The 72,089-nt window shown below is 38.7% G+C and overlaps 1 pseudogene; it reads right to left on the bottom strand.

Annotated features, from left to right (window-relative positions):
- Positions 1–35,788: 35,788 nt before the first annotated feature.
- On the bottom strand, positions 35,789–51,765 carry LOC149242918 (squamosa promoter-binding-like protein 1; annotated as a pseudogene).
- Positions 51,766–72,089: the final 20,324 nt, after the last annotated feature.

The following is a 72,089-nucleotide window of genomic DNA, read 5'->3' as shown; positions in this document are numbered from 1 at the left end:
CATTCTTACTTGGATCCGCAACAATATACTAATCTTTTTCCACTAACAGACCTTCCATTTGAGCTTCCACAACTCAAAACTTTTCCCATTGATTTTTTAGATCTCTATCTTTGAACTGCTTGTCATTTCCTTTCACTAAAAGAATTGATTCTGCAAATCTCCCACTGTAATAGGGTCTACTATAAGCCCAATACAAACCCCTTTTCCACAAAAATGTTCCCTTGAACCCAAAATTTCTCTGATACCAAATATAGGTTTCAACCATGTACAATTAATTACGACAAATGGATTCTTAATAGTAAAAAAAAAAGATGCAATGGCGCACATAAACACACATATTAACACAAATATTTTACCTTGGAAACACTAACCAGGACAACTAGAAAGATATATATATATATATATATATATATTGATTCGTAAACTGTCGTTGATATTCCACTAGATAGTTCGTCACAACAAACCTGATAATATTATATTAAAAATCTGAGATTCTACACTATTACATTTTTATTTAATTTCTAGATCCGTAGATTTTACTGTAATTAGTGCATGCATGTAAAATTAAATCAAGAAGAAAAGTAGAGAACGAAAAAATTAGCTCACACACACATAAGACACAAGATATTCTCTCTAGGAAACCCTTTTGGGAGAAAACCTAGCTGGAAGGTGAGGTTGCTTTTCTCTCTTTCTTTGTCTGGAAATATGGATGCAGATATAAAGAATTAATGTATGTGGCTCATGGGCTGCTATAGTGCACATATCCTCTCTATGTGCTCTACCTCCTATCTCTCCTGGCTATCTTTGCTCAGTTATGGAACAAAATGCTCTCAAAATAATAGAATGCCTCTTCCTCCTAGTGGTCTGATTATAACACAACCTGATAGCCTACTAGTGGTTAAGTTTGACTACATCAACTCTTAACTAGAGTTACAAAATAGACTCTTCTAGAGCCTTTTACATCAAAAACATGTGGCTAGCCCCTTTTCCATGAATAATGGAGGCTTACGCGGCATCCTCCCGAACTATAGGTGTGAAAACAGGAATGTCAACTTCTGGGTGGCATAACTTTTGCATACGGACTCCAATTGACGCGATTCTTGTGCCATTGGGGGGCAAACTTTTACCCCCAAAAAACATCTTTTGAAGCCTCAAAACGCTCTCGAAAGGTTTCTAACCTCGTTTTTCCAAACTAGGTCCCGCTAGTAAAAACGGTCCCATGAGTTGATTCCTCCACTTTTTCCACTCCAAATGCATCGAGATGGAAGACAAATAATATAATGATCCAATCTGGATTTTATATATATATACCTATTGGTATCCATAAATTGCCAATCTATTTAACCAGGATTAAAATACAATCACAATCTCTTAAATGAAATTACAAAACCATGGGCTAAACCACCATGCTCTACAAAATTAGTGGAAGTGAAAAACATTTGTCGAAAACCACCAAAAATGGATGCAAAAAATGATCAATTTCTTTTTTTGGTTGGGGGGAGTTCTACCCCCAAATCCTCACGCAAAGGGACTTCCTCTAATATGTGACCCTCCTACTATACCTAATGCAATATACAACGCGTGAGGAAAATCGTGCAAATAATATAACACATACTCAATGCAACTTCCCTCTCATGATCAACTTTATGTTGTTTCTTAGACTTTCCTTTCTAAATAAAAGTGCAATTGTATTAGTTTGAAACATTATTCTTAAAGGTGCACCGAGACCCATATTCAAAGCAATCCAATTCAATCATTCTAGCAACCTAGGAAAACAAATTAACCCAAGTCCTAACAAAAGGAATCAATGGGAGGGATACCATGAGAATAAATAAGAATCTAAGATAAGTTGTGAATTTCATGCCTTACAAGCTAATAGGTGACACTATAGAACTTTGAAACAAAAAAGATAAAGAATATAGGAGAGCTTGTAATGATAGTTCACACTTCAAATCAGACATTGAATGACCCACCATTATGTTTGAAACGCCACATGGTAGTTAACATGCATGCAAAGGGTTAAATGTCTAAGCTAACTTGTTTCCATGTAGCCACGGGTAGAAAGATCCTCAAACATGCATTCCACGTTTTCCCTAAACATCCACCTCTTTAAAACACATAGTCTAGACCCATGTAAAAGGCATACCGTGGTTTATGCTTTTAGACACTTGGAAAAAGCATGCTTGTTACGGTTTAAAATTATTGTGCTTGTAGGCATAGCCAAATTTTATAATATGTGTGTGTGTTGGAAACATTAAAGATATTTAAGTTGTCTCATCATGGAGTAAATATTTTATTGTCTAAACTTTGTTTGAAGATATATATCTTTGTCGTAGTTTAAATCTTCTATGTTTTGGTATTTTTTTGGAATATTTTCTAGTCAATTTTGCCTAAAAATTGGTAGGGATTTGTAAGGATCACAAGTTTGAGCTATGAATATATATGATTTGAGAGCTACAAGGTTTTTTTTAGGGTGTTGAATCTATTTATACATTCAAAAACACTTTTTAAATGATATAATACTACGATTTCGCTAAAAAAATATTGTCATATTTAGATTACACCTCTGCCCTTTCATCATGGAGTATTTTGTGTCCACGAGATTCTTTGCCAATATTAAATCCCCATCTTGGTGTCAAAGTTAATTGATCACTACATGTTTTAGAATATTTCAACATTTCTTATTCAAATTAATTTTCCAATCACTTTATTAAGTTGATAGGTGTCCCCCCTATTGAAGGTTTGCATATCAATCTCTTTCCTAATTACAACTCCAATCTTATGGTTAGAATGTAAAATGTTGGTATATTCACGTTGTCTCGTTGTCTCTTCATATACTATCATCGTCTCCTCTAAATCAATTGTTGAAGTTTTCAATAATAACGTCATTGCATCTCTAAATCCATGTTTAAATTTTCACATTTATTTATTATGATTATAAATTTAAATTTTCACATTTATCTATTATGATTATAAATTTAATGTGGTGATTGTTTTCTATTGCTTGATGGTGTTTGTTTCTATTTTTGACACACTAAATTAATGTATGTAACTAGTGTTGTACAACAACCCCCCCATTTCTAAAATTTTTATTAAAAAACTTTAGAAATAAATGGGTCCCTTTTTAAAACTTAGTTAAAATTCAATGATTCAATAATAATCGCATGCCTGGATTTAATTATATAACACATGGAAATCCTTATCAAAAGGTCTGATCTGATAGAACTAATATCCGAAACCTTTTGTTAAAATGTAATATAATATGATATATCCTTCTTTGAAAAGACCTCATAAGCAAATCTCTGATGCGATAATGCGATCGGAGATCGCATATCGCAAAGTTAAACAAGGATGCATCCCAAATGGTCTATACTAAACCTCCGATCCGATAACGTAATCACAATCGGCGATCACACATATCACATGACACATAGCGAAAGCCCTTTCAAATTCGCCGATGCGATATCATATAGAAAGGTGCGCTTTTCAAGAAAATACCGTCAAAAGGTATTATTAGCGGGCGTAAATCTTAAAAGCAATAATAAACGAAAAAGCAATAAATCAATCATTCTGCTGATTATCCCTCCGCCTTATTATATTCCTTACCTTTATTGCAATCGGGGCTATCAGTCCAAAAACATTAAGCCTTACCGATGAATCTCCCGATTGCGATATGCGATTTATCGTTGATCGCTGATCGGGAAGATCAAAAGATACATTTTAAAGGACCATCAAGCATATGTGTGATGCGACGTATAATTATTACATTTATTAACTACGATTGGCGGTTATGGAGGTCATTAATTTTGCAGTTAAGGGTGAATCCTTCGAGGATTTCACCTATGGTAATACTTAATTACATTTGGTTTATCATGTGTGAATTACCATAACTCTTTTCATTTCATATTAGCTTTGAGCGGGTATATTTCTCTGTTACATTTTTCATTGTCTGTGCAGAGCAACTCTGAGCTGATGAATCCAGAGAAAATGAGAAAGAAGGTGAAGAAACCCAAGGCCCCTGTCGTAGCCAAAGATGAACCAAATAAGAAAGGATTGATATCTGATACTACCTGCCTCGGTTTAGGCAAAGCATCCTGGGAGAGTATCTACAATTTGCTGGAAGCAGAGGAGCCTGAAGAACTCGAAGAAGAAGCAACAGCAGATTCCACGAGCAAATCAGAGAATACTCTTAAGGAATTGGCATGTTCATATCTACATAGAATAGCAGCGCGTGCCAAGGTTTTGCCCTATAATGATGTGGTCAGGTGGATTGTTGAAAGCATTGTGACTACAGACAATACATTCTCTACAGTTGATGGAAAATATTTTGGGTCATTTAGAGCAGAGGATCTTAGACAAATGTACCATTTACCTCAGCCGAAGAAGCGGTATAACAAAGCATTTTTGGAGGCTTTTTCCAAGGAGAACGACATTGAATTTGACCCCATCAGACAATGGAGACATTTTCCGACCAAACACAAGCACGAGACATTGGGTATGTACTCTGTAGATTCATTGGCTTCTCCTTATTGTTATGCTGGTGCAATGATGTGCAGACTCTTCGGAGTCCATGATTCTGCTAAGTTCTCTATAGATATGGTCCCATTAATGGAGGCTGCAATTAATGGCTATATCATGGACTAGGAAAACATTCTGTCTGATAAAATGGCCACCGAGATACTTGAATATAGAAGAAAGAGGTTTGTGGCTACCCGGGTGATACCTCCCTTTTACATGAGTGCCTATATCATGGACACTATCTGTTTTAATTCCGAATACCCCATTCTTGGATGGAAATGGACTCCGCAGGATCCCAATCCCATTCACATCTATCATAAGGAGCTATGGAAAGCCCATTATAAGAACCATCTGTATAGAATTTGTCATGGTTTTATTCTTCCCGTGTATTATGCCATATTCAATAAGCCTGCTCCTAGGTTATCCGAGGAAGCATCAGTCGACCTAACTACAATTGGCAGTTGGTTTGGAGAAGAAAAATTCACCTATATAAGACTTTTCAGCAGCCTTGCCGACCCTCATGTTCTTCCTCTGTACATCCCTGATAAACTATTGGCCAGGGAAATAGCACATCAAATAACAGTTCAAGGGATGTCAAGGACCCTTAGGGATTCTAAAAAGCACATGTGGCCGACATTTCCCCTTCGATGTGGTGCTTTTACCCTACATGATTTTAAACATGCAAAGAAGGAGGCCGAGAAAATAAAGTTGTTAAAACTTGCAACTATCCCAAAAAGGCAGTACGATCCTAGAAGCGTTGCCTACAATGTTACCGCTCAGGCTAAAATCGCCAGATTTGATCATGAGGAGGATAGCTACGACGACTTGTTTGTTTCAGCAGAAATATTTTCTCAGGTCAAACATATGGCCAAGATCAAATTGGGAGCAGAAGGACTAGAGGAATTCTATAGGCTCAGGGCGCAGAGATTGGAAACCCTACCTCTAGACTTATTAAAAACGACCTCTATGGTACAACCTCAAGGCTACATTGAGGAGAAAATTACTGAGAATGCTCTCGAAATTGAAAATATTCCTGAGAAGGAGAAAATAGCAGAGGAGCAGAAGCAGGTAACAGCTAGTGAACCCCTTGATACAGATATTAATGTTGATCCCAAGTTAATCAAGGAATGGGAACAATTTGATTCAATCATCAGTAATCCCAAGAAAACCCAAGGGTTCACTACACCAAAAGCATCTACAGCGCAGAAATCAGTAGTTGATACAGTTCCGATTGTTGGAACAAGAGGCCCACCCAAGTTCCAGAAAGACATAGAGATTATCCCTGAAAATCCCACTAAGGAGATTGTATTGCAAATAGAAGAAATACCACCACTGGATGTCTTCTATAGTCCTAAGCATAGGGCTGTAGTCAGAAGACAGAGGAAGAAGAGGAAAATTGAGCACAATCCTATTTTAACTCCGCAGATTGAAATAATGAATGTGGTATGGAGAGGAGAGGTAAATCCCTCCGAAGATTTAACAAAACTGTCTCAATATGCCAGAGCGTATATAACAACGACAATAGATAAGGCTTCAGAGGTTAGTCATTTGTTGAAGGAAAAAGACCAGGCAATCATTCAGCTAGAGGCACAATCGGCAGAACAACAACAAAAAATAGAGCAACTTGAACAACAGTTGATGGAACAAAGGCAACTTAATGAACAATTAAATGAGCAGTTAAAACATGAAAAGCAGAGGATTGATGAACAGGCCATCCATAAACAACAAGAGTTGTCTCAAGCATTGAGCAAACTACAGCTATTGAGCGAGCAGGAGAAGAAATCAAAAGAAGAGCAAATCGTGCAAATGAAAGATCAAATAGAGCAATTCAAAGGATATCCCCAGATAAATGAATTCAGAACTGAAGCCTTGGAAATGACCAAGGCTTTGTCTCGGCAATTGGATATTCTATGTCATAATATATCATTGGTCGTCCCCTTATGTGATATCTCGGCATCTATGATTGAAAAATCAGTGGATGCAAGGCTTGAAATAGAGAAGGCAAAAGAAAGATTAACTACTTTTCTGTCATGGCAAGATTGGAAAGAGGGAAAAGTTGCCAATCTGCCAAAGATACAGGAGTCACATAAGGAATTTTTTTTTTCCGAATGGGAGTCTCAATTAATGAAAGTTGAGAGAGCTACATCTAGATGTAGAGCAACAAAAAATAATCTGATTGAATTAATCAACAACAGTTTGCATTTATCTAATCTAATTACAGATTGCTCTCCAGGCAAACTCCCAAAGGTAAAATTGTTGGAACAACATTGGAAACAAGAGTTGATGCAAAGAGAAAAATTGATCGGAGGCATTCAAAGCCTAACATGGGAAACATTCTGGTTTTTCCTTGTTAAACCACACAGTCAACAAATGGCGATGAAGTGTCTCACAGATGCGATCAACTGCATGATCCCTGAACTTGTCAATGCCACATATACAACTCAGTTACACTCCCGGATGAGTCAGCCACCAGAGGTCCAGCCAATGCTCGCCATTTGTCAACTGCGATCACAAGAAGATAAGCCGATACAGTGAATCCATTCGACTGCCGTAGCACTACTATTTTCAGGATAAATCCCAGATTTATGTGTTTTTGTTATACCAACGCATAACGACTTTCTTTCATAGTTTGTTGTTATTTGTAGTATTTAAAGACCCTTTCATGTTTTTATAAAGGGTCCGCAATTTTGTATTAAGACTTAAATCGGAGGTTTCACTACTGTACTTTCGATATATATTTTTTTATGAAAGGTTGGACCATAATTCTAAATTTTGACAAAGAAGGCTTTTATGAGATTTGCAATTTTGCATCCTATGAAAGTATTCCCAAATTAGAAGGCAAAATTTGAATGTGATTTACATCGGAGGAGATCCAAATGCATACGGTACTATTATCTATGTTTTCACTTTATTTCTCTATGTGAATTAGCATTTATCAACTTTGTTATTATTGATATGTATATGTTTATAAAACAATTCTTTAACTTGTCACTTTTGAATGTTTCAGAATTGTCATCTTTTAAATATATATGTTAGTGATATATTATGATCAATGCGATAATGTTTTAATTATTACTTTGTTTAATTAATTAAACAAAGTAATCATCATATGAATGCATATTTCTATGTTATGAATAAGTCATCTTTATGTTTATTTGTTAATAGAAACAATCAAGAATCGCATTGTTAGAAGAATACCCGGGATAGATTAGTTATCTTTGTATATTTTTGCACTTTAGAATAGAGCACTTATCACTTTCGTTATACATTACAAACCAATCACCCATCAACTCATATATCACTGGGAAACTGGTCCCATTACATCCAGTCGGAGCCACCACACCAAACGGAAAAGGAGTTGCACTAAGGTCCGGACCGGGTGGTTTTCCCCGATGTTGATGCAGCGATTTTAGAGGCATCAACATGTTGTTACTATTTACAAAAATCCTAAACACATGGAGTAAAAGGAGATACAATAATTTAAGGTTAAACAAGCATAACGACACAATTTGAGGATCATCTATTAGGAAATTGAAAGAGAGTGGGAGATTGCACAACACAACACAAATCACACTATAATATTATTCATCACAACAGTTACATATATATAGGACATAACACACTGACTTCGACACATCTAGATCATGACTCCAACTCACTACATATGAATCAACAACTTCTAGACTGACTCCATGTGACTCATAATGACAACTACACATGACATGGAAGCATTACTTCCAACACCCTCCCTTAATGCTTACATGGAAATAATTGAAAACACATATTACAACAATAATATGATATTTGTCTAATTGGTCTTCATCAGCACTCACATCCACTCTGGAATCTCGCAAGCACCGCTCTTTCTTCACCACCACATCTTCAAGCTGTCACTTGACCTCCATTTAAAACATAACTTCCTTTGACCATCGTTGATGAACTTTGTACAATTGATGCTTCTTGACTACCCCGAAGAATAGCCTAGATATTGAATATCTCTATGGACATGCTTCCATCCTAGTAGTATGCATCAAAATACATACTTCTAGTTATATAGGTAAGTTGTCTATGTACTGAGTTTATCCAACAGTCCATCATACAACTGACCTTTTTGACATATACACTTACATACATATGAATAAAACTTGTAATGTTCTTAAAGCACCAAATAATGACAAGACACATTAGCATATAACAGACTCAACATAACCAAGTCAATGATGTGTTCTCTTGGCACCGAAGAATGTGGAGAACCATTAACTTAAAGGATGTTTTTATGTTCATTAACTGGTCTTTTATATGATTACAATAAAATCACTCTAACTTTATATATTAGACCCTAAAAGAGGCCCAAAACAAACCCTAAAATATTGACCCATTATAAGCCCATATAAGACCATCATTTCCACAATAGACAAATTTTAATTCCATGCTGGAGGGTTTCATAATATATGAGCATTGATTCCAATCAACATGGGACAGGTACACGCAATAGTCAACTCCTTGACACAATACCACGCTTGGCTCCAGGGTCCACGACACTGGCTTCAAAACTTCAACACGCGCATAGGTTGGGTCCAAGTACCTTCTCTTACAATACAACATCGCACAACATGTCCCTGCAACAACATAGATTGTAGACTCCCTAGATCCAATCGACTCATTCTCAGGTCCCTCATTACTCTCCTTCAGCTCACATTGAACACAATGTTTCTCCAAGCCTGAATAATTTGTGAGTCATATCATATGATCTCATATCATTTTTTCTCATATGCCTGTGATGAAAAGGTTTGACTCTGTAACACATAGGGAGAATCGGTACTTTTCAATTTTCTAATGAGCATAGTTTGAAGAAAATATGGCGATCTGGAGAGAGGCTAGTGAAATGGAAACTTCCATTCGACATGGAAACTCCTCTTCAGACCTGAGGTCGCGATGTTGATTTTCATTCCCACATGCAGATTTGGATCTTCGTGCCACTATGACACACCAACCTCCTATCTCATTCACACACCATATGTTTGAATGGGTATAAGAAAATTATCTAACAACAATACTGAAGGCTCTGACCGAAATTTTAAAACTTCTTAATGAACAAAAGTTTATTAAAAAAAATATGTGTATCCTGGTGTTGCGCCTTCAATTCAAGAATGCCACTGAAACACAATGTGCATCAATCTCATTAACTCACCACCACCCGTGTTCAGAAGATCAAGCGTTCAGATAAAAGTTTTGAAAAAATTCATCTCCACATGTTGATCTCGTTGTCTGACGACTGCAGATGATTGAAATCCTAAGAACATAAGTGAATATTCTTCTCATGATGAGAAGATTGTGTCTCCCGCACACCAACTATTGAATTTTCCATTACCTCCACAGGTGTCATGGGAGAATGGGCAACATGGACCCTGTGCTCCATTCCGAGGCCCCAATGTTGTGGGCAGCCACACTTCTCTAAACATAGATCTACACTCCTTTGTTGTAGATCTTCTCTATTGATAGGCCCCACGTGCAGATTAATTCCAATCTCAATAGATTTCCTTCTATTCTCCAGTCGTGATGCTTGAATGAACATTCAACGAAGCATTAGTCAATACCAACATGGCCTTGGGTAGTGAAAAAGGGAAAGAAGATACACACAACATAAAACAAATACGATACTATTCTAATTATACACATATATATAGAGGATTAGATCATTATATTCTCCCATCTTCCTGGGCCCTCCCTTGAGGGAGACAATCTCATACAGGCTCTGATATCATGTTAGGAAATTGAAAGAGAGTGATAGAGTGCACAACACAAATCACACTATAATATTATTCATGACAACAATTACATATATATAGGACATAACAGATTGACTTCGACACATGTAGATCATGACTCCAACTCACTACATAGGAATCAACAAATTCTATGCTGACTCCTTGTGATTCATAATGACAGCTACACATGTCATGGAAACATTACTTCCAACACCACCACATAACCACTTGTGTATGGTCCACAATCAAATTGTCGACTCTCTTTGAATAAAAAAATGAATTGTAAAACTTTAAGGAGGATAAATAAATGAATCTTTAATTTTTTCAAAGAATGGAATTACAAAAGAACCATTTAAAAGAGAACAAGGAGGTCAAGTCAATTATTAAAGTCAAGAAAGACATTGTCATCACACTGTAAGGTGCATAATTGATAGTACCCTATACCCTAAGGTGACAAATTCAAAACCCTAAGGTAACACTCAAATGTGCATGACACATATGCATAAAGTGAGTGTAAGAATAACAAAAAATGGGTAAAGCAAGAAAGAATTTACAAAATTCTTCTCAAGAAATAAAAAAATTACAAAAATATAAACATGAATTGCATAATTGGCTTATTTATCTATCAAGTCAATCAAATATGAAGTATCAATAGGTTCACTTAAGATAGAATTAACATAGGAAAAATCAAACTGATAACATGTTTGATGCAACATTTCCATATAATAACCTCGTACAAAAGGTTGATACCATCCACAACACAAGGGATCTAATACAAAAAACTAATGCAACAATGATACAAATGAACTCATCCAAAAGGTTGATAGTTATGATACAAAGAAGCTTATCCAGATGATTGATGCAACGTGATATAGAGGAGCTTATTGTTGATTAGAGTAGAGAAGAAGTTTTATGCTTGTCTAAGTGCTAAGACTAGCAAAAGAACACTGAAGATTGCCGCTTTAGCAGAATATTAATTTATTTAACTATTTCCTAAAGTTAGGCTTAGGAAAAAGTAAAAGTTCATAAGTTAACATGTGATTTAATCTCAGTTGTTGAGAAGGAGATTAGGGTTAAGGTCAAAATTATAAGAGGAGATAGAGCGAGTTGGTGGCAAGTTAGTTGAGCATAAGCAAGTGTGAGAGTGCAGTGAAGGAAGAGCTGAGAGTTCAACAATTCATAGAGGTTCAGCTTGCAGGAAAGATTTAGAACAAGTAAAGGTTGAATTTCCTTAGCCCCAAAATCACTTACACAACTCCAGTTCACATGTGTGTGATGAAGGAGAGAATTTGCACTTGCATGTGTGAGTAGACATGCGAATTCGTGCATCCTTTTGGAAGAAAGAGGAGGTAGTGATTAGATCAATTGATCAGTTGTATTTTTGTGATAAAAGGGAAGTTTCTCCCTTGTTGTAATTCTTAGAAGAAAATCCTTTGTTGTAGAAGAATAATAAAACACATAATATTGCAGGTTTTCCCTAGAGTTGGGGTTTCCTGGGTATATCTTGTGTTCTATGGTTGTTGTGTTTGTCTTCTTATTTATTTTCAGTTGTGCATGTTAGAAAACTAAATGCCTTTGTGATTTAAGTTTCCATAATATCAATTCTTTATATTTCTAGGTTTTTGCACTTAGAAAATTGCGAATCAGTTTATTAGGTCTTAAGGAAATTTAACATGGTATTAGAACTCAGTTCGTGATTGAAGACCAAGCACATATTTTATATTTAGAAGTAGATTATGTGATTCAAATGGAGCAAGTTATCATATTGATTTGGTTGTTAGGGTTTTGAGCAGTGTGCATTGTTTCTACCCGTGCGATTTGAATCCAGAAGTTTGTTAATGTGAAATTTCTTGGAAGGTGTACCAAAAACACTTCACTTAAGTCACTAGGTGACAAGTGACCCTAACAACAAGTTAATGGCTGCTAGCGATTTAGATCTGCAATAAAAATGGAAAACCTGCAACAAAAGTATAGACGATCCAGAATAGAAAGCAACAATGAAAAATATTCAATGCAATAACCCAAATGGAAAGACTTTAATCAAATAAATTCTTTATTAAAAACACCTGGTGAAGGAGATCTACTGATGGGTTTATAATTCCCCCTCTGCGAGATGGGTCCTTTGATGTCCTTGATGCTTCAAAAAATTATCTTCTCTCTCAATATGTGAAAAACCCAGACAAAATGTGGAGAACTCGAATGGGAGCTCAAGAAAAAAGACGATAATGGTGACGATGATTATGATCATGGTAAAAAATGAATGAAAAATCCCTCCTATTTATAACAAAGCATGGAGTTAATCTTGAAAATGGAGAATAATAAAATAATATTAACCAAATCAAGATCTAACCGCTTGGAATACTTTATTATATTTATTGGAGAGAGAAAATATATTTAAAATGGTTAAATATCTTTATTTAGAAATAATTAACAAATAAAATGATTTATTAATTATTTCGCGAGAATTAAGAATGGTGTGAAATTGAAATAATTATTAAATAGTGATTTAACAATTATTCCAATAATAGAAATAAGGAAAATTAAATAAATAGTGATTTATTTAATTATTCCTAAGGGTTTTAGTCAAATGTGACAAGGAGTAATTATTTAAATAATGATTTAATAATTATTCCTAGAGAAAATTAAATAAATAATTATTTATCTAATTATTCTCAAGATTTTTTTATTTAAATTAGAAAATAATTTAATAAAAGTGGTTTACTAAATTATTTTCCACAACGAAAATGATTTTACTATGGTAAAGTTAATCTACATGGTGTATTTTGATCTACCTAGTTAGAAATGGTTAGGTGATCGCTTTTTGGTAATAACAAAGTTTGATTTTGACAGTATGGCATATAAGGGTCTCAGATTTGAAGATAGTTTGGATGGTGCATCCAAATTCACTTCATGGCATGAAAGGATAGCAGTGGTGTTGGAGGAACAAGGGGTTTGGGATTTTGTTGTTAATGTCCCAACCACACTAAGAGACCCTCACTAGTTTCCCAATATAATAAGATGGATGTCGAGGCAAGAAGGATTATCTTGGAAGGAGGCAAAGACCACATTATCCCTCGCCTGACTAGGAAGAGAAAGCCAAAGAAATGTGGACTACCATCATTGGTCTCTATCAAGGTTCATGCAAGGCCAAAAAGTTGGTGCTAAAGGACAAGCTTAGGAGCATTAAAATGTCCAAGTCAGATTTGGTGGTTTCTTACCTCACTAGGTTTTCCAAGGTAAAGAAAGAGTTTGTTGGCGTGGGTGAGACAATTCTAGATAGGGGTCTAGTAATTTTGCTTTGTTGGGTTTCACCAAGCCATGGAAAGCCTTTATAGATGGGATATGTGCTCGAGAAAACTTTCTAGACTGGGAGCGTTTGTGGGGTGACTCCATCCAAGAGGAGATTAGCAAATAAGCTCAAGTTGGATCTCGTGTTAAAAGCAGGGAAGATGAAGAAAAATTATCTCTAGCTAACAAAGGGACCAATTCCAACCAAGGGTCAAAAGAGTAGTGGTGGCCGTGAGATGAGTTCTAAGGGAGATAAGAAGAGGTTCTTAGAAAGATCAAGTGTTTTTTATGCCACTACTTTGGGCATTATGCTACTAAATTCCCTAATGGGAATAAAGGGTCCAAGAAGACCAAGTAGCAGCCTGTGCAGAGATAAATGAGTTCTCTTCTCATTTTGAGGAGGGGTTTTCACTCATTGCCTGTATGGAAAGTTCAATGGCTACAAATTTATGGTATGAGGACAACATTGTGTCTTTTCATATGATGGGAAACAAGCAGTATTCATCAAACTGTCAAAGAAGGACATGCAATTCAACATAGAGATGGGAGACGATGGAAAGTATCATGTTAAGGGTATTGATATGGTTCATTTTGAGAGGGAGTCTAAAAACCCTCTACATATCAAAGATGTTCTTTATGTGCCAAGTCTTAAGAAGAACCTTGTTTCAGTTTCAAATTTGGACGATAAGGGGTATGAGATGACCTTCAGACAAGGTAGGGTTTTTATAAAACCCTTAGACTCTAAGATGCCAAAGCAGATTGCGGTTAGGCACAAGAGCCTATACAGATTGTAGTTTGAGACAAAAGCAACAATGGTTAGCAAAGGAGGTTGTGACTCATGCAACGAGCTTGGAGAGTTGTGGCATAAGCACATGAGGCATTTTCACCATGGAGCACTGAAAATTCTTAAGGAGATAGCGACAGGGTTGCCACAGTACAACATGTATCAATGTAATGCCCTACTTGATCCTATCATACTAATGTTGATTAGTGCTTAATTAACTTGCAGATATTAACTTACACGTGAATCTGTTTTATTTTACTAATATGACTTTTATTATTTGTTATTATTCTATTCCCAAGGTGTCTTCTCAAATCTACTTTTGGATAAGATATGGTCTTCTCCAATTTATTTCTAAATTAAATATCCATATTTCTATTCCCAAGGTGTCTTCTCAAATCTACTTTGGATAAGATATGGTAAGGAAAGTCAAGGATATTAAAATAAAAGGATGAGGGGGTAGTCATGACATTAATGATAGGTGGTTGAGGTGGATGGGAGGAAGAGACATAAAAGGGAAGGAGGATGAGAGGAGAGGGGGAGATCCTTGGTCTTTGTTTTGGCATTGGAGGATTTTATTTTTGGGGAGGAATGTGGAGAAAGAGAAGGGAGAGAATGGAGAGAAAAATGAGAGAACTCAAACTTGGATCTATTGGAGAGTGTTGGTTTTAACTTGGACACACTACAACTGGTTGGACTTGGGCTCGAAGGGCTAGGGAACTTGTGGAGGTTCCCTGGGCTAGGAATTCATTCCTAGTTGGTTGGGAGGTAAATTCAGTCGGGTAGCCAAGAGGAGCATCCCAATAGAGTCAAGAGCATCCCAACCAAGCTATTAGAACATGTATTCTTCCATTTGTTGATTACTTATGTAAATTGTTGCAATGAAATTTCTTACTTGTTTAATATGTTGTAAATAAATTTTACTTGTATATTATCATCAGATAAATGTTGAGCTATAAATAGGCTATTTCCCTTCTTATTGTGTTTAAATTAAATAAATTTAGTTTTAGTTAGAGGACCCTAGGTTGGATCCTCACATATGGTATCAGAGCCAGGTTCAAAATCTGGACCCAAAAACCCACTAGACCCAAATCTCCACTAGAAGAGTTTGTAACCCTCATAATTACTTGTAAGCCTCTTTATTATAAAAATTATGTATAAAAAAAAATGGTACTTAAAAGAGGATTTACATATTCTCCATTTATTACTTTTATGATTTCATAATATATGTGATATATCTTTAATAAAAAAAAAATTATTATTATTATATGACCCTGTTTATATAACTTCATTTTTTTTAGATTGAAAATGTTACGACTCTTTATTTCCTTGGATGCCAATAAAATTAGAGGAAAGACATGATAAAATTGTGTTTTACAGGCATCATTATAACTATAATACATATTAATTGTGTTGCATTGAAAGTGTTATCACTCCAAAATTTCTCTAGAGTTGTTAGGAAAGAAATGATAGAGGTAACAACAAACCTACTTTGGAGATCAGGATCTAGCCTTCCTAATGCTCAGAGAGGGCTCTCTCTTTATGATTTAACTTTGTTTAGTTAATTGATTTTAGGCTAGTTATGATTGCACTTGGGTTTTGATTTTGATTTGGTGGTGGGATCACCAACTTAGATGGATAGAGGGATGTCTTTTACCATTGGGCTATGGGGTCAAGTGTTAAAACAACAAGACTGGACCAAGGTCTAAAGATAGTGTTTACAGGGCAAGGTAGCTGAGTAATTTCAGATCTTAAGGCTGGATGGCGAAATGTTTTTCAATCGGATCCAACGAGCAAATAAGGGTTCCTTAAACCGGATTATGAAGGAATTGAAAGAGGTCAACCAGGATGGGAGAGCAATTAAGGATTCTCATATCCGAATATCAGAAGAAAACATTAAAATGATTAACTGTTCAAGGTAGAGTGTACTTAAACAAATTCTAAAATAAATTTCCAGTTAATTCATTCATTTTAGATAACATGCAAGCTTGTGAAACACATAAGAAAATAACAAATTTGACAAAGAAAATACTTCACTGAAGTAGCTCAACACATGAATCTTGTAATGCAATCTCTTTATTACTCAGTCCAGTCTGCTGACTTGAAAAAAATGATACAGTGAACCCTTAGATTTCAGATCAATACAAATTTACAAATTTCTAATAATCCACACCCAATACTTCGAATTCTGAAGTATTTATACAAAAATAGTTTACAAAATATCCCAAACTGTATTGGGAATTAATCTAGGAAAAAGAAATATCTTCATGCAAGAAGATAGAGACATATGTTCAACTGTTGTATGATGTCCTTGTTTATTTGGTTTTATTATCTTTATGCTTTTAATCTTTTGTTGTTTATTCTCTGCCTTGCTATTGGTCTTCACACTAGTTGTTCTTTTTACTTTTCCCTTTCGACTAGTACACTTTCCCCTGATATTCTTTCATCTGGTTGATCTGTCATTTTTCTTTCACTGTTACTATGCATTTTTACAGTAGGTAATTTAACTTCTCCCAAATATCTGCATCTGGTAATTTGATATTTACCATTTTCCTATAAATTTCATCTGCTTCTGTTTACTTAGCAAAGGTTGGTCTGTTCACAAAAAGGTGCTTTACCTCATGCTGGAGGTAAAACAAGTTCTCAAATGTTTGATATAGAAAATTTCCATTATGAATTCCCTTCATAGAAGAATTATTTTCCTAATCCTTTGCCGCCTCTCTGATTTTTCTGTTGTAGTCTTCCTGTGACATCAATTTGTCATTTATCACTAAGGGATTTGGCAGACCTTTCTGCCTCAAAACATCAAACTTTACCATGAACCTGTCTATAGCCAGTTGCATGGTTTGGCATTTGTCCTCAAGGTTCATCATCAAATTCCTCTTGGTGAGCACCTTTTTCACCTCTAGTATGGTGCCTATCTTGTCAGCTATGTCCAACTCCTGCAATTCATATTTATTTTTAGAGTTAAGGAAATGGATTATTCTAGTGGCTTCTTCTGGCATGTCTCCCAGTTCAACCTTAACTCTTTGTATTGCTTCTGTAGCTTCTTTGACTAAGTCATTTTGCTCAAAGATGACTTGTATAGATGGCCAAATATCATTGATAGAGTCAATGATATTGGCCCATAACTATTCTTTAGCTTGGCCAAGTGGCTCCTTCAATGTTAGTTCTTTCTCTAAGCTCTTCATTCTTTCAGTCAACCTGGTTGACTTCTGAACTTCCTCCTTGTGCATAATCTGTGCAAGCTTATTCTCATTCTCTAAACTTGTTATCTTTTCTTTAAGCTTATTTATCTCTGTGGTCTGAATGGACATGTCTTCCATTGCTTTGACCAATTTTCTTGCCTCATCACTTGGTTGGGCAACTGTTGTTGTCGAACCTGTTGCTGATGTAAATGTTGTTGCAGCTGGAAGTGTTGTATCCAATGGAGCTGTAGGAGCCAATGAAGCTGCCAAGTTGGATGGTATTGTTGTAGGGACTATTGGAATTACAGTGGCAGTGGCAGTCTCAAGGCTGGCTTGTTTCAGCTGTATGAAGTTGTCCAACTCCTTCTCCATTTCTTTCAATTAGTCATTAAGTCATAGAACCAGATCCATCATCTCCTCCTGTTGTGTTTGGCTTTCTAAGACCTCTTTTGACTATGGATGCTCTAAATGAGGCAGTTTCAATTGCTTCTTCAAAGAAGCAATATCCTCATTCTTTTTCTTTATCAATTTCTCAACAGCCTTGACATCATTGGGATCATGTCCAAGCTCAATCACCAAGTCTTCCAATGACTTGATTCTGTTGTCCTTGGCCTGTGAGGAGGCCTTTTCTAGTTTGTACTGTGCAGTGATATTATCTAGTGAGCCTTGGAGTTTGTGCACAGTCATAGCTTTGTTTGTCATGGTGGAATAGATCATCTCACCTGCCTATTTTTGAAACTCAATTTGGTCAATGGGGTGAACATCCCTGGCCAAAACTTCAAAATCTGTTTTCTTATAGTCTGTTGATGATCTTGGTTGCTGGACTGTAGGTTGCATGAATGTCATTTGCATCTTCCCAGTCTTAATGTCGAAGGCTGACATTAACCTATTTTGATTGGCAGGTGTTTGCTTGAAGTACTGGGCATAAGTCTCAGCCTTCAATGTCTCATTCCTCAACTTAATTTCCTTGTACCTTTCTTTAATATCTTTCTCTTTATCCACAGGCCTGGTGGATGAAGAGACCTCAATGCTGAGTTGTTTCTCAATAAGTTGGGTGTTTGAGGTAGAAGGCTGGTGTGTTTCTTCTGAAGTTGTTGGGCCTTTATTCCTTCCAACCATTGCTTCTGTGTTAGTGATTTCCACTGAGTCAATGGTGTCTTCTTGTTCAGTTACAAGATTAAGCTTGGGCCTCTTCCTATAACTGATCTCAAATTGTTCATCTGTGGTTTCCATGGCTGAACTAGAACCTTCTTCCCTGGTTCTTTTCACATTCTTGTCTTCATTTGCTGGAGTTTGTAGGATGGGAGTAATATTCATCTGTTCTCCTAGGGCTGGAACCTGTAGAAAGGAACTAGTATCAATCTGCTTTTCCACATCTATCAATGTATTTTCCACATCTACTACAGTACTGTCCATGTCTATCAAAGTGTTTTCCAACCATTTAGACTGGTTGGAAAATCTCTCAATGTCTGGCCTGGGATGATGTATGAAAGGACCCAATTTGACTTTGAGCCTTAGTTTATTTATGACTCCATAAGGGTCATATTGCCACATAAAACTATTCTTGAAGTTCATCTGTTGTAAAATCTTATTAGCCTCTGGTCCAGCTTCCCTATTATTACAAATAAAGGGGCCCAATTGGTTTTTCATTTTGAATTGAGTCTTCTTCTTGGCTGCCAAGAAGTTAACTTCATCAGAGTTTATAATCTGCCTAAAGTACTCTAATGCAAATAACCTCATGGGGAGGTATTTGGGTAGTTTGTAGGGAGCTAGTTGGCATCCATATATCCTTATCTCTGTGTGGTCTTGGTATAAATACTAGTCTCCCACTTTATTGTTCTTTGCCAACTGTAAAACCCTTTTAATTTCTTGACTGATCCTGGGTTGATAGCTACTGGTTAGCATGTTTACAACAGGATGCACAAATGAATCAATGAAGTATTTATAGGAAAAAACAGTGGAGTATTCTTGGATCAATGGTGTCCAATAGATGACTGATCTTGGATTGCCTTTGGTGTCTAACTTTTGAATGTTGATTGGAAACTTGTTTGACTGATAGTACAGGAACATGTGAAACAAAACTGAAGAGTACTTGAAAACTCTCTCATTTGGTAGTCTGATGAATTGTTCATGCATTCTGTCTGCTATGAACTGAGCATAGTTATACATTATATCAAGAGGCTTGCCTTGGCAAAATATAGAAAGGAAAGCCAGGACAACCTCATCTACATGTTCATTTGTGGTGTACCCTAAAATGCAAGAGAGCATGGTAATAATTTGTCTGCCTCTCTCAGAAAAAATGGTAGCAGCATAAGGAGGACTATCTGTTGGAGTGTGAGACTCTTTAATGATGAAAGTTTGAATAATCTGAGCTTTCTTAGGTATGTCTAGCTTGGTGTAGAGATCAAGCAAGCCTTTAATTGAAAGTGGGGTCTCATTTTGGCTTGGCTGGATTTGCAGCATTTGATTAATGGATTCTGCAGTAATCATGAATAAAACTTGCTGGTCAGGGGTGACTATGGCTCTTTTGACTGGGAATGTAGCAAGCTTGGCATAACTTGATGATTTTTGGGAATGGGTGTACCTGTGGGAAACAATACTTGGGCAAATTTGACTCCCAAAGGTGATTGTCATCATTCTGGTTTAAAAACTTGTCTTTACTCCAGTAGTGGAGTTTCAGTAGGTAGGCAGGGGAAGCAATATCTTTAATTTGAAAGTCTCTATCGGCTAATGCAAGGTGGTAAATATCCAGGTGAGGGTTTTGCATGGGTCTTACATCCAGAGAGGTTTGGGAAGCCATCATTGGGTTTAATGAATTGAATTATGCTTTCTGTGGCTTTGGAAGTAAGGTTTAGGAGCTCTGGATAGTGGGAGGGTAATTACAATCTCTAAGAAAGGGTTTATGATGTACAGTAGGTTTCTCTTCAATTCAGGAATGTTTTTTTAGTTAATTTAATTAATTAACCATTTAATAATCACTGTGCATTTTTCAAATTCACAGGGTCGTTCTGGATTTTCCAAGAATACCTGGAAATTGGCAGTTTGGTGTGCAGACGGGGTTTTGTGGTAGCTACAGAGGGTACTGAGGCTTGAACTGGATATTTGCTGCTTCAATTTGGTGTCTGCAACGTCTTCAGGTGGCAATTGGTGGCTAAATTGGTCGCTTAAAGGTTCTGGGTGTCACAATTAGTTTACAATGATTTGCAGTGAAAAACGAGCGAAAAGAGCAATTTGGGGCTTTTTCGTCGTTTTAACCGATAATTGTTACATTTTGGCGCAAATATTATTGAATGAACAGTGGGCAATTTTTCCTTTAGGCGGGGAGGTGGTTTTGTGCAACATTGCACCACTTTTGGATGCTAGGTGGTATTTTTCGCGAGCACGCGATATAACGTGGTGCCGCCACGTAGCCAAACATCGCTAGGCAAAAACTGCAAATCTCACTTGCTCTCAGGTTGTTAACTGTCAGATAATGAATCCGTGTGATATGGCTTTACACCGTTGGATTTGGGGGTGGGAGATCGGAGGGATATCGCATAGTTGAGTTGCACGGATGAAGTCGGGAAAGTGGTTGGCGGGGCCCGAGGTTTAATTACAAAGAATTGTAATTGATTAATGAATAATGTCAGGATTTAATATAAGCAGCGGGCTAATAAAGGTGGGACCTTGGGTTATGTGGCGGGGTTTTTTAACTGCACCAAGGGTTGGTGGGTTAAAAAAGGGTATCGGGGAAATATAAAGGGGGGATGCTAATTACATAATGTGGGGGCATAGTAAATAAAAACTTAGGATAAAGGTTTTTGTGGGTTTTTAAGGGGAAAAGGGAAATTAATAAGGGGGGAAGGTGATATTTGTAATGGGGAATGGGTTTCACACTAGGGAAAGGGGGTTTTGGAAGGGGGGATGATTTTTGAAGGGTAATTTCTAGGGGAATGTGTGAAACCAAGGGGTAAAGGTCAAAATGAGGGGGAAGGATATTTATAAGTAATGAAGGGATAATGGGGGAAATTAGCAAATAAGTATGTGGGGGTGTAGTGAAATGAGGGGAAATTTAGTAAACAAAATTTGGTGAATATCCTTTCTTTTTCTCAATTCCTCCTGCACATGAAACATAGGATTAAGCATGATAAATGTGCTTTTCACTTAGCAACTTTGTGCACTTTGCAAAAATTCTTCTACCTACCCTTTATTTACCCTAACATTTTTTTCTTCATTTCAATGGGTGCATTTGAGCTTGTTGACCCTTTATTTTCTTTTCTTTTGATAAGAAAACTATCTAATTCTAACCTTATAACTTCCAATGGCTCAGATTAAACTGATGAGTTCATTATTATTCTCTACCTAACTGCTGATCTACCAAGGTTAAACAGTTTAGCGAGATCTTTATTCTCTATCTATCAACATGAAATTTAAAGCATGAATGAGTCAAGATTAAGCTATTTGACCATCATGGATTCTGGCATTTGTGACAAGCTGCACACAACCTTTTTTTGCATAATAAAGTAAAAAGTAGTGGCATTTGATTTTTCACACTTTCATGATCTATTTTTATTTCTTTTTGGGGTTCATATTTTTCACTTTTTTAAAATCTTTTTCTTTCTTTTTTTCCTTTGATTATTCTTTTAGGACATACCCTCTTTACATTTTTAAATTTTTAATATGGAAAAGATTTTGTAGAAAGCAAACGTATGTACAATATTACAAGACTAACCATAACCAATTCAAAATTATGAATCCTATTATTGTAGGACCCTAACAGTGGCTCCATATGGGGATAACATTTCCTGGTGAAATGTCAAGAACTTTAAGATCAATAGCCTTTGAAACTTTGACTATGGTTGGCTTGTAACTGCTCCTTTGTGATCTGCTTTATTCATACTTATGATGGTAAACCTTTCAAAGCTCAGGGCCTTCTCTCCGAGCTTCAACTTTAAAATATTACCATCCAATCCAATCTAAACTCTGCAATGTTATATACAATGAACAAAGTAAAATGAACTATTGTTAATATGTGGATAAGTAATGCTTCAGCATTCTACCATTGACAGGTCCTCCTGGTAGATCTGTTCCATCTAACTGTCTCAAGGAAAATGCATTGTTACCTCTATAACCATAAATGATATAAGGGCCTTGCCATAGGAAATAAAATTTGCCATGTTTACCCTTCTCTTCTCTTCTAGAATCCCATTTGAGGACTTAGTCACCTATGTAAAAATCATCAGCTTTAGTTTTCTTGTCAAAAATCTTTTTGATTTTATCCTAGATCACTTGTGATTTGACATAGACTTCTTCTCTGGTTTGCTGCAAGTGTATTGTCTAATTTATCCTCCTTTGGATGTCATTTGGTTCAACTTGCAACTCTTGAATCATTTTCATTACTGGTACTCCTAAAGAGGATGGAAAAACAACATCCATTCCATATACTAGCTAATAAGGAGATGTACCAATGGACTTTTTGGTAGTTAGTCTGTCTGCCCATAAGGCATTGACCAACTTTTTGTTCCATGTCTTCTTGTTGTCTTCTAGCAGTTTCTTGATGATATTGACAAGGCTTTTGTTTGAGGATTCTGCAAGTCCATTACCTTGAGGGTAATAGGCAGTGGAATGGCCAAGGGTAATGTGATATCTGTTACAAAAGTCTATCATTTTCTTGGATTTAAAAGCAGTTGCATTATCAGTAATGAGCTTTTGGGGGCATCCAAATCTTGATAGGATGTTGTTTTCAAGGAATGAGATAATGACAGACTCTGTAGCTTTTCTAGAAGGGATGGCTTCTATCCATTTGGTAAAGTAACTAGTGGTTGTCAAAATCCACTTATGTTGGGCTGAGGAGGATGGGTGAATTTCCCCAATGAAGTCTAAACCCCATTGTTGAAATGACACTTCTGTGGATATGGGTTTGAGAGGTAAAGGTAAGAGCTTCCTTTTGCCCTCAAATATTTGGCACTTGTGACAGGAGGTCACATATTTCTTGACATCTGCAAAAATGGTGGGCCAGTAAAAACCTGCCCTTAGAATCTTATCAACGTAGTTTTCCAATATAGGTGTCCTCCACAATCTCCCGCATGAAATTCTTGCATAACTTTGTCAGCTTCATTCTTTAATAAACAATTTAATAGAATGCCACCATTATATTTCCAAAATAAAGCATTATCTATGATACAATATTTCATTGATTTCATTTTCAAAAATCTAGCTTTAGTTCTAGATAAACCAGGAGGAGCTTGTAAATGTAGTAAAACAAATATGATATCTGCATACCAAGGTGAATCTGTAAAAGGTTCACTGATATGTGGAGTCGCCATCTCTTCCTGATCATCTAGGGCACCAATGAAATTTATATCTAAGGCCTGACAGTTCGATTCAGCCATGAGTTTAGCTAAACCTTGGCCTTTGATAAGTTTTGTAGGCTTTATTTCTATGTCATATTCCAAAATAGATGCAATTCATTTGCCTCTCTTTCCTTCGGGCTCATTTTGTGTCAGAATGTCCTTCGCTACTGAATTTGGAATATAAGTAATGATGTGTGAATACGAGATGTATACTCTGAAATATTTAATAGCTTTCACTAAAGCTAGTGCTTGTTTTTCCATTATGTTGTATTTCAGTGTAGCATCTCTCAAAGATTTGCTGAAAAATGCAATAGGTTGCTCATAACCTTGATCATTCTTTTGCAACAAGACTGCTGCAATAGTATGTTCTGAGGCAAAAGAAAAAATTATAAAATATTTTTGGAAATCAGGACTTATGAGGACTGGTGTTTTAGTAAGAGCTTCTTTGATGGCCTCAAAAGACTGTTTAGCCTCTACTGTCCACTTAAGTGTTGAATCTTTCTTTAACATGTTATTTAGTTCTCTAATTAATTTTTCTAAGTTAGAAATGAATCTCCTAAGGAAATTTATTTTGCCTAAGAATGATTGTAATTCTTTTATGTTTCTAAGATGAGTGATGGTCAGGATTGCCTCTATTCTAGCCCGGTCTATTCTAATTCCATCCTTAGATATTATGTGTCCCAAGAGTTTACCTTCTTCTAGACCAAAGAGTGTCTTTTTGGGATTTAAGGAAATACCAAATTTTATGCATTTAATGAAAACTCTTCTTAGGTGATCTAGATGTTCATTATCTGATTTTGAAAACATAGTGATGTCATCTTGGTAAACCACTAGGAAGTCATGGATTTCTTATGCAAAGGATATATCTATTACTCTTTGGAAGGTAGCCCCTACATTCATTAGTTCAAAAGGCATCTTTAAATACATAAAAGTACCCCAGGGAGTGGTAAATGCAGTCTTTGCTTGATCCTCTGGTTGAACTAAGATTTGGTTGTATCCAGAGAATCCATCAAGTAATGAAATTCTGGATGAGCCTACTACCCTTTGGAGAATGTGGTCCATTTTAGGGAGAGGGTAGTTATCTTTTAATGATACTTTGTTCAAGTTCCTGAAATCAACATAGAGTCTGATTTCTCCTGTTTTCTTTCTAGTAGTGACCAAATTAGAGACCCAGTCTGAATATCTAATTGGTGCTATGATTTGTGCATCATACATCCTTTTTACTTCCTTTTCAATTAATGGCATAAGAACTGGATTAATTCTCCTAAGCTTCTATTTAAAGGGTTTATGATCTTCTTTGATAGGTATCTTATGTTGAATTATGTTGGTATCATAAGACTTAAGGTCTTCATAACTCCAGGCAAAGACATCTTGAAACTCTTTGAACAGACTTATGTATTTAATCTTTTCATATGGAGGTAATGCTTTTGATATTTTGATAAGCTTGGGTTTTTCTTTTGTTCCTATGTTACATTCTTCTATATCTTCTCTTAAAGGTTCCATCTTTGGTTTCCTAGCTACATCATTTGAATCAAACAAATCTTCTAATGGGACTAATCCCTTAGGCAAAAATTTATTTTTAAGGTTTAGAATTTCAGGATCATCATTCATTATTTCTTCTATTTCTACCTTTTCTAAGTTATCTATTTCTACTTTAGTGAAATTAGTGGGTTTATTCAAATCTAAAGCATTTATATCTATCTCACTATCTATGTTATTATCTACTGTACAATCAGTATCTATGTTACAGTTTTGAAACTCTCCTTCAACATTCGTGAAATCATAAATTTGAGAATCTTGTGAAAAAAATTGCCAATATTTCAAATTGTTAGTTATAACAGGCCTATTTCTCACTTTTGCAGTGTACTGGTGGTTGGGATGAAAGGGCAATTTGCAGGTACTAGCAAAAGTGGCCAGACTGTGAGCTTTCATATTTTGTTTCCTAGGAATGGCAACAAAATCAGTTTCAAGGAGGTCCTTAATCAAATCTAGGACAGTCTCTCTGTATTGGCTAAGTCTGGAATTATTCACAGAGTATTCTCCTTTAATTTGTTTTATAATCAATTATGAGTCTCCCATGATATAAACTCTCTTGGCTCCGAGTTTTCTAACAATTTGTACTCCTAAGATTAAAGCTTGATATTCTGCCACGTTGTTTGTGCATTTAAAGTTTAATCTAGAGGCATGACCTTCAGAATGATTATTCTCCATGTTGTGAATCCAAACTCTTGCACCTACTCTTAATCTATTTACAGAGCCATCAAAATCCAAATTCCATAGAGACTCATGAAATATGTTTTCACTATCAAGTGATTTGTGTTTTTCTTCTACAGTTGTAATTTCATTTTTTCCATTGTCTGAATTGTACAAGATAAAAGAGTCCATATTAGAATGCATGGAGTATATGGGGAAATTCTATGGTTTTTTTGCACTACTCACCATGTATTTCATCAAGGTCTCTCTGTAAAGTTTTCTTGGCTGACCAAACACAGAGATGGTGGCATATGACATGTCTAACTATAGAGATCCCTACAATTTTTCTCCCCATGAGCGAGATAACAACATTCCATACTTGGGTGGGATATCAACAACTACTATGTCCATGACAATGCTCTTTGTTGGGCACTGGACTAGAGTCACACACAAATCTTTAATCAGGCCAAGGCATTTGACTTGGCTAGAATCAAAGGAAAAGAGGTCCTTGTATGGTCTGGTGATATCTAAGTTTAATCTCTCCATGATTGCTTTTGGCATTAAGTTATGGGATGCCCCTAAATCTAGCATAGCATTATGTAAGATTTTATCATGAACATTCAAGCTAATGTAGAATGGAGGGATACCCCCTTGCTGATGTGTGCCATTTACTTCTGGGCCAAACAATAACTCAGGTTGATCATCACTAAGGTTTACAACATCTTCTCCTTCACCTATGTTTAGTGTTTGAATGATTTGTGCTTTATATGATTCATTTTTCACTAACTCTGTCAAAGGAACTGATATTTTCAATTTGGCTATCTCAGTCTTAATGTTGAATGGCAATTGAGTTTTGCCTGATTGTGTGAGATCTTCCTGAGCAATTGTGGTATGTGTAGTTTTATCTTCTTTATCAGCAGTTGGAAATTCAGTTTGTGTACCAGCTGTTTTGTTTTGGATTCTCTTATTTGGGATAGTTTGACTAACAGTTTCAGTTTGAGTTTCAACTGAAGTTATATCTACAATTTTAGGGTTGGAAGTCTCCTGAGTTCCTCTAGGGAGAATTTGTAGCACTTTGTTCATAGGAGCTTCTGCTATCTTTTTAGTTTGGGTTTGGATTGATTTCTTAGTGGGAATTTCAGTATTATTTTTGCTTCTAAGGCTGTACTGTTTGTGAACTTCATATATAGCAGATTCATAACCTTGTTTGAAGTCAAAGGATTCTCCATATTCTAATTGTAATTGTTGTAGCATGTACAATTCCTGTTCTTCCTTAGTAAGAAAAACAACATCTTCATTTTTAATTCCTAATAGATTTATCTGGGTATCCTCCTTCCTAGTTTCGTTAACCCTCAGCATAGTTTTCCTAGAAAGGAGGTCTACTCTGTTGATCTGGTATAGCATTTTTTCCAGTGTTAGGATTTTTCCTAAAATTGGGGTTTCTTATTGGGGGTGGTTGTTGATTTTCCCACTGAGTTTTTCTTTCCATGTTTTCTAATCTATCCATTATCCTTTCTACACTTTTGGCTAGACTATCTATTTTACCATATGAAGTGGAGGTTTCCTCTTTAATGACAACTCGTTTCTCATTTCTCATCCTAGCTTTCTTAGCTAATAAATTTGCTTCTACACTAACAGAATTGCTTTGCATATGTTCTAATGTTTCAGGGTTTCTTTCCCTTAATTGGTATGACATATCAGTGTCAAAAACATCAGAAAATTTGATTAATGCTAGGTCTGGTGTAGGTTTAATATTAGCATGGATTGCATTGTAGATACTATTGAACCTAGTACAATAGTCTTGAACTGATTCATTATGAGCTCTTCTAATGTTATCATATTTAGATAGTATTTGCAGAGGGTTTTTATTTCTTTCCCATCTATCAATGAACAATCTATGAAAAACAACTAAATCTGCAATATGATTGGTAGGTAAACCTTTAAACCATTTTTTAACATCCCCTGTTAGTGTTTGGGTAAATAACCTCATTTGGACTTCAGACTCATCAATCTCATGCAATTCAAAGTAATCAGTCATTTTATTCACATGTTGTTGGGCAGTATACTGACCAGTAGCATCAAACAAAAGGATTTTGCTTTGATAGTCTTGGGGCATGCCATGTAGTTGAGCTGGTAAAACCAAAGGTGCATATTTGTCTGCCATGGCTGAGATTTTGGTTTGACTGTGGGGCAAAGTAGTGGTGCTAGAAGAAGGACTTGGGATGGTCGTGGATGGACTAGATGAGCTTGAGCTGTTTGGTTGAAGAGGAAGTTAAGGAATAACTGGTTTAGGGGAATGAACTGCGGTGGATATTATAGGTGAGGTGGTAGTAAATGAAGTTGTATTTACAATTTTTGAAGACTCTGTAGAAATTCAGAGGCAACAGCAGTGAGGGTAGCTAATTCAACTGATTGTCGGAGGTAGACATCGTCTATATGGTTTATCAAGGTTGATGTTAAAGCTTCTAGTTTATCAAAAGTATCCAAAACAAGTTGATCTAAATCAAGATGTATAGGCACCCTTTTTGACTCAATAAATTGAATAAAATTAGGGTCTATTATAGTTTCATGAATTGAATTTTCTGATTTGGTTCTAAACAAAGAAAGCTCAAATGACAGATCAAACTGAATATCCTCTAAACTTGATAATTCTTTGGGGAGTGAATTTTCTTTAACTAACTGACTACTACTTCCTTGAGTTTCTACCCTTTTTTATTTTCTTAAAATTCTGTCAGGGTCATCAACTATTGTTGCAAGGTTTGGATCTAGATTTGCCCTAGTATAGTGTGTTCTCCTGGAAGCTAGAATTTTAATTTTTTGATTTGTTTTATGAAACTTTTTAACAACTCAAAAATGACCTTAAGGTGCAAAAGGTAAGATTTAAGATTTCCTTAAAGTTTTATTACATTGAGGACTGGTCCCCAGTATGGTCGCCAATATGTTATCACTCCAAAATTTCTCTAGAGTTGTTAGGAAAGAAATGATAGAGGTAACCACAAACCTACTTTGGAGATTAGGATCTAGCCTTCCTAATGCTCAGAGAGGGCTCTCTCTTTATGATTTAACTTTGTTTAGTTAATTGATTTTAGGCTAGTTATGATTGTACTTGGGTTTTGATTTTGATTTGGTGGTGGGATCACTGACTTAGATGGATAGAGGGATGTCTTTTACCATTGGGCTATGGGGTCAAGTGTTAAGACAACAGTACTAGATCAAGGTCTAAAGATAGTGTTTACAGGGCAAGGTAGCTGAGTAATTTCAGATCTTAAGGTTGGATGGTGAAGTGGTTTTCAATCGGATCCAAGGAGCAATTAAGGGTTCCTTAAACCGGATTATGAAGGAAGTGAAAGAGGTCAACCGGGATGGGAGAGAAATTAAGGATTCTCAGATCTGGATATCAGAAGAAAACATTAAAATGATTAACTGTTCAAGACAGAGTGTACTTAAACAAATTCTGAAATAAATTTCCAGTTAATTCATTCAATTTAGATAACATGCAAGTTTGTGAAACACATAAGAAAATAACAAATTTGACAAAGAAAATACTTCACTGAAGTAGCTCAACACATGAATCCTGTAATGCAATCTCTTTATTACTCAGTCCAGTCTGCTGACTTGAAAAAAATGATATAGTGAACCCTTAGGTTTCAGATCAATACAACTTTAAAAATGTCTAGTAATCCACACCCAATACTTCGAATTCTGAAGTATTTATACAAAAATAGTTTACAAAATATCCCAAACTGTGTTGGGAATTAATATAGGAAAAAGAAATATCTTCATGCAAGAAGATAGAGACAGATGTTCAACTGCTGTATGTTGTCCCTGTTTATTTGGTTGTGTTGTTTTTATGCTTTTGAGCTTTTGTTGTTTATTCTCTGCCTTGTTGTTGGTCTTCACACTAGCTGTTCTTTTTACTTTGCCCTTTCAACTGACACACTTTCACTTGATACTCTTTCATCTGGTTGATCTGTCATTTTTCTTTCACTGCGCTATTTTCACTGTTAGTGTCCATTTTTATAGTAGGTCATTTATCTTCTCCCAAATATCTGCATATGGTAATTTGATATCTACCATTTTCCTATAAATTTCATCTACTTCTGTGTACTTAGCAAAGGTTGGCCTGTTCACAAAAAGGTTCTTTACCTCATGCTGGATGTAAAACAGGTTCTCAAATATCTGATATAGAACCTTTCCAGTAGGCATTCCCTTCATAGAAGAATTATTTGCCTAATCCTTTGCCACCTCTCTGATTTTTTTGTTGTAGTCTTCCCGTGACATCAATTTTTCATTTATCACTAGGGGATTTGGTAGACCTTTCTGCCTCAAAACATCAAACTTTACCATGAACCTATCTATAGCCAGTTGCATGGTTTGGCATTTTTCCTCAAGGTTCATCATCAAATTCCTCTTGGTGAGCACCTTTTTCATCTCCAGTATGGTGCCTGTCCTGTCAACTATGTCTAGCTCCTGCAATTCATATTTATTTTTAGAGTTAAGGAAATGGATTATTCTAGTGGTTTCTTCTGGCATGTCTCCCAGTTCAGCCTTAACTCTTTGTATTGCTTCTGTAGCTTCTTTGAATATGTCAATTTTCTCAAATATGACTTGTATAGATGGCCAAATATCATTGACAAAGTCAATGATATTGGCTCATAATTGTTCTTTAGCTTGGCAAAGTGGCTCCTTCAATGTTAGTTCTTTCTCTAAGCTCTTCATTCTTTCAGTCAACCTGGTTGACTAAAGAACTTCCTCGTTGTGCATAATCTGTGTAAGCTTATTCTCGTTATCTAAACTTGTTATCTTTTCTTTAAGCTTATTTATCTCTGTGGTCTGAATGGACATGTCTTCCATTGCTTTGACCAATTTTCTTGCCTCATCACTTGGCTGAGCTGCTGTTGTTATCGAACCTGTTGCTGATGTAGATGTTGTTGCAGCTGGAAGTGTTGTAGCCAGTGGAGCTGTAGGAGCCAATGAAGTTGCCAAGGTGGATGGTACTACTGTAGTGACTATTGGAATGACAGTGGCAGTGGCAGTCTCAAGGCTAGCCTGTTTCAGCTGTATTAAGTTGTCCAACTCCTTCTCCATTTCTTTCAATTGGTCATTAAGTTGTAGAACCAGATCCATCATCTCCTCCTGTTGTGTTTGGCTTTCTAAGACCTCTTTTGTCTATGGATGCTCTGAATGAGGCAGTTTCAATTGCTTCTTCAAAGAAGCAATATCCTCATTCTTTTTCTTTATCAATTTCTTAATAGCCTTGACATCATTGACATCATGTCTAAGTTCCTTCACCAAGTCTTCCAGTGACTTGATTCTGTTGTCCTTGGCCTGTGAGGAGGCATTTTCTAGTTTGTACTGTGCAGTGATATTATCCAGTGAGCCTTGGAGTTTGTGCACAATCATAGCTTTGTTTGTCATGGTGGAATAGATCATCTCACCTGCCTATTTGTGAAACTCAATTTGGTCAATGGGGTGAACATCCCCAGCCAAAACTTCAAAATCTGTTTTCTTATAGTCTGTTGATGATCTTGGTTGCTGGATTGTAGGTTGCGTGAATGTCATTTGCATATTCCTAGTCTTAATGTCAAAGGCTAACATTTACCTATTTTGATTGGCAGGTGTTTGCTTGAAGTACTGGGAATATGTCTCAGCCATCAATTTCTCATTCATCAACTTAATTTCCTTGTACCTTTCTTTAATATCTTTCTCTTTATCCACATGCCTGGTGGATGAAGAGACCACAATGCTGAGTTGTTTCAAAATAAGTTGGGTGTTTGAGGTAGAAAGCTGGTGTGTTTCTTATGAAGTTGTTGGGCCTTTATTCCTTCCAACCATTGCTTCTGTGTCAGTGATTTCCACTGAGTCAATGGTGTCTTCTTGTTCAGTTATAGGATTAAGCTTGGGCCTCTACCTGTAACTGATCTCAAATTGTTCATCTGTGGTTTCCATGGCTAATCTAGAACCTTATTCCCTAGTTATTTTCACATTCCCGTCTTCATTTGCTGGAGTTTGTAGGATGGGAGTAATATTCATCTGTTCTCCTAGGGTTGGAACCTGCAGAAAGGAACTAGTATCAATATGCTTTTCCACATCTATCAATGTATTTTCCACATCTACTATAGTATTTTCCATGTCTATCAAAGTGTTTTCCAACCATTCATACTTGTTGGTGAATCTCTCAATGTCTTGCCTTGGATGATGTATGAAAGGACCCAATTTGACTTTGAGCCTTAGTTTATTTATGACTCCATGAGGGTCATATTGCCACATAAAACTATTCTTGAAGTTCGTCTGCTGTAAAATCTTATTAGCCTCTGATCGAGCTTCCCTATTATTACAAATAAAGGGGCTCAATTGGTTTTTCATTTTGAATTGAGTCTTCTTCTTGGTTGCCAGGAAGTTAAGTTCCTCGGAGTTTATAATATGCCTAAAGTACTCTAATGCAAATAACCTCATGGGGAGGTATTTGGGTAGTTTGTAGGGAGCTAGTTGGCATCCATATATCCTTATCTCTGTGTGGTCTTGGTACAAATATCAGTGTCCCACTTTACTGTTCTTTGCCAACTGTAAAACTGTTTTAATTTCCTGACTGATCCTAGGGTGATAGCTACTGGTTAGCATGTTTACAACAGGATGCACAAATGAATCAATGAATTCATTATAGGAAAAAATAGTGGAGTATTCTTGGTTCAATGGTGTCTAATAGAAGAGTGATCTTGGATTCCCTTTGGTGTCTAACTTCTGAATGTTGATTGGAAACTTGTCTGACTGATAGTACAGGAACATGTGAAACAAAACTGAAGAGTACTTGAAAACTCTCTCATTTGGTAGTCTGATGAATTGTTCATGCATTCTGTCTGCTATGAACTGAGCATAGTTATACATTATAGCAGGAGGCTTGCCTAGGAAAAAGATAGAAAGGAAAGCCAGGACAACCTCATCCACATGTTCATCTATGGTGTACCCTAAAATGCAAGAGAGCATGGTAATAATTTTTCTGCCTCTCTCAGAAAAAATGGTGGCAGCATAAGGAGGACTATCTGTTGGAGTGTGAGACTCTTTAATGATGAAAGTTTGAATAATTTGAGCTTTCTTGGGTATGTCTAGCTTGGTGTAGAGATCAAGCAAGCCTTCAATTGAAAGTGGGGTCTCATTTTGGCTTGGCTGGATTTGCAGCATTTGATTAATGGATTCTGTAGTAATGGTGAATAAAACTTGCTGGTCAGGGGTGACTATGGCTCTTTGACTAGGAATGTAGCAAGCTTGGCAGAACTATATGATTTCTGGGAGTGGGTGTACCCGTGGGAAACAATACTTGGGCAAATTTGACTCCCAAAGGTGAATGTCATCATTCTGGTTTAAAAACTTGTCTTTACTCCAGCAATGGAGTTTCAGTAGGTAGGCAGGGGAAGCAATATCTTTAATTTGAAAGTCTCTATCGGCTAATGCAAGGTGGTCAATATCCAGGTGAGGGGTTTGCAGGGGTCTTACATCCAGAGAGGTTTGGGAAGCCATAATTGGGTTTAATGAATTGAATTATGCTTTCTGTGGCTTTGGAAGTAAGGTTTAGGAGCTCTGGACAGTGGGAGGGTAATTTCAATCTGTAAGAAAGGGTTTAGGATGTACAGTAGGTTTCTCTTCAATTCAGGAAGGTTTTTTAGTTAATTTAATTAATTAACCATTCAATAATTACTGTGTGTTTTTCAAATTCACAGGGTCATTCTGGTTTTTCCAAGAATACCTGGAAATTGGCGATTTGGTGTGCAGACGGGGTTCTGTGGTAGCTGCAGAGGGTACTGAGGCTTGAACTGGATATTTGCTGCTTCAATTTGGTGTCCGCAGCGTCTTCAGGTGGTAATTGGTGGCTAAATTGGTCGCTCAGAGGTTCTGGGTGTCACAATTGGTTTACAACGGTTTGCAGTGAAAAACGAGCGAAAAGAGCAATTTGGGGCTTTTTCGGCCTTTTAACTGATAATGGTTACATTTTGGCGCGAATATTATTGAATGAACAGTGGGCAGTTTTTCCTTTAGGCGGGGAGGTGGTTTTGTGCGACATCGCACCACTTTTGGATGGCAGGCGGTATTTTTCGCGAGCACGCGATATAACGTGGTGCTGCCACGTAGCCAAACAACGCTCAGCCAAAACCGCAAATCTCGCGTGCTCTCGGGCTGTTAACTGTCGGACAATGAATCCGCGCGATATGGCTTTACACCGTTGGATCTGGGGGTGGGAGATCGGAGGGATATCGCACAGTTGAGTTGCATGGACGAAGTCGGGAAAGTGGTTGGTGGGGCCCGAGGTTTAATTACAAAGAATTGTAATTAATTAATGAATAATGTCGGGATTTAATATAAGCAGCAGGCTAATAAAGGTGGGACCCTAGGTTATGTGGCGGGGGTTTTTTAACTGCACCAAGGGTTGGTGGGTTAGAAAAGGGTATTGGGGAAATATAAAGGGGGGATGTTAATTACATAATGCGGGGGCATAGTAAATAAAAACTTAGGATAAAGGGTTTTTGTGGGTTTTTAAGGGGAAAAGGGAAATTAATAAGGGGGGAAGGTGATATTTGTAATGGGGAATGGGTTTCACACTAGGGAAAGGGGTTTTGGGAAGGGGGGGATGATTTTTGAAGGGTAATTTCTAGGGGAATGTGTGCAACCAAGGGGTAAAGGTCAAAATGAGGGGGAAGGGTATTTATAAGTAATGAAGGGATAATGGGGGAAATTAGCAAATAAGTATGTGGGGGTGTAGTGAAATGAGGGGAAATTTAGTAAACAAACTTTGGTGAATATCCTTTCTTTTTCTGAACTCCTTCTGCACATGAAACACAAGATTAAGCATGATAAATGTGCTTTTCACTTAGCAACTTTGTGCACTTTGCAAAACTTCTCCTACCTACCCTTTATTTACCCTAACATTTTTTTCTTCATTTCAATGGGTGCATTTGAGTTTGCTGACCCTTTATTTTCTTTTCTTTTGATAAGAAAACTATCTAGTTCTAACCTTATAACTTCCAATGGCTTAGATTAAACTGATGAGATCATTATTATTCTCTACCTAACTACTGATCTGCCAAGGTTAAACAGTTTGACTAGATATTTATTCTCTATCTATCAACATGAAATTTAAAGCATGAATGAGTCAAGATTAAGCTATTTGACCATCATGGATTGTGGCATTTTTGACAAGGTGCACACAACCTTATTTTGCATAATAAAGTAAAAAGTTGTGGCATTATAATTTTCACACTTTCATGATCTATTTTTATTTCTTTTTGGGGTTCATATTTTTCACTTTTTTGATCTTTTTCTTTCTTTTTGTCCTTTGATTATTCTTTTAGGACATACCCTCTTTACATTTTTTAATTTTTAATATGGAAAACATTTTGCAGAAAGCAAAAGTATATACACTATTACAAGACTAACCATAGCCAATTCAAAATTATGAATCCTATTATTATAAGACCCTAATAGAAAGAAAATACAAGAAACTATCCTAAAGTACAATAAAAATGAACCTACAAAAGGCACCATTTGCATGTTTCCTTTCAGGCCATATTTCCTTCTTTTACACCTCCGTGGTCAGCTAGGCGAAGACCTTGCATACTCAAATAGTCATGAAATACATCAAGAATAGAATTTATTTAGCTTCCTTATAACTAGGATTACTTTCATCGGTTGGATAAAATATCTCCACTATCTAGTTGCCCACTCCTTATTTCATTTGCCCTGTTCCCATGCATTCATTAGCATGGATGTAAATATAGTGAGAATAACACGTATATACCTTATGTATCTCTCCATGTCTGATGGGCAGTGAGACAACCATTCAAGAATCTCAGACCTCAACGTTTGGGGAAAATCGCTCGAGTCTTTTCCAAAAAGTTTGAAAATAATTCTGCTTGTGTGTTCCTTTGTATCTAAATTTGAACTTAATGGGGACTGATATGAACTTGAAGAAGTTTACCCATTAATCCGAAGATTTGAACCTCTAGGTGGATAACTTAAGGGCATGTTGTGCATATCATTTCTCCTTCCACTATTTGAGAGACCGAATTTGCACAATCCATCATCTTTAGGATTTTGATCTGTTGTTAATTCATCTTCCTCCGAAACCGAGACACTATCAATCTCTTTGTTTTTATCTTTGGAATGCAAAGGGAAAAGTTTTTGTACGATTGGTGGTGACGAAGATGGACTCCTTGAAGAGAACCGCTCTTCCACGGGATTACAGCTATCCTCTGCGAAATACTGATTTGAGACCACAAGATTTGGATGGTGCATGCCATCAGAAGAATTAAAATGGTGCATGTGCCAAACAAGATTGCCTCTAGAGAGGACACTTCTTGAAATATGCTCCCGACCATCAGAAACTGCTACATTGTCAATGTTCTGAGTTGCAATAAGCGCTGAAATTATGTCCAGGAACTGTTGACTGATTGTCTGTTGATCATTAGAGTTGTTTGAATTCAGAGTCTTCTGTGCCATAAGACTTATTTGCAGTAGACTTAGGGCTTCAGGGGAGCGTTTTGTCAAGGTTGAGAGAATCCTCAACATTTCTGAGTCCAGAATAGGATACTGGAGATCAATTGTCTACGCAATTTTCCCCTTGGCATCCTACTGCTGAGGTTGTGGTTGCATATTTTGTGAACATTTAAATCAATTGTCAGCTGAGGCCGAGTTGTGCCAAAATCTCCCAACGATGGCACAAATTTTAGTTTTTTGAGGCATCGTATGAGATGCTCCTTGTCCAATGATTTATGGCCAAACAAATTGTCCACAAAATTGCTTGCTTAATGTTGTTGGGACAATACAGTGATAAGGCTAGCAATGTTGAATTTTTTCAAAGCTCCATTTTCATCTCCATTGGTAAATCACCTGCGACTGATATCTTCGGCTTGTGTTTTCTGTCTCCGCTTGTTATGCCCGGCTAGCCTTCACCGGTAGCTCCTCTTTCCCTCGTCAAATTCTGCAAGGGGATGGAACCTACTACATTGTTGGCAGAATCATTTCATAATAGTTCCAACCATGGCAATAGAAGCTTTGGAATGGGTTTCACATACTTTATGCCTTTTGTGGTAGTCCTTGGCATTGGTAATATATTTCTTACAATCGTCCACTTGACAAAGTGGATATGATCTCGTGACTAAATCAGATATGAAACGTTTACTAGTCTTTGAATTAATGTCATCACCGTATAAGCTTCCACCTAGCTTTAGTGTAAGGTTTCCTTCATCTTATTCTTCCGATGAATACTTCATCTTATTGCTTTTTGGTCGCATATTCGTAGAGTCTTAGGTTCCCAATTGTAAAATCCTTGAAGAGGCTTGTGCATTCTAAACGGTATAAATTTAAGCACATTTCAGTGGGAATTGATACACTCTTGCATAGATTTCCCATTGGAAAAACAGGGAGATGATCTCGACAGCGATGTGATGCTCGGGAGGAGAACATTGAAATTTGATCTAAGTCTTTCAATGAGATTTCCTTTCGTAGTGGGCTCAAGGCACAAGAATCCATTGACAAGAGCACACTTTTCTCCTCCACACATAATAACTCCTCGTCAGCTAAGTCGAATGCAACCCCTTTGACAAGCTCATCAATTTCTAAAGGTGATAATGCTTCGATTTAGGATGACATCATGAGCGTAGAGGTAGTCGTCCTCGTCTGGCATTGCTTCTTCTTTGAGGTCTTTGAGATAATCGGGGATCATGGAAGGAGGAGCCATGGCTATGGGTGTTTGGACCCTCCGTGCCTTGACTCTTTTCCTCGGTAGGTTTTTCCATGAACCTTACGTTATCCCATTCCCAAGAGTCAACATTCCAACCCATTTCCTCAACAGGTTTTGCCACGAACCTTATGTTGTCCCATTCCCATGATTCAACATTCTATTTTTCCTCCCTGGACACCTTTTGTGGTCTTTCAAATCTCTTAAAAATATCAACATGTTTGATTGGATTAGGTATTTCCAAACAATGCTTAATTTCTCTATTCTTTTGTTTTCTATCTTGGATGCGGATTTTGCTCTTATAATAGAAATCTCCCAATTCATGTGAAAAATAGAGATAGCTATCTCTATGTGCATCTTGTGGTCTTTCTCCTCCAAGGCACTGAATAAACTTTTATCACCGGTCATTTGGAATGAGGCTCCATTGTCAATATACCAGACACAACCCATCATGGATGACACCATGCATGCGATGAGGGTAAAGTCCATTTTGAACTAAGAGGCTAGTGCCTCACCTTCCGAGGATCCCTTCTTGGACTTCTTCAATGGGAAATTAGTTGCATAATGTCCCATATCAATTGAAGTATGATATGAATTCGATTTGCACCTGCAACCCCGAACTTCAAACTTTGAATTCTCTTCTCCGTATACTTTTCACTGCTCCGATAAACTTGGCTCTGATACCATGTAGAAAAATCTTTAATACTCTACAAATCTCGCTCTAAGACCACGCAAAAAATATGCCATAGGTTAACCCAATAATGCAATATAAATCAAAGTATAATACTATAACCTACTTCTACTATCAATTTGTAGAAGCTTAAAGATCAAGCTGAATCGAGCTGAACAATTTAACCAGAAGAAGAAGAATCAATCTCACAATACACATGAAAATACTTTTGGGAAAGCCTCAGCTAAAAACCCCACTATCTGTATTATCATACAAGGTGGAAATACATAGGAATTATACAAAGCCTTAGCTCTCAAAGCTAGCCAGCTCTCAGTACAATCCTCATATATGCTCACAGGCAATCCAGGCTTCTCTCAAGCCTTCCTCTCTACCCTCCAAGCTCTTATTTCCTTGCATTGTTCCTTTGGGATGATCTCCTTCAACCAAGTGGAAAAACTCGATTTACCAAATGGATGATCTCCTGATCTCACACGTTGTCAGAACTGCGCCAATCCTCAAGGAATTATTCCTTCTGCATGCATGAGGTTTCTTTATAGGAAAACACATGCAACTGATAATACACTGTCCTTGACATTTAACTTAACTGGGTCTTTCTCAGAATAGACATGCATGAGTTTCTGATGAGGGAATCTTCAGTTAACTGGAGTACACTAATTGAGTGCATGCATGCATCAACTGACTGTTAACTTTCTATTAGTTCCTCAAACAATTTGGAACTAATTTTACTGGACTTAACTCAGTAAACTGAGTGAAGTAATTATAACTCAAATGTAACTCAATCTTATCTCCTTAATTTAAGGGATAACTCTTGCATGACTTCAAAAAGACTTCTAACTTGAATTTCTCCAACTAATTAAGTCAAAATAACTTAATTAATTATTTCCAAGTAGTTGTTAAGACTAAATTCGATTTTAATTCAAGGACAAATTAAATTGGAATATTATTGTTGCCACATTTCAACATTGGGCCTAGTGATCCCTTTACTGGTTTTGGCGGGATTGCGGTAAAGCCTAAGGGTGAAGGTGGTGTAATCTACGGGATTTCCCACATTCATGTTTGGAATATGGCATGGGGTGATTGAATGAAAGAAATATTTCGTTCAACCCAATCTATGGTTGGTTGGTACGTGGAAGTCCCTGACTTGGTTGAGTTTTGCATATATTAATATGAGCTCTTTTCCTCTTGTATTCATGAGTATTTGTACTTGTTATTATGCGGCTTTCTTGGATGTTCTATCATGGTTATTAATTTTGGTTATATGTTGGTTATAACCATGGTTCCATAACAGGTTCTAGTTATGACTCTTGACATGTTTTGATTAGTTGATGAATGGTTATTGAATGCATGAATTAACAAGTATTATTGCAGCTATTATGAGAGGGCATTAGACCTTCTTGATGATTCTTAGATAAGTATCAGACTATTATGTTTAGATACGCATTCATGACCTGCATATTACAAGTTCTCAATATATTTGACGAAATGACTATCATGGTTAGGCCTTGTAAGGTCAAGTATTTGATTGGGTTTGTTATGGATGGTTTTATCTTGATGTTATTTATCATTCCAGAAAGTTTCATTGAGTTCTTGGCAGTGGTCTGGAGACGTGGCTTAGAATCTGGGATTTCATGCTCAGAACTTGCAGTGTTGGGCCATAGTTGCACCCTTACAGGCTTATCCATGTGGCTGGAGGCCTATAGCCACATGGAGTCCTTGTCATGCATGTGTTTGGGGTCCCAAGTCAATGAAAAATCATTACAACTCAGGGTTTGGGCACTAGGAGTGGCTGTTTGGCTCATGAGTGTCCTGTAGCTCCCGAGGAAGGTCAGTAAGGTTCCAGTTTGTCGATTCCACTTCCTTAACTGTACTTAGGAGGTTGAGTCATGTCATAGTATCCTCAACTCATGTTTACCCTAGCAAGCTGGTGTGTTGGAAATACTAATAAGGGGGTGAATCAATATTTCTTTTCAATTGTTACTTTTACCAGTTAGATAATTTATATTTAGAACACAAAATGAACAATAAGAATAAATGATTTTATTAATTTGTTTTTCACAATAAATCAAGTACAATGTATATAGGGCTCCAACCCTAAATGAAGACACCGATCTTCAAGCTCCTAGGCTCCAACCTGTTTCCAAGCACCAACTTGGACTTTTGTGAGGCGCCGACCTCTAGGGCACCAACCTTATCTTCTCAAGGCATAGACCTTGCGTTTAGAGGCTCCAACCCCTAGGGCACCAACCCTTCTCTGGTACAGACTCCGATCCTTTAGGGCTCTAACCCTATCTTATCCAAGAAACCAACCTTGAGTTTAGGAGCACCAACTCCAAGGACACCAATCTTATATTTTCCAAGCACCAACTTTGACTTTCCAAGGCACCAACCTTGTAAATTTTGAGGCACCAACCCCAAGGGATCCAACCCTGTAGCTTCAATTTGTCAAGGTGTGTTTGGTTGTACTTCGTGGCTCCCAAGGTCTTCTTCTTCAGATTCACTGTAGTCTTAATGCTACATCATCAATGACAACCTTGATCTCTTAGAAAGTATCTCCACAACTCTTCATGATACCAAAAACAAGTTTCTTGAATGTTACTCCATGAGGGTTTTAGTTATGCATTAAGGTCTCCCAAAAACTTCCAAGATAAACTTCTCTGCAAGGGTTCAAGCACTGCTTTAGAAATGCACAATAGATCAACTCCAAATAGTCTTCCAGATATTCTTCAAAAGTTGTTTAAGATCTTCTTCAAGATTTGATTCCAATCCTCACAAAGTCTGCCCAAGGTTTCTTTTAGCTTTCAGTTTACCAAGTCTTCAAAGTCTCTTCAATAGATCAATCAACAAGCCCAACAAACTTAAGCCCAAACTCCTAGCATTGTTATTTCAATATGACTTTGAGGATCCTTCAATTCTGCTTCAATGTTTGGTCCAAGATCACCCAAGTCTCGCAAGAGTGTTACAATATATCTAGATGTCACGACAACTCTTCAAAGAATATATCACTGTAATTCTGCAGTGGATACAATCCTTCAAACTTCCAACCAAGATCTAAGCATTAAACTGTGTGTTCAATATCCACAACGCCAAACTCTTGTTCAAAATATTATGCCACAGGTGAGGACTAAAAAATCTGCCCACAATTCTGAATATTCTTGTCACAGGTTCGAGCTCTTCAAGATGACTGTCTTGAGTTAACTCCAAAGGTTGTCTGTCCGAGCTACCTCACTAGTCACAGGTTACCAATCTGAGCTTGAAGAGATGACTGTTCACACACCAAGTGATTGTCCTGAGTTTGGAGAGATAATTGTCCAGGTGGCTGCTACAGATCTAAGCTCGAGCCTCCCCAACAAATCTGAGTCATTCACAAGATGACTGTCCACTAACTGCTCTTGTCCGAGTAGTTGTCCACACACACAGATCTACAATTCGTAATAGGTATGTTCAGGTCTGAGATGAACTCCTTCTACAGGTGGCTTTAATCTTGAGCCTAAACAAATATGACTGTAAATCCGAGCTGACTGTCACACAGATCTGTCCTGAGATGTCTGAATCACTGTAGTTGTAATAAAGATTTAGACCCAAATCATTTTAAATTATTTTGTGCTCCTTTCTCCCTTATTTTCCCTTATCCGAGTTGTTGTGGCACTTCTATGATGATCACCGAATTGGATAATTGAGAATGAGGTCTGAAATCCTTATATATATGTCACTGTATGGAGGCTAACATGTTAGGTTGAATAGTCGTGTCTCTTTGGAGAAAGCCGACATAAATATGGGTTTTCATGTCCCTTTTTTGTAGCCAACCTGTAGTGGATTAATTTTTATTTGATTTTATTTAACATGAACAATCAAGCCTTTAGAAGAATCGATTTTCATTTTTTAAATTTAAATGAATTGTGACCAATGTTTAGTGCGGAGATAAAAAAAATTTGGTCTGCCATGTGATGTAACATACATGCATTACATCTGTCTGCCATGTGAAAGATGGATCATATAAGAACTATGGAAAAGGCCTTGTCTGCCATGTGAGTGATGTATTACACCATGTTGTTGCATTATACATTATGTCTACCATGTATGGTCATAGGGAACCATGCTGCCTACATTATACATCATGTCTGTCATGTATGGTCATATGTATGCCATGTTTGTCTTCCATTAAACAAAGCCATTTGTTAATAAGGAATTTTTGATATTGTTTCAAAAACATATTCGTTGCCAACATAATTTCTTGAATGCCTTATCAGTGTATGAAGAGGAATTACTCTGCAACCCTAATGGCACTGCGACAGCCATGAACTAAACACAACCGTGACCTAGCCTCTGACGACTTCTGTAAAGCTCTTTATCAGGAGGCCGTTAATAAGGCCGTAATGATAGAGGAAGAAGGGGGGGGGAGATCCCCTCCTACCGAGACGCGGCGGCAGGGGATTCCCGACAGAACACCAGCAATCAGAAGATAACAAGAGATACAAACAAAATGTCAGGACCTATCCTCGGGGTGCGATGGCAGGCAGGTAGCAGAGGAAAATGTCTGCCATGTGCGACAGAGAAACCGAGATTCATCATTCCGATGAATAAATTGGAGCGATACAAAAGTTACATGAAAGACCATGCGCTAATCTGCAAGTTCATCGGAGTCTAGACGACGGAGAAAGATCTCACCAAATGGATACAACAAAAATGGCAACCCAAAGGCCATATCAAGCTCAAGTTGGGAGCTAGAGGCTTCTTCATGGTAATCTTCTCGAACCTGCAAGATAAAGAAAAAGTATTTGAAAATGGCCCTTACTTTCATTATAATGCTAGCTTGTTTATGAGATATTGGGAAGAATGTTATGACCCAGACAAAGAAAATTTTCTAGAAGCCCTGGTATGGGTAAGATTATTTGGTCTCCCAATGGATTTCTGGGACCCAAAAATATTAGAGGGGATTGGAAATACGATAGGAAAATTTGTCAAAATAGCAGAAACGACAAAAAGAGGCAGATACACATCCTATGTGAGAATATGTCTGTACATGAACATAGCTGAACCCATACCTGACTCAGTGGAATTAGAATACCATGAAGAGATTTGGCAACAAACTCTAGACTACGAACACATCCCATTCAGATGCCGTAGATGTCATGAGTATGGCCACCTATTGAATGACTATCCAATGAACCTAGAGGAAGGGGAGAATATGAAAAAGCAACAGAGGAAACCTCAAGAAGATAAAGAAGGGTTCCAAGAAGTGAAAAGCAAGAGGAGACAAGCAAAGGAAACCCACAACACAGGGAAAAAAGAATACCAAACTCAGCTGAGTAGAACGAATAGCTTTGAAGTGCTACAGGTAGAAGAAGAAGAAGAAAACGAGGTCCAAAATATGGATTATCAGGAGAAAGGAAAGGAGAGCAGTTCAAGTCAAGGCAAACCGAACCCCAAGAGGAAAGCTCAGAGAGAGCCAATAGATAAAGAGGATAAGGAGGATAGGGAGGGGACGGAAAACATTACAATGGAAATCGACCCAAGCAAAGGAGAGTAACTTAGTATGGAAGAAGAAGTTTTGAAGAAATTGTTGAATGAATGGAGACATTTAGATGAAAGATTTATTCCGGAAGACCAAAAAAGACTATACAGAGAGACATTCCAATAGTATCAAGCTAAGCAGGGACATGGACAGGTAGAGATGGCAGAACAACTAGGGATGCATCAGGAAAACCCCCAAGAGTATTCAAACAAAATAAAAGGAGGAAAGAAAAGAGGTCGGAGAAACCTATAGGAATCCATACAGATTATGGGAGAAATGTTGGTGAACACAGGCAGGGTGGTACCGCTATCAGCGGTATACCAACAAATAAACAAAGTGTCCCAATGATAGTTACATCCTGGAACATAAGAGGCCTCAACAACAGAGGTAAATAGAGATACTTAGCTGAGAGACTAAGAAAAGAGAAACCCCAACTAATGCTGCTACAAGAAACAAAGATTACAGGAGAGAAAATGGAAGAAATACTAAGTAAAATAAAATTGAGGTATGAATGTATGTCTATAGATGCAAGAGGTAGCATAGGTGGGATTGCAATACTGTGGAACCCAACAGAGGTCACAATTGATTATTGGATAGGCATGAAGTGAATCCTCACGGGGCGGTTCCGCCTAATAGGAAATAAAGAATGGTTCTTAATCTCTATGGTTTACGACCCTCACATCCTAGTGGAAAAGGAAAACTTCCTCCAGAGAATAAAGACGTTAAGCCAACTACATGAGTAAAAGCTTTGGTTACTAGCAGGTGACTTCAACTTAATAACAATGCTGGAGGAGAAAAAGGGGGACTTCGAAGGGAAGAGCCAGAAATGGAGAAATTAGGGATATACAAGAAGAACTACACCTGGTGGATATCCCAACAATTAACGGAAAATATACGTGGAATAATAGAAGGGGAGGGAACAGACAAATAGCTTCTTTATGTAGATGACCAGAAAAGAAACCTAATGCGATGTATCCGGAAGATTATCTACATAATGATGAAACTTGTAGAAACCTCAAAGACAAAATAGCTTCTTATCTGGACAGATTCTTGACTACAAAAAAATTCATTAGTAAAGATGTGTACTACAAGGCTACAATTATACCATGCCTAGGGTCAGACCACTGGCCTATTAAATTAGAAGTAGAAATGAAACAAGGAAATAGAAACAAACCTTTTAGGTTCGAAGCCTTTTGGCTAAGAGAACCGACCTTCATAGAAATTATCAAGGAGTGGTGGAACGAGAGTGAGAAAGAAGGGATACATCTGATGCATACCTTTCAACTCAGACTTAAAGAACTAAAAGGAGGAAGGGCAGCTGATTAATAAAGTAGAGGAAAGGAGACAACAAGAAGAAATTCTGTGGAAACAAAAATCAAGAATCTAATGGCTAAAGGAAGGGGAAAGAAATAATAGGTTTTTTCATAAACCTATGATCCAACATAGGCAGCAGAATAGGATATTCTCCCTAGTCGATCAGCAAGGCAACCGTTTTACCCAAAACGAAGACATGGAGAACCTGTTAGTTCAACACTTTCAGAGGCTACTAACGGAACCCAACATAAGCAGGGAGGATAATATAGACAAAATCACACAACACATTCCCAATTTAGTGAGCATGGATCAGAACATGGCTTGCTAAAGGAAATATCTAAAGCAGAGGTAGAAGAAGTCATTAAAAGTATGGTGAAGAACAAAGCACTAGGCCTAGATGAATACACAACAAAATTCTTTCAGGCGACGTGGTCATTCATGGGAGAATATATAGTGAAAATTGTCGAGGAATCCCGATGCACAAAAAGAATGCATCTGACCTTGAACTCCACATTTCTGGCCCTTATTCCGAAAACGGATCATTCGGAAGAACCGCAAGGGTTCAGACCAATAGTGCTTTGTAATGTAATATACAAAATCATGGCTACAATTATGGTAAATTGCTTAAAACCTATATTACCTAGTTTAATATCCCAGGAACAGACAAGGGTTCATTAAAGGGAGACAAATAGTAGATGGCATAGTGATGGCACAAGAGGCAATTCATTCATTAAATACAAAAAAAACCAAAGGTATGTTGGTTAAATTAGACTTATCAAAAGCCTACGATCGTCTGAACTAGAAATACCTATAGGGAATATTGAAGGCATTTGGCTTTGATGCAAGATGGATAAGCTGGATAATGTTGATGATATCAACTCCAGTCCTATCAATTCTACTTAATGGATCACCCACAGAGGTGTTCAATGCAACCTGAGGGCTCAGGCAAGGAGATCCGTTATCCCCATTTCTGTTCATACTGGCCGCGGAAGGACTTGGAAGGTATATTAAAGAGAAAGTTCAAAGAGAGAAGTATATTGGCCTTAGACTGTGGGGGAATGATCTACCATTAACACACCAACAATTCGTAGATGACATAATGATGTATGGGCAGGCATCTCTCAAGGAAGCCAAAGGGTTAATGGAGATTCTTAAGGACTTCACAAGTGCTTCAGGGATAGAGATAAACAAAGAAAAGACTGATATATTTTTCTTCAACACAACAACACCTTCACAATCTTTCTTAGCAAGAATAATGGGATTCCGAATAGGTAATTTTCCCTCGAAATACCTAGGAATCCAACTAAATGATCAACAAAACAGAGTGGCAAATTGGAAACCCTTGTTGGAAAAAATTCAAGGAAGAATGCAGAACTGGATATTCAGATCACTAAATATGCCAAGTCGAGTAATACTACTGAGATCAATGCTACAATCTATCCCGATTTACCAATTAACCAGTTAAGCGACACCAAAAACAGTATGCCAAAAGATGATAGACATCTTCAAAAAGTTCTTGTGGCAAGGGCCCAAAACGGAAAAAAAAAATGGGCTCTACTATCATGGAACTGGCTCAGTAAACCCCTAAAAGATGGAGGGTTAGGACTCAGAGACCCATACATTCTCAATCAGGTCATGGGGGCAAAGCTCTGGTGGAGATGGATCCAGGGAGGAGTAGACCTATGGAAGCAATTAAGGGAGAGGAAGTATGGCATGCCAAGATCAAGAGAAGGAAAGTTGAGACTCCAGGACAATAAGAAAGGATCTGAAATTTGGAACTTAGCCTCAAACAATAGAAATTTGATCAAAAACCATTGTTTTTGGGAAATTAGGGGAGGAGACAAAGCCAAATTTTGGGAAGAAGCGTGGCAACAGAGAGAAAAACTAAACAGCAAGCCTGAGTTAGAAGTAGTATGTCAATATACTAATATCCATGGAGAACAAACAGTTAAAAATTTCTGGAGCATGGAACCTGGAGAGTACTGGAGAAAGTGGAAACAAAAATAGGATTGGCCAGAAGCCCCAGAAACACCCCAATGGAAGTTATATGAGAAAGAGATGGCAACCCGGGAAATCGCAAAAGCGGAGGGGTAAAAAATTCTCAGATGGGGATACAAGATTAAAGGGATGTTCACAATTAAAGAGGGCTATCATCTACAAGAAGCACACCAAATACAATAGGGGACACATATATGGGATAAAATATGGCAAGAAAAGACATGGTTGAAAATTGCCTTCTTCATATGGATCCTCCGACACGGGCGAGCACTTACTTGGGACCAACTACAAAAAAAAGGGCTGCAAGGACCTTCAATATGCAACTTATGTAAAGAACAAGCAGAAACAATGGAGCATATGACCAATGCCTGCAGATACAATGAAAACTTGTGGAAAAACCATAATCAACTCTTCGGAGTAAGTGATAGGAACCCAAACAGTATGAAAATAACAATGGATAATTGGCGAAAAAAGCCTTACCAAAACCCAATCCTAAATCGATCCTGGAGATTTTCTTTGGGGTTCTTCCTATGGACAATATGGAAGGAAATAAATAATATGATCTTCAAAGATGAAAGAAGAACAAAATAAGAAAGATGGAAACAGATACTCTAGAACATACGAGAAACGATACTGGCTGATAAATGCTATGAAGAGGATTGGAAAACAAATCCACAGGAGGAAAGAAAAATGATAGGTTTGAACTTGAAGCCTAATATATTAAACAATTATTTTACACGGCCTCTGAAAGCTTTCATCAAACTTAATTTTGGTGCAGATGCAAAAGGGAACCTTGGGGCGGCGGGGATAGGAGGAGTATTCAGAGACGATAAAGGTAAAATGATCAGAATATTTGCTATGGACTGCAGCAATGCGAGCAACAATGAAGCAGAGCTTCATGCTTTGAAGAGGGGACTGGAAATTGCGGTAAGGGAGAGGTTCCAGCGACTGCAGGTGGAAGGAGACTCAAAAATGGCAATAGACATGGTGAAAAAGCTCCAACAAGGAACTCACTGGGAAAAAATCAGCCAAAGTTGGAGGACGACAAGGCTTGTCCAAGAGATCAGCAAGCTAATTTGACAGATCGGGTACATCATCCCAACACATGTCCGTAGGATGGGCAACGTGGTAGTGGACAATCTTGCAAACTGGAGATGCGACCAGGTAGGTAGAAACCTAGATATAAGAGGAGAAGAGTTATTACAAATGGAGGGAATGAGGAAACTAGTGGAGATCCTAGAAAAAGACAAGGAGAAGGAGGAAAACCCCCAATCGGGGTGCGACAACGAAGGTGAGGTGGGCTAGAGGAGATGGGAGGTGGAGGTGCCAGAAATCACCCACTCGGGCGCAAGGACAGAGAGGACATTGGGATGTGGGGGATTGCGACAACAAGAAGGGCAACAAGAAGGACAAGGCAGGGAGGAGGAAGGCACAGAAAGAGGACAGGTGTGGCTGAGAATGGGAGGGAGAGGGGAAGGCCTGGGGGCAAGTGAGAGGGCGGGTAGATCGGAGCTAGCAAGTGACATGAGTATGGAGCAGTACCCACAGCAGGAGCAGTCAGAGGCACGATGGAGTTAATGAAGGATAAAGTTGGAAGCAATAGAGGGTCATCATTCCGAGGAGTAGGAATGAATGAAAGGGTGGTGGGAGGATTAGGAAGATAGGTGGGAGGTGTGAAGGAAGATAGTAGGGATAACAGGATAAAACAAAAGGCAAGAGAGAAAGAGGATAGTTGCATGCTGAGAACGAAGGCGAGGGAAAGAGAAAAGAAAGGTGGTGGACGCAGGAGGTGAACGCAGGCCGACGGATGCAGTCGAGTCAACTCAAATCGATGGTTTAATTTTAATCAACGAGCAACACAATTTGGAGGCCTGAACCACGCAATGCACTGTAGCGAGCAAGCATACATAGGAGAAAGATTTAGGCAAAGAAAATTGCAACCGAAACAATGAGAGAATGGCAAGAGAAGGAAAAGAGATGGCTAAAAGGAGCAGCAGAGGAACAGGAAAAGCAGGGAAACAGACCACTGGGGGGGATGTAGCCTCCAACAGAGGAAAATGCAAGAGAGGCGGGAAGACTGGTAAGGACCATATGTAGACTCTTATCAGTGCGTACATGGCTGGAAACTCACCAGAGGTAAGAGTGCAAATAGCTGGATGGGAGAGGGAACTTAATGACAGCATCACCAACCAGGACATTGAGACAGAAGAATGGGAAGCCATGGTACAAGATCTAGGGAACACCTGTGGCTGCCATACTCTATTCAGACAAAAAATCCAGCAATACTGGGTTATGAAGAATGTAGTGGCCTGAGCTATGACACTCAATAAGGAACAAGAACCAAACAAGGGACAGGAGGCACAGGAGGAAACCAAAACGAAGGAGCCCAGCAGGGCGGAGCTCCTCAGGGAGATAGCAACAATCCAGATTCAAGTCTACCAAAACAACTTAGCTCTGAGCAGGATTGAGCAAAGTCTGCAAGACATGAGGAGAAGTGAGATGCCAGGATCCAGTGCTAAAGCTCCAGCCCTGGTGGAGTCCTCAGATGATGAGTAAAACAGGGTACTAGATAAAATTTTGCTTCTATGACGAGTAGCCTTTACTTTCCTAAGTTGATGATTATTATAGATAGAATAGCTAATGTTGCATGGATGATAGAAAAAGACTTATTCAAATTTTGGACATCCTTTAATGCTGACAGGTGGCCAACCTGGTTTCCTACGGGCAGGTTGAGGCCACCTGATACTATTGGAAAAACTTGATTATGGTTAGACAATATTAATAGAGAAAGTACTACCAAGCTTACAAAAAAAAAACATATTTGTTATCAAGGATTATGTTTGTTTTAATAATGTTTGGTAGTGTGTATTATTTTTTACATGGAGAGACTACATGATAAGAGGTAGGTGGGGTGTTTTAAGTAATTTTGAGGTGATTAAGATTTTATATTAGGATTTTAAGGAATTTATGAAATATGACATGGTTACGATAGGGCTTAGGGTAGGACTATGGGATTAATTTATTTAGAACTTCATTTATTTATGCTAGGGTATGAGTACACACACACACACACACACACACACACACACACACACACACACACACACACACACACACACACACACACACACACATATAGGGTTTTATTGGTATTTTTAGCAAGGCTGAGGCTTCACGAAACTAGGGCTTGTTATCTAGGATTTCTTCATTTTTATTATTTTTCCTAAGGTTGATTCCAACAATAGATTGGATATGATTAGGATTAGTGTTTGCTTCAACTAAGGTTAGAGCATTATGTAGAGCTAGGATTTCCCTAGGGTTAGGGAAAGATCATGCATCACAAGAATATTTTCCATCCCAATAATTCCATATCGACATCAATGACAACCTTGATTAACACGGTGAAAGTGGGTAAATGTGGGAGGGGTGGTTACAAATTTATTAAATAATAAATTTTATTTACAACAATTGACCTGAATTATTTCACAATAAAATACATACCTATTTAATATAGTGGCTTAGTAAGAGTGCCCCTACTGGGGATGCCTAACTGAATTTGCCACCCTACCAACTAGGAATATCTATGTGACTTCCTAGCCCTCTAATCCTAATTTGAACAACAACTATTGTAGTGTCTCAAAAAAATAGGTCCAATATTCTCTAACCAAAACCTAAATCAATCTCACAACCAAAACCAACCTCCTCATTTCTTCTTCTTTCCTTTCCTTTCCAATTCTTTCCTCCAATGCCAAAAATAATGACCAAAGATCCTCCCCTATATCTTATCCAAAAATAAATTTCGGGAGGCAAATTGTCAAACTATGGGGAATGAAATATTAATATTTAATTCTAAATTTGAGGAGGCAACTTGTCAAACTTTTAGAAATGAAATAGTAATATTTAATTATGAAATAACTTAGATAACTTGCCAAACTTTAGGAAATGAAATATTAATATTTAATTTTGAATTAACTTTGAAGAGACAACTTGTCAAAACTTGGGAATGAAATAATAATTAATAATAAATAATAATAAATTATTATTATTAAGTCATATCAGTGAAATTACATATTCACAAGAATCTAATAAATTTAATATTAATAAGTATATACCAATATAACTTAATAATTTGAGGGTTTGGGTAGGGTTTTCAGAGCCCTACAGGCTCTGTTTCGCGCATCGCTTTCCCATTGTTACATCTTGACGCTGGTCTCCCTCCGTTACAGCTGCCTGTACATCCGCCGTTCGATGCTGCTACGTTCGTTGCCGTTTGGTTCTTACCTCCAGGACTCCCGTTTACCTTGAAGTTGTTTGCAGTCAGGTAACGTTCACGGCCGTTAACTGCACCAGCTATTTGTTTATTTTACCTTGGGGTTTTTTTACTGTGCCTTGTCATACCGCCGGGACTTTCTGCACCACTTGTCTTGCTCACCGTTTCGAGAAGCCGTTACCATGGATGACTTGGAGAGTGTGGACTACTCCGCGGATCCCTTGGAAGGGGTCTCCATCTGGAGAACTCCCAATGCCAGCTCAGATGGAATATTGTATGGTGATTATTCTGGGGTTTACTCTCAGTATGTGCATGGAGAATCCTCCAGATCCATGCCCGTGGTTCTTCCGGACGACCCGCCCACCTGGCCGGCCCTCTCGACGCCTCCTCATTCCCCGGCAACCCTTGGGTTTGCGGCTGGTTCGTTAAACCCATCCCTCGGGTTAACTCCACCGACTATTGGCTCTTCACACCTCGCGCATAACCCTAACCTGGCTCTGGCTACCTCCGGCTCTGTGGGTTACCTTGGTCCCTCGTCTGGTAGCTTCTCATCCGTACCTCCCCTTTCGGATCCCCTATCTGGTATTTCACTTGCCCCATTCGCTGGTATCCCTGCATCCTTTCATCCATCCATACCTTCCCATACGCCTCCATCGGCTCCACATCCTCAGAGGAACCCTTCTCATTCTGGAGGCCCTAGAAAGAAAACTAAATGTTTTAAATCACGAGAAGCTGATTACTTCCTCAGGCTGGAAGAGGACATTCAGTGGGGCAAAGCAATGGATTTCGCAGACCGAGTCTTAGTTGGTCGCATTAGGGGACGGAACTATACGGCGGCACGCTTGAAGGCATGGGTTTCTGAGGTCTGGGGACATCACTTGGTAGATCTTCCGTTTGTGCAGACATTTGTGAGGGGATGGTTTGCACTTCGGTTCGCGCGTGCCGACCACACAAACTGGGTTTTTTCCTCTCACTGGCATTTTGACCATGCACCTGTGTTGCTCAAGCGGTGGACTCCGTTATTTGATCCTGAGACGGAGCAGATTGGGGTTGGCCCTATTTGGATACGGCTCCTAGGTCTCCCCCTACAATATTGGTCAGAGGAGATTTTCAAGCGCATTGGCAACGCCCTGGGTTCCTATATGGGTTATGACAATTCATATCTCCAGACTGGTATGATGGCCTATGCCAGGATTCTTATATATATGGATACTCGGGGAGGACTATATGAATACATCACCATTCAGTGGAGAGACTCAGCGCGAAGGCAGATCATCGACTATGAGGGCATTCCATATCGTTGCCGCAGATGCCACAAAGTGGGGCACCTCTACAGAGACTGCCCACTCCTTCGGAAATCCCATCAGCAAGCACAGGAAGAGGCCACAGAGATTGACAATTCGATCCCTTTGAATCAGCAGACTGATCAGCCTCCTGCCGCCCCTCAATGCACTACAGGGGATGCTGCGCCAGCTGAAGGTAATGGACCCACTCATACAGCACAAGATCCTCCGCCCCCGGCACCGCCTTCGTCCTCAGAGGCTCAGGAGCACTCACTGAACCCTCCAAAGGACACTGCGGTTACGGGTATGTGTTTATTTTCTTCTCCTATCTCTTTGAATTTGCATGCATCCTGTATATCATCTGTCATCACACTTGCTGATCCGCCTGATACTCACACCCCTCATTCGCTGATGCATACATCTCTCACCTGCTCGATACCACCTCCCCCTCCCCTGGCTCCCCCATCCCTGATCTCATCGACCTCTTCATTAATCAAGCTATCACCCCGGTACGCCCTCCGTCCCCGGAACAAGGATAGGGGACCCGATGTGATCGGCCTTGATCCTATAAATCCTCCTTCACATCTTAAGATAGGCCGTGGTCGTCCATCCCAAATTACTAAAGCCAGGAAGACGGCTGATGAGGAGGTTGCCCTCAGGCGACAGCATACTATTATTGGGGCCCTTAGAGCGAAGGAAGGCCCTCCCCCTCCTTCCTTATGAAAATCCTCTCCTTCAATTGCAGAGGGTTTGCTAGTTCCTCTAAAAAACTAGCTCTCAGGAGGCTTATTACCTCGGATCATCTGGACATCATATTCCTACAAGAGACCCTCTGTCCTATGGACATACTTGTTCGCACCCTATCTTCTTGGCTTCCGCATTGGACCTTTCATGCTCTAGACGCTGCAGGCCGTTCTGGGGGCCTTGCCATCGGTGTATGTAACAAATCCATAGATATTTGCAATTATTGGGGGGGCAAGGGTTTCATTGGTATTGACTTTCACATTCACACTCTGGATCGGGACCTCCGTCTGATTAATGTCTATGGACCCTGCACTGATCGACTCACATTCTGGAGATCCTTATTTGAGAGGTAGCTGCTGCAAGCAAACAATATTGTTCTGGGAGGGGATCTTAACTTCTCCTTGGGATATTGTGAATCATGGGGGCATATGGCACAAGTGGACTCACTCTCAGAATCACTTTCCTCTCTATTGGAAGACCACCACTGGGTCGACATCCCGTCAGCCAGACTCCAGTATACCTGGTCCAATAATAGAAGTGGGGATCAGAGTCTGGCTAGGAGACTGGATCGCTTCCTTATTAAAGAACATTTATATAGTGATCTTCCCAGGGCAAGACAATGGGTAGGAACAGGGGGTCTATCGGATCACAGACCCATCTTCCTTGAGATAGATGGCCTTACCCACAAGATCAAAAGTCCTTTTAAATTCAATGCTGCATGGCTTCGAGATCCCTCTTATATCCAACTGGTACATGAATTCTGGCAAAATAACCCTATTCGGGAGGAGGAAGACTTACCTTTGGGTTTTGTCCGGAAGTTAACAGAGCTCAAGCTGGTCACAAAAAGGTGGGCTCATCAGAAGAGGATACAAGACAACCATACTCTCATGGAGGCAGAGAGAATCATATCGGAATATGAAAACTCTTCTACAGGGAACTTCAACACGCCTGAGGACAAGGAGCAGTATAATCTACTGATAGCCCAGCGCACACGAATCCTGAAGGAAAGAGAAGAAAGTATGAGGTTGAGAAGCAGGGCTATATGGCTCACAGAGGGTGATAATAACACTAAATTCTACCACAAATTTGCCAATGGGCGCAAAGCTATCAACACTATCTGGGAACTTAAAGATGAACGGGGACATACAATCTCAGATCAACATGATTTGGCAAGACTGGCAACTGAACACTTCCGGGGCATTTACAAGGCTCCTAGGAATGCTAATATTCTGGAGATCATGCGCATTGCAGAGCTCTTACCCAGATTTGTGGATCAGGAAGATTCAGATGACATTCTAAAGGAGGTGACCATGGAGGAACTTGAGGCAACTCTGAAATGGTTCAAAAAGGACAAAAGTCCTGGGCCAGATGGGTGGACAATCGAATTTTACATCTCCTTTTTTGACATATTGGGCCAGGACTTACTGAGCATAGTGGAGGACAGTAGGAAAAGAGGCAGAATATCATCAGCCATTAAATCTACTTTCATCACCCTCATACCTAAGACTGATAACCCTGTCACATTTGACGATTTCAGACCCATATCATTATGCAACTGTCTTTATAAGATTATTGCTAAGATAATCGCCAACCGAATCAAGCCCATACTCTCTCAGCATATATCATCAGAACAGTTTGCATTCCTACATCACAGGCAGATACATGAGGCCATTTCTTCGGCCCAGGAGCTCATGCATACCTTGCACATCAAGAAGCAGAAGGGTATGATCCTCAAAGTCGACCTTTCTAAGGCTTTCGACCGTGCCAATTGGTTGTATCTTAGGCTTCTGCTCACTCATATTGGCTTCCCATTCGACTTTATCAAATGGATGATGAGCTGCATTTTGGATGTCTCGTACAGTGTTCTCCTCAATGGAGAAGCGACACCTTTCTTCACAGCAGAGAGAGGGCTTAGACAGGGATGCCCCCTATCTCCTTTACTGTTCTTGCTGATTATGGAAGGGCTGAGCAGGATTATCTCATCCACCAAAGCTCGTCGACAGCTCACAGGCATCAAAATTGTGGATGAACTCTTCCTAACTCACCTCCTATTCGTGGATGACATCCTCATATTCCTCAACGGCAGCATAGGTGACTCCTCCTCCCTTCATAACTCTTTTCGACTCTTCCAACAGGCTACGGGTATGCAAATCAACAATAATAAATCTTCTATCACTACTATTGGATGCTCGGCACATGAAGTAATTTTTGCCTCACAGCGTTTTCCATTTGCTAGCTTGGAGCTGTCGGATGGTATTAAGTATCTGGGCTTCAGACTGAAGCCAGCGGGTTACAAGATAGCAGATTGGTTATGGGTCATCTCCAAGGTGGAAAAAAGACTACAAGTCTGGTACCACAAATATCTCTCGAGAGCTGGCAGACTTGTCCTCATAAAGGCAGTCATAGAAGCTACTCCGGTGTATTGGATGGCCTTGGCCTGGATACCTAGAGGTATCCTGAATCGACTACAGAGTATATGCTGTCGTTTCCTGTGGAAAGGGCACCAGACAGGCCGTATTTTTGCATGGGTTAAATGGGAAACTATCACAAAACCTAAGAGATGGGGAGGATGGGGAATCAAGAGATTGGCCATATTCTCCAAAGCGCTGGCAGCTAAGCTAGGTTGGAGCCTACTAACTGCGGACAGTCTCTGGACTAGGGTGGCACACTCTAAATATATCAAGCCATTATCTACTCTTGATTGGCTTTGCACCAGACCTTGGCATAGCACGCAATATTCAAACATTTGGAAAGCTGTCATGGACTCTATTCCCTTACTGAGAGAGGGCATTACATGGCGAATCAAAGAAGGGAATGCTGTTCGGATAGGGGTGGATCCCTGGGTAGGCTGTGGGAATGCACACAGACTTCCAGCGGAGCTGGTGCGCTATCTCAATGACAGAGGCATCATATATATTAAACATATCGGGGACCAAGCTAACACCACTTTTCTCCAGCAGGCTTGGTTAACTGACAGAGCATTGAACCTGCCACCCCAGTGGATGGAAGATTGGAAGGACTTTATCTCTGCGCTCAGTCAGGCCAATATCAGACTCCTGGATGGACCGGATGAAATTATATGGGCACATGCCAAACATGGTGCGTACACTCCTAAGCTGGGATATCTTAAACTTATGGAGACATACATGCCACCTGATATCCACAGCGCATGGAAGACGATCTGGAAGTTAAAGGCAGCTCCAAGGACAAGACTTTTAATGTGGAATATAATATTTGACAAAGTCCCGACAGGTTCCAACCTCATCAAGCGATCTTTCTATGGGCCATATCGTTGTCACCTCTGTTTAAATGCTGAAGAGACTACGGAGCACCTATTCCTCACATGCACCACGACCACACATATTTGGCAATCCATTACCTCTCATATCCCTCAGCTGAAACATTGGCACGGGGCATCCCTTCAGGAGGCATGGTCTACCTGGTGCTCTGAACATTCAGGCAAAGCCAATAACCTCCCTTTGCTGATCTGCTGGGCTATATGGATAGCCCGCAATTTATCCATTTTCCAATTGAAGAGAACCCACTGGCCTTCGGTCATCCTCTCCACTGTTGCTGATTACAATCTAATACCTGATGAAGTCACCGCATCTACTCCTAGAACTCTCTCCCCGATTCCCATTGATCATTCAAAACCTTGGGCATTTTTTGATGGATCGGCCCAAACTGAAGGCTGTGGGGGGGGCGCTACTCTTCATTTAAATGACAGGCATAGTTATAAGATTCAAATATACCTCGGCAGAGGCACTAATAATTATGCTGAGCTCATTACAGCCAAACATATTATACATTTTGCTATTCTTAAACGTTGCAGACACTTACAGCTATTTGGTGATTCAAAAGTTGTTTGCAATTGGCTTAACAGTGCATCTCATTGCCATGCATTTGCTTTAAGACATATTTTGGAGGAAGCCAAGAGATTGACTATGTCCTTTGAATCCTTTGTCTGTCATCATATCTACAGGGAACAGAACACCATTGCAGATCAACTCTCCAAAGAGGCTGCGCACAGAATAGGAGAGGACTGGTGGATACAGGAGGACACTGACGACACTTATTACCAGTACTATCATCGCCCTTTTGAAGAACATCATGAATGATGGGCTATATAGCCCATATATATGCAGATAGTTTTTGTTATTTTCAGTTTTGTAGATACAGACCTTACTGTACATCTTTTGATTATATATAGTATATATTGCTCTCTGCGAAGAGCAAGTCATCAAATTTTGTTTTTTTGACTGATATATCATGCTCCCTGCGTGGAGATATAATTAGAAAACAGTGAACTCGACAGGCACACCGCCTGCATTTGAATATGCCACGGCATCTGCAAAATGTAATTTTCTTAAACTCTAATGGAAATTACGACTTTTTCCCAGGGGAAAAAAAAAAAACTTAATAATTATAAGCCAATATTTTAATGTTAATTAAACACTGGTCAAGATTCACCATTAGTCAATCTTAACCATTTTTTTAATCACCTAACATTCACTAGAGGAATTTTTTGCATAAAAGTGCCCATGAAAATTTCATTTACATAATATGTAAACCAATCAACATCCTTTAAACTTAAAAAGAGGCACATGTAAATATTTTGAAGGTAAAATAAAAGAAAAAAAAACTATTTTTTTAATTGTATTTTTGACTTATCTCCTTATAGGTTTACTCAAATTTCAAGTGTAGATAGTTGTTAGATGTAGAATTAAATTATGCATCCAAGGAGTACCCATTATACATACTTTTGAGAATACCCACACTGATAAAAATTGAAGATACATTAAAAAAATGTGTTGAATTAAATTATGCATCCAACGAGTACCCATCATGCATACTTTTGAGAAGACCCACATTGATAAAAATTGAAGATACATCAAAAAAGCGTGTGAACACGTTTTTTAATATATCTTCAATTTTTATCAATGTGGGTATTCTCAAAAGTATGCATGATGGGTACTCGTTGGATGCATAATTTAATTCCACATCCAATGAGTGTCTACACTTGAAATTTGAGTAAACCTATAAGGATATAAACCAAAAATACAATAATTTTTTTTTTTTGCCCCTCCAACACTCATAACTCTTAATTTATTATTTTTCCTTAGGAGGCCAATTTTAGACTGAAATTTCCTCTAATGTTAAGCTTTAAAATACTAGTGTATTCATGTGAGGCGTGACTATGTAGCTAGCATACACATACCTCATATGTACATTAATAATACTCATTGGAATCAAGCACAAAAATTCAATCACTTAGCATGTAGGCTAATAAGATAATAGAAAATAATAGGATTAGGTAGGGCATCACATACACCCCTCCTTCAGAAATCTTCATCCCAAAGTTAGAATTAAAAGGATACAAGTAATTCGGAAGTAATATGACAATAAGGCATAACAAAACAGAGAGAGATATAGTAGTCAGATTAAGAAATTCAAGCAAGGATGCCATTTCCCATGTAGAGTCTCCAACTAACCTACAACCTCCTATCCTCCCTAACCTATTTCCACATTCATCCTATCCATCCTTTACTACGATATACTATGGAATCGACTTATCGATCTAACTACTAATAAAACCAAGATGGAGGAAGTGTCGACTATATCGACCTAACTTGACCAACATGCAACTGACAATCACCATCATACATCTAGGGGAGCGTGTCTATCAATGCCCTCCAACAATTCCAGGCTTGGAGGTTACACAGTGGGAAATGCCTCCACCCCTCCTCAAATAGTAGGGTTAACATCCTAATATGGACCACACTACAGTGTTGGTTAGATACTTTTCATCGAATAATCCAATCGGGGATTCATGTCACCTGCAATCTATAATTTAACCATGTCATAATAGTGCATATCAAGTAGATACGAAATGTAATAGAACAATGTAAACCATAACATTCCTCATCGGATGTCTCGACATCCCCCAACCACTAGCATGGATCTTTGCTATCATATAGTTCTTTCTAATTTGTAGGTTAGTTCTCATCCATGCATATACATAACAACTATATATATATATATATATATATATATATATATATATATATATATATATATATATATATATATATATATATATATATATATATATATATATATATATATATATATATATATACACAAGTGATCATAATCATCATTTTATTAAGTCTAGTATCCATGTACCCATTTTTTTGTAATTTAATATCAACATGCTGGAAGTAAATCTTGCATCTAATAAATCATAACTTCGATAAGTCATTCACTAGATAAATCATATCTAAATAAGCCATAAATGAGGTAAATCATATATGAAATACGTCATACATCAAATAATTTAATCAACAAAACATAACCCATCACGTGTTTTATAAGGTAAATTCATATGTCTAACTGAAATGTACCAATATTACATAAAGTTCATAAATGAAACAACATGAAAATACAAATAGGGCCTTAGCATAGGTAGTTATCTAGGTCAAAATGGGCATCACAAATGGTCAAAAAGTGAGCGGTAGTCGTGACGTATAGTCTCTACATCCTCCTAGGTATCAGATTCTGGGCTATACTTGTCCCACTAGACCATAACCTAGCCCAACATGCGACATTTGAATTGTCGAACCCTTTGGTCCAATATGCATAACGATTCAACCATTATAGTTCCCACGCCTGAGACCTGTAATTCCCTCCAATCAATTTTGTGAAATTCAACAAAAACATAATGTCATAGGACAAATACATAAAAAACAGCATGAGTTTTATGCAACGGAGTGGTGGTACAAGACGATATGCAACTAGTCCAATTTTCTCTTTGATTCTAAAAGGTCATATGAATTGAGGTGACAAATTTGTCCCTTTCCCAATCCAAATCGTGCTTTTGTTGGGTTAGATACGAATGAAAAATTGGTTTCTCACTTCATAACTTTAATCAGTCCTATCTGCATCGGCATAACACTTTTGTCTATCTTATGCTTACTTTAGCCTTTGTCATATATGTTCCTCCATTTCTTGAACTAATTCCAACCTGACTATTACTATGTCCTCCAACTTTTCCCAGGTCAGTGGCATCCTGCATGACCTTCCATATAGAGTTTGATAAGGAGGAATCCCAATTGAATTGTGGTAGTTATTATTATAGGAAAAATCTACCAATGGTAAGCACCTTTCCCACCGAGTCTGGTCATACATGGCGTACATTCTAAGCAAATATTCCATAATTTTATTTAATTTTTTGGCCTACCCATTTGTTTCTGGATGATATGCAGTGCTCAGGTTCATTTGAGTCCTCAACGTTGACTGCAAAATTTTTGAAGATCTAGATGTAAAGGGAGAGTCCGTATAAAAAATGATCTTTGTGGGTAACCCATGTAGCTAGATAAATTTCCCTACAAATACTCGTACCACATCAGTAATGTTGTAAGTGTCTCTTACTAGTATGAAATGCACACTTTTGTCCAATTTATCAACTACAACCAATATAACATTATGCATTTGTGAAGTGAGTGGCAAGCCTATAATGAAATCCATAGAAATGTGTCCCATTTATAGATACAGATGTCATGCGGTTGTAGCAGTCGTGCTGGGTGGCAATGACCAACCTTCACTCATTGGCATTCAAGACACTTGGTGACAAACTAGACTACGCCACTGTTCATGCCTTCCAAAAAGAAGATTTTATTTATGTCCGCATACATATTCTTCATGCCAGGATGTGCACAATAGAGTGCTCTATGTGACTCTTCAAGGATGGTTCTTCGTATACCCCATTCCTTAAGGATGTACATTCTCCCTTGAAATCTCAATAATCCACTTGGTTCAAGGACATAGCCCTCAAAATTTGGTTCTATCTGCTTACTACTCTAGAGCACCGATGTAAACTTTATATGCCAACTATCCTAAAATAGTTTCTCCAACACACGCTCCCTCAAATTGTCCCTCACAGGTACTAGGGAGAAGGTTCGTGGCCCTCTTTCTTAGTGCATTGGCCACCACATTCTCCTTTCCCTTGATGTATGAAATCTCAAAGTCATACTCACTCATTAATTCGCTCCACCGACTTTGCCTAACATTCAAATCCCTCTGAGTGAAGAGGATCTTCAATCTCTCATGATTATTTCTAAACTCAAGGATTCTCTTGACAAGGTAGTGTCTCCTTAGTTTCAAAGCTAGCATTACTACTACTAATTATAAGTCATGAGTAGCGTACAACTATTCATGTTTCTTCAACTTCGTGGATTCATAAGCTATTATTCCACGTTCTTGCATCAACACTACTCCCAATCCTTGCTTCAAATCATCTTTACAAACAATGAAGTTCTTCTCCATGTCAAGCACTAGAGGGATCAATGCACTGGTTAGTAATATCTTTAGTTCGGTGAATCGAGTGTCACATTCATATGTCCATTCGTACTTAAACCCTTTTCACTATAATCAAGTGACGGGTTTCACAATCTTCGAAGACCCTTCCATGAATCTTCGATAATAAACCATTATCCACATGAAACTACACACCTCAAGATAAATTTTCAGTATTGGCCAATCCGTTATGGCATTTACCTTTTACGGGTCGACTAAAATCCCTTCTCTTGAAATGATGTGCCCAAGATAATGAATTTTCTTCTAAAATAAAGAACATGTCAACAACTTTCCATACAACCGATTTTTCCTTAAGCATGTCAACACAACCCTTAGGTTGTCTTCATGCTCCTTTTCATTCTTGGAATACATGAGAATATCGTCCATAAATACTTGCACAAATTGGTCCAAATACTTTCGAAACATGCTATTCATGAGACTCATGAAAATTGTTGGTGAATTGGTCAAACCAAAGGGTACTTCTACAAACCCCGAGTGCCCAACTGAGTCCGAAAGGAATTTTTTGGGATGTCACCCTCCTTAATCCTTAATTAGTGGTATTCATATCGTAGACCAATTTTCAAGAAAACCATTGCTCCTTTCATTTGGTTGAAGACGTCATCTATTATGGGCATTAGTTACCTATTCTTTACTATGGCTCGATTCAAGTCCCTATAATCTATGCACAATCTTAAGGAACCATCCTTCTTCTTGACGAAAATCATTGGCGCATCCCAAGGTGAAATACCACTTCTAATAAATCCTAAGTATAATATCTCTTTTAAATTCATTTACGACTCACAAACTTTTGGAGCCATCATCCTATATGGTGTCTTGGATATTGGTTTTTCACCAGGTTTTAGGTCGATTGTAAAATCTATTGAGAATGCAACAAGATGATGGAGCTTAGTGGAAAGGAGTCGCCTTCATTAAGTGAGCCCGCAGGCTATTTTTGGCGCAAAGTCTATTTTTAGACATATGGATCATGGTCTATGAGTTGCAGGATGCTAGTTATGGATGATTGGTCATGTTGGTAAAAATAGATGGACTTCTATTTTTAGAAATATGGGCGGAGTCTATTTTTAGACTGCCAGGCTAAAAATATAAGCAGTCGAATATTATTAGCTCATAATAATATTTGGACTATAAACATTATCTTATCCTCTTGGAGCACTTCAGTTTGAGCTACATATGTGGCACATGCAGCTGTCAGAAGGAAATACGCTTTTCTTATGAGTCAGTTGAGCTATTGCATGCAGGACTTCAGTTAGAACTCATGTGGTTGAGTTTGGTGGAGTTGATTGTGGAGTTGATGGAGTTGTGTTCAGTTGAACTAGTTGTATTTAGTCTAACTGCAGAATACACTAGTGATGAGTTGTGTGAATTAATTATTAATTAATTCACTAATTATTAACTCATAAAAAAACTAAAGAATACATCAGTTAACTTAGTGCATGGACAGTTCAGTGGAGACAGGTGTTAGAGGTTGAGATTGCTATCAGTTGTGACTATAGTTGTGCATGAGATTTGCACAATCAATGGGATTGAGATTGCCAATGAGGATTGCGTATTCACACACAAAGGGAAATACGAGTTTGGTCATTCCATTCATCATTATTATCATGCAGGATTGTACAGTAGAGGCAGGAAAACAGTGGAGGAAATTTGAGGCATCAGATCTGAGCTAGTTTGTGTGTAACAGGTGGAGATAGTACTGAGTACTTGTGAGGAGTATTGTACTATGTATTGTTACATGTTCTCAATCATTATAATATACAGATAGTATGGGGTTTTCAGTTGTATGCTTTCCCCGGGTTACATACTGTGTTAATGTGTGCATGTGATTGATGTTTCATTGTTTTTAATGCTGCTAAATTGATGATCAACGTAGAGGAGCTAAAGTATTATGCATGTATTCCGCAATAGTGTATAATCAGGATAATCTATGTGAATAAGTGTCATATTATTCAAAATTTCTACATGGTATCGAAGCTGTTGATCATCAGATCTATTATTCAGAAAGTGTTTACATTTTATTTCTTCAAGCAGAGTCTATAATCGGGCCAGGTAGCCTCTAGATTCATCCTTCTTTTGGAAGGTGAGATATCTGGTGAATGCCCATACAGTCAATCTCTGTACGAGAAATACTTTGTTCTCACGAATTTTAGATCAGAAGCGGTTGAGTTTTGAGCTGGTGGAATTCGAATTTGCAGCAGTGTTTTCTTGGTGTCAACGTTGCAATGTCTTTCAACGGATTGCGATTGGAGTATGCCCTTGAGGGTAGCTCGAATATATTGCATGGAAAGACAGGATGGAGGTGGTGTTAGATGACAATGGGCTGAAGGAGTTCATAGAGAATGATGTCCCTAAGCCTACTGATGCTGCTGAAGCTGAGGTTTGGCAAAAGAAGACAACAAAGTGTCGAAGGATTCTGTTGGAGGGTGTGAAGGATCACATTGTGTCCAGCCTGCATGGAAAGGCTTCTCCATACTTGATGTGGAAAGTGTTGACAGATCTATTCCAAAGCAAGAGCAACCAGAGGAAGTTGGCGCTCAAGGATAAACTCAGAAACATTAAGTGCGAGAAGGGCGACAGTATACCCAAGTATCTCACGAAGTTCACCCAATGCAGGGATGAGCTGGGAAGTGTGGGGGTGACTGCCGATGATGAGGATTTGGTGAGCTTGGATCTTCTTGGTCTTTCGCAGAGTTGGCATTCCTATCAGGACTCTGTCAATGGTCGGGAGAAATTTCCAAGATGGGAGAGACTTTGGTCGGATCTGTTATCACTCAGGTTGTTCCCTTTGACTCCTAAGGGAATACGGCCGAGGTAACCACAGACCAATCTTTGGATCACAGGTCCTAGCCTACCTGCAATCAGAGAGGGCTCTCTCTTTAGGATTTAGCTTTGTTTTGATAACATTTTAGGCTAGTTATGATGTACTGTATTTTGTTTAAAGTTTTGGTTGAATGATGTCTTCTAGCAGCTGAGATGAGATCTTCAGAAGGTTCAGTCCATTGGGCTATGGAGTCTGTGATTATGTGTTGTTTGAGGTGTTGAGTTAGAGTGATGAAACTGCAGGGCCATATAGATATATCATGAAACAAACTTCAATTTGTGAATATGGAATATGTCCAGCCAGTGAGAGGCAACTAAGAATCTTTCAATAGGCTGGGGATGTGGGGAAAGGAAATACCACTCAGGAGCAGATTTGAATTCCTGAACAATATTTACTGTGAAAGTTTTAGTATGAAGGTGAGCAACTAAGAATTACACATTCATAACTAATACTGAAGAAAACATTCATAACAGCATAGATTGAGTTTAGGGTGTTTTAATGAACAAATCCTGAACTATTCCTTTTCTGTGCCATTAAACCTGTGAAATATAGAGCATGAGTGGATTATGAAAGAACGAAATACATAACAAGATGGTTCAGAAAACTTATTGTGCCATGAAATAGCGTAGGAATCCTGTAGCAGCAAGCAACCACACCACAACACATCAAAACAACTCAGAACTTCAGAAATTCCATTAGCTCCCTGTATTAAAAGTCTGAAATTTACAGCATAACTTCTCCAGAAGAAAAATCAACAACCCCAGCAAGTTCATGCGTGGGGATATATATACAATCTTTTTTACAAAATATCTTAACGCTGAGTCATTTGCTTAATAACTGTGTTCACCAACTTTCAAAATAGCAGATACAAAAGTTATTGCTATTTTAAATATACAATGAATGCCTTTTCAGTTTGTCAGAAATTCTTTGACTTTTGGGGGCCGCTGGGTCGGTTGGGTACTTTGTATTAATTCTGAATGATACGCCCTTTATTGCTCTGTCGAGGTGTGGCTATCTCAGCCTCGTCATCTGCTTTTGCTGGCCAAGATGGTTTGCTGAGTTGGCCTTTTCCTTAATCTCTCTCCCAGTCAAAACAAATATGTATTAACTTTCTGAAATTGCTGACTTCTATGATGAAAATACAAAAATATGGTGGACAATCTTTTTTCTACAGCAGTGTTTGTATCATGCCTGTCCACCATTCCTGAGTAGGCAATTGGTGCCTTAAAATTATGCCTAGAGTTTCATCTGCCTCAGTATATTTGTAGTAGTTTGGAGGCACTTCAAAAAGATGTCTGATCTCATTCATAATAAAAAACAAATTCTCTAGTTTGTCATAGAGATCCTGCCCAGATGGAGGCCCTGTTCCCTCTGAGGTACTTGCTGCTGCAGTGATTTGATTTGTGGCATATGTGTCTACCCTCTTGGCATAATTTTCATGAGAAAGTAACCTTCCTGCACTGGTTACTAAGCTGGGAAGGCCTCTGTTATGCAATGCTGTGATCTTCTCAATGAATCTGTTCACCTCTGTTTGCATCTCCTGACACCTTCTGTCCAATGTTTGCACATGATTTCTCAGAGTGAGCACTCTTTTCACTAGTAAAATGGTATCAGTCCTGTTAGTGATACCCATTGCTGCCAGCTGAGGGCCAGTGCGGTTATTCAGGACATTGATCATCCTATTGGCTATTTCAGGCATGTTTCCAAGAGATGCTCTCGCTCTTTGGCTTTCTTTTTGGGCCCTGCCTATCAGATCCATATGCTCATGGATAGTTTCTATGTATTGCCACTGGTCTGTTATAGATTGACCAATGTTGGTCCACATGATCTTCTTAATTTCAACCACAATTTTATCAAGAGAGAGTTCCTTTTCTAATTCCTTTATTCTCTTCTCAAGGGCTCTTACCTCTCTTGTTTTTTCAGCTACACTTTGCTTGGATTTATCATATTTTTCCTCAATGTTAGCCAACTTATCTTTGGTTTCTTTCAGCTCAGCCATCTGTGCTTCTAGAGCTTCCAGCTCCTTCATCATGTTCTGCATACTCAGGCTGGGTCCTTGATCTGGTGCTGTTGCTGGTGCTGATGTTGAAGGACCAATTTCTGATGTCTGTCCTGTGGGAGGTGCTACTGCAGCAGTAGAAAGTGACACACCTTCAATAGATGCAGATGTATGTGTTGGCTGCATTGGTGCCTCATTTTGTCTAGACTTCAGTGCCACCTCTAGTGCACTCTCTATTTCCATTAACCTCTTGTATAAACTCAGGAGTAGAGCCATTACATCCTGATCCGTCTTCTGCTCTGATACTTCTCCAGTTTGAGGGTGAAGGCCAGCAGGCAGCTTGATCTGTTTTCTCATTGCTGCTATATCTTCATCCCTTTTCTTCAATAATGCTTGCACACCTTTAGGGTCCTTTGGATCATGACCCAACTCTATGATGATCTCTTCCAAGGACTTGATGATGCTTTCTCCAATTCCAGTTGAGCTGCAGTGTTGTGTAGAGAATTTTGTAGCTAGTGTGCCAACAGGGTCTTATCAGCTAATGTAGAATATATCATTTCCCCTGTTTGTCTATGTAGTTCAATTTGATCCAAGGGGTGGATATCTCGGCAAAAATTTCCAGATTAGTTCTGATGTAATCAGCAGCTGTTTGAGGCTGCTGCATGGTAGGCCTGAAATGATTGAGAGTCATTTTCTGCTCTTGAATGTCATAAGCAGACATTAATCTCTGCTGATTTGTTGGCGCCATTTTCAGGAGATGGTTGTAGATTTGGTGCCTGAGGGGCTCATTCCTTTTCTTTATGTCAATAAACTGCTGCTTGATGCTGGAATCTGCCTTTGTTTTCTGCCTAGAAGAGCTGACCTCTGTCCCATGTGGAATGTCCTGCCCTTGCTGTAAAGAACTGGTGGATGTCTCAATACTAGGAGGGGGCATATTGTCAATTGGCCTTTCTGGTAATTCCTCCTCAGAAAAAGGGTTTAACCTTTGTCTCTTTTCTCCTTGCTGGTCCATAGAGGTAGTGAGAGGAGTGTCCTCCTGCCTATCCCTCTTCCTTGTCCTGTCCTCATTTACAGGTGTTTGTAATACCGAGGTGTCAACTGTTACCTCCTGCCTTGGAGGAATTTGTTCATGTGTTTGCTGTTCTGTGTGAGCAGGCTGTTTGGCTCTGCTTTCCTGCTGCTCTGCCTGCTGCTCCACAATTGGAGGTGTTTCTTCTTGCTGCACTGTCTTGCCTTTAGTCATGTCTGCTGATGGATTAGCTGTTTTGGCAGGTTGCTGAGGAATAGTGGATGAAGAGGCAGCTTCTCCACGATGCTGAATGCCTGAAGACCAGACCTGTCGAAAATATTCCAAGTCAACTGCCTTTTCTAAAGTTTTAATATCTTTCTCTGCTATTTCTTCTTCACTATAATCTTCCACTAATGTACCCTTTTTCCACTCTATTTGATTAGCATATTGTTCAACCTCTGGAATGCTAATGTGGTCATATGTAGCAAGCCTATGCTTGATTCTTCTGAGGCTTATGAAGTGGTTAGGGTCATAGGGTGCCCAATAGAAGCTTGTCTTGAGCTGGAGGGCTTTTAGCATTTGGTCTGCCTCATCCCAAGCTTCTTCTCTCTTGTTAAAAATGAATGGACCCAATTGATGCTTAATTTTGAGCTGTGCCTTCTTGTTTTTGCTATGGAAGTGGATCATATCTGCATTGCCGAACTGTCTGAAGTACTCTAGAGCAAAGAGTCTCATGGGGACATATCTTGGTAGCCTGTATGGAGCTAACTCACAGCCATATATCCTGATCACTGTATGGTGTTGGTAAAAGTACCAATCCCCTATGCTATAGTTCTTGGACAGCTGAAGGATTTTCTGCATATCATCTGTAAGTCTAGGAGGAGGGGAACTCTGCAGCAGTGACAAGGCTGGATGAATGAATAGGTCAATAAATTCACAGTAGTTGTATGGTGAAAAATGGATGTGATGACATACTGATGTCCAGAATATTACAGATCTTCTGTCTCCCTTTGCATCCAATTTCTTGAGGGAAACAGGAAAGCTGTCAGGTTGATTGTATAGAAATAGATGATATATGTAGGAGGTATACTTGAAAACCCTCTCTCTCTCCAAATTCATGAACTGTTCATGAATTTTGTTGGCTATGAATGAGGCATAATCATACTGGACAGCAGGGGGCTGTCCTGGAGTAAAAATAGATAGAACCACCAGTGTTGTCTCATCTACAAACTCACTGGTCTTGAAGCCTAGGATGGAGGATATAATGTCTACCAGCAGTCTCCCTATGTCATTGAACCAATCATGCAGATAAGGGGGAGGCTGTAAGGGCTGGTACTCTGGGCGCATAAACAATTGGCCAATCCTTGTTATTTGTGAGTTGGAGAGCTTGGCACCCTGCTCTAGTAAAAACTGCATGGAAAGAGGCACCAGTGGTCTTGTAGGTTTGAACTGCAGCATTTGGTTTATAGCTTCAGGAGAAATGTGGAACAAGACAGAGCCTGAAGGACTCAGAACAACTCTTTGATTGGGGTCATAGTTTGAGCGGCACTGGTGAATCAAGTCAGGGAATTCATTGACCTGAGGGAGATAATAAATTGGCAAATTGGATTTCCAGATTCCCAGGAGGTCTGTACCATCTCTATGCTTCTTTCTCAACTCACAAACTGTCTCTATATGGTATGTGTTGGTCCTCTCTACAGTTTCTCTCATCTGAAAATCTCTGTCAGCCAGGGCTAACCACTCCAGGTTCTTGTGTGGGGCATTTAATGGGGCAATGTTCAATGCCACTGGAGTCTCCATGGTCAACTGAATTTGGAATTATACTTGAAATTTTTCTTGGGCACAACAATGTAGAGTAGTGGATTTTGAATGAGCAGGGCAATTTGCAGAGGGGAAGAGGCAAAATTTGGGGTAAAACTGAGTCAAAATGCTCCTAGGATAAACTCAAGGAGAAAATGCTGGGATTTGAGAGTCACTTTCTTGGTGGATTTGTCTAGCAGAGGTTTGAATTTGCGAATGCGCAAACAAACTGTGAATTTGTGGTAATTTGGCACAATGTGGAAGCTCTGTGGGTGAACTTGGGATTGCAGTGAGGAAATAAGGTAGCCCTGGTGTAAATGAGGTGTAATTCTCAGTGAGAGGCGTGGGTTAAACACAATGCCGTGAATGAGGGGACTTGGGTGAATTTGGGACCTCAAATGTGCATTAATTGAGTCATACAGTCATGGGAATTTAGAATGCTGGAGAATCTGGCGATTTTGCGCTGTTTTTACAGTGGAAGACTGAAGAAACCAGTTTACAGGAGAAATGAGTAAATACCTGGTTGCAGCGCGAGGGGGGGAAGAACTGTCCGTGCGGAATTCGGGGCGACAGCAGCTTGAAGTTGAAAAATTTTGAGTTTGGCGAAAAACGACGTAGAACGCATGCAAACGACGTTGTGCCGAACTTACGCAAAATAAGAAAAAACATGTTTTTTGGGCAAAATATGGAAAAATTGGTTTTGGCGCCTTTTTGACGGATGACGTCAGCATGACGTCATTGGTGGGGTCAGGTACGGAGTGATGATGTGGCGGCCAGTGAGTGGCTCCACGTGGGTAGGTGACATGGCGGACAGCTCGGAGCGATGGTGGATGGGGCGGTGATGCGACGCTGAGGTGGCAATGACGCATGGGTGACGTAGGAGCGACGCATGGTGGAATTACCAGAGCGGTAAGCGGTTCCATCGGACCGCTTATAGTACGGGAGCGGTTTTGGCAGGAGGCCTCCCGATACAACTTGGGAACGACACGCGTCCGAGCCCTGACGTCATGCTCTGACAGATTTCGGGCGCTATCGTCCGGGCATCGGAGGCGGTCCGATATTGTTGTGAGCCGTCGGATGGGAGGGCCCAGATCCGACGGTCGACGGGCTGTGGAGGTGATGGGTGGATACGGCGGGGCGTGGGCATAAACAATTAATTTTTATGGAAAGGCGCGCTCGGGCGGGACTTTGGATATCAACGAAATTTGGGTTTTGCGATGGTTTATAAGCCAAATGGGTTAATTAATATTTGTTCGCAAAATGGGGTTAGGGCTGTTAAACCAAGCAGATCTTGGTTTAATCCCGAGACTTTGCTTTTGGCGCTATTTTGCCTATTGCGCTTAAATCTCTTAGCGCTCCGACCTTTGAAGCTATAAGGCTATATTGCCTAGGGAAGGGGGAATATATACTTTGGGGCTTTTTATATACAATCATGATATAATAATAGGGAAAAGGGGAACATAGGGAATTAAGTAATAATAGAGTTAATGGTTAATATGGGAGGGAGATACAAATGAGAGGTAATAGACACTAAGTTTCTAGGGAACAAACTTAGTTTTGAGAGTAGATCAAAATGAAAATATTTTTACACAAGAAATGTGGCTCTTTTATATAACAAGAATCAACAAATGAGTTTGATTTCTGTTATGAACAAAGGTGATAGTGGGATGTTAGAAAGAAGTTTGATAGGGAATGATTGGGAAATTAGACATGCTTCACTTTGCTGCCACAAAAATGCTGAATAGGAAGATCTGTACTGGCCACCATGTGTTTCCTTTGCTTAGGCCAGTGATATGAGAGAAAATATGCTTCTGCAACCTCACTACCTACCCATCTTATTTCCTAGCATTTTTTGTTTCTTCAGGGAGGGTGCACTTAGACTTGCAAACCCTCATGTGCTCTTTTCTTTTTGCTGCCCTCCTATCTAAATCTACCCTTATATCTTCCAAGGGCCCAGATTAAGCTAGTGGGCTCCTTTCTTTCTCTATCCAGCTAGTCATCTGTCAAGCTTAAACTGTTTGAACAGGTACTCATTACCTACTCTAAAACAAGCAATTTAAAAGATGGCATGGCCCAGATTAAGCTGTTGAGCCATACATCAAGATAGCAGTGGCATTTTGATTGGCCACTTTCCTGGTCTTTCTTTGGGGTTCATTTTAATTCTTTTTCTTTTGACCAAATCATTTTCTTGCCCTTTGATTATTCTTTTAAGGCATACCCTCTTTACCTTTTTTAACTTTTTGCTTTGTTCACCAAAAATGGAACCTTTGTTTCATCAAAGATGATCATTTTTAGCATTTCCACTGTCAATCATGAAATATGAAACCCTATTGGTATAGGAGGCTAACAGGATCTTGTGCAAGAGGAGATCAGGCGGAACACCAGGGACGGATCTTCATCAAAGGCAACCGATGAAGAAAATTGCGCTTTGGCTGCCAAAGCAAAGAAGGGGAAGAACAAGAAAGCTTCTCATTCTGGT

Source organism: Pinus tabuliformis, chromosome 8 (assembly GCF_031772625.1).
Source record: "Pinus tabuliformis cultivar Carrire ecotype Pingquan chromosome 8, CPIR1, whole genome shotgun sequence".
In the NCBI taxonomy this organism is placed as follows: Eukaryota; Viridiplantae; Streptophyta; class Pinopsida; order Pinales; family Pinaceae; genus Pinus; species Pinus tabuliformis.
The sequence above is the reverse complement of the archived record's forward strand: the minus strand, read 5'-3'. Positions and strand labels throughout refer to the sequence as shown.